Here is a 72,089-nt window from a genome sequence, read left to right on the forward strand (position 1 = left end):
TGACGTCGGGCTACGCTACAAGTAACACGATAACGAGCGATGGTACGAGACACAAAAGATTTATTCACATTTAAATGCTGGAGTGCTCTAACTATAGCCACTTGTGGTTATATATAAAATCACACTATCACGCATGAATTCCATCACGAATAACTTTTTTCTGGAAAATTCTCACCAAAATGCTTTTATACGCTTGAAAACAATATAATGAGCTGTCACTGGAATAATTTTAACAGCTGTCGGACGAGTGGCTTAGAAATTACAGCAGTCTGAAGTTGGTTGCAGTTTTTTAAATCTCACCCTGTACATATATTATCGTCCGATTTCAATTTTATCGTGCAACGTATGTGTAATATTCGTACATATGGGATGGATTTCGTGCATTCTAGAAAAAAGTACTTCCAAGTTTTTGAAGATCGGTTCAGATATAACTATAGCAGCCATACATATATGTCATCCGATTTGCTTGCATCTGTAATATGCACTCCACAAAAATGATATTGGGTATCAGATATCAGAAACAGCCAGAAAAGATAGAAAAAAAGATTTGGATAAATATTTTGATACGATTTCAGGGTTTTTTTCTCCAAATATGTAATAATTGGATGGAGTTTTGCACATTCAAACCAATTTTTCCATTTGGTGAAACTCGGTTCCCATAGATATTTTGCTATCTATATTGTTTAACATAATCCTTCTCGAAGTATTATCATGCCCTCTATAGAAATTTTATTTGATACGAATCATCATCCATCCATCAAATTTGATTGAAATCGATTCAGAGTTAAATACAGGGTTGCCCATATTCGACGGACCTTTAGGCCCTTTGGGCCCATTCCAATCGACGAGGCTTGTCCGCAGGCAACATTCTTTGCGTCAATTGAATTTTGTACGGGAACAAATGCAAATCAATGCGAATAATCCGTTGTAAAGTGGACCGAGTCATGCCCAACTGCTGAGAAAGGCGTTTTTGGGATGTTCTTGGGGACCTCTCAACACTGGCTCGTACGGCAGCGATATTCTCGGCCGATCGCCTTGGTCGACTTTTATATGGCCTCTTTGGATTAGAAAGAGCCTTACCAGTCGAAAATTTTTGTATAAACGCTTAATGTTGTTCTTAGAAGGCGCACTTCTCACATTTTTTCACAATTGACTTCTTCTGTTGAATGTAAATTTCAACTATTTCAGAGCGCTCGCGTGGCGTGTATTTGTTCATGGTAAAAATCTGCTTGGACTGACGCTTCAAACGCTGTTTGTCATTAAGCGATGTGACATCTCTGTCAAAAGTTATGGCGTTGCCAGATGGGTCCGTCGAATATGGGCAACCCTGTATGCCTTCCATATATAAGATCCGTCTGATTCCAATTTATAACTGCTCTAAAGTCATAATAGGCATTCAAAAAAGCTCCATAGTTCGTTGATCTACTACACATAAATTCCAAATATAAACGATTACTTGTCACGGGTAGCTCCACTAAAAAACTGAAGGTGAAGGGATGGGTAACGGTCCCTCCCGGCTTTTGTCTGTTATTGACTTTTACTGCATTTTATGTTGTAAACTTGCTCATGAAACACTTATTTTCGATACCACTGCAACTTCCTTCATCGACTTTGCCGCGACAATGATTACAGTTGAACCTGAAATGCCAGCAAGTATTCTCTCAAAATTCGGCACCACAAAAGTGTATTTTTTCACTTATCCTATCTTCTATATTTGCTATTTAGAACTTTTATTTTCGCATTTCAAGTGTGAAATCCCATTTCATCGCAATCAATAATATTTGATACCACTGTACATGAGGAAGACGGACAATTTCAACCAACAGAATCAATAAACACTTTTAAGGGGAAAGAAAATTAGCTTTTATTTGTTTGAATCTCGACCTATTTAGAGCCACTAAAATCAAAAGTCATCGACTACATTTACGCACTTTCAGCCGACAGACACACGCCATACAGTTGAGAATTTTTTGAAGTCTTGTTCAAGTGTTAGTGAAAAAAAACCTGTGGAAATATTAAAAACAAAAAACAAATAACCAATAAAATTACCATGAAATTAATATTCCCATGAATCTCTTGAATATCACGCTGAGCAGATCTACGGGATCACTGATATTCACTCGGTCAACATTAAAAAGTTTTACCCACCTTATACATACATATTTGTCGAACGTATTAAAGTGCTTGTGTTATTTGTAGATTTCATTCTTGCACGAAAAGATATGATCTGTTATTTGAAATAGAATAGTTTTATTTAGCTTTTCAAACTGGAATTCAGTCAATAAAAATCAATATGAACATGGGAAATGAGTTGTGATTGGAGTTAGGAGAAATGCCGCTTAAAAATAATGAGAATACATCCGAAAAATGCCAGACATTTCGACGACTTATTGTGAAATATTGAAATAACAAAAGAGATAGATGATAATTGTCTCCGATAATATACACAATAAAGGAATAAGAGATTAATTTTGATGGTGTATTTCTAATTTTGAGATAAAATCAATATCGGAAGTATTAAATTCTTTAAAGATCTATTTTAAATTAAATTTGACTTTAAAAAAGGAGTTAGGAGATTGAATAAATTAGCTGTGAACGACTAAAGGAATGATCGATATTTTCATAAATCTTAACTTTCTGAATACGAAGAGTCCCAAAATGTTCAAAATCGTACGGTAAAGTTAAAAAGTAATCGATAAGGGGTGGGATTTTGAAACTTTTTCATTATTTGTACCCTTGGAGCCGAAGAGTGAAATTCAAGTTTTAACAGTACGAAAAAATCTTAAGGGTAATGCACTACAAGGTAAGCGCCTCACGCTTTTTATGGTAAAGCGTACAAATAGTTCTTATTAAGTGATCGATAAATGCTAGAAGTTCGATATACATAAACCAGTAAAGAAAGCTCAAAAGTCAGGCGTGGCCGACTATATGATACCCTACACCACTATGCATATTTAGTAGAGCTCTCGTAAAAGAAAAATTTTTATTGGGAATTTCTGAGCTCTATGAGATATCTGGTACAAAATATGATTATGGTAGAGTACAATTGGAGATTTAAACACCAAATCGGATGAAACATATATATGTTAGCAAAATTGAAATTCTTGCTTCTATGCCAAATTCGGTTGAAGTGTAAAAATCCATTTGGACTAATATTAGCCATTTGGTGCACAATAAACCTGAAATCGAATAATGATATGGGAGCTATATCCAAATCTGAACCGATCTTTATAAAATTGAAAACAGCTATTTCTCGGCTGTATCTGATATCTGGTACAAAATATTATTTTTATATCGTGCATTTTACGAATTTGACAGACTTAAACACCACATCGGATGAAACATATATATGGAGCTAGAGCTATATCTAAACCGATTTTCAGCAAGTTTTAAATGTTAGCTTCTAGAATGAATCCGCTCGGAAGTGCAACTTTTCACTCACTTTGGGCTGAAATAAGCCATTTGGTGCACAAGAAACCTAAAATCAGAAGCTATATAAAATCTGATCCGATCTTAATAAAATTTGAACCATGTATTGCTAGGCTGAATCTAATATCTGGTATCAAAAATCATTTTATGGGGTGTATATTACGAATGTAAGGGACTTAAACGCCAAAATCGGATGAAACATATATATGGGAACTATAGCTATATCTGAACCGAATGAATTCGCTTGGAAGTGCAACATTTACTCACTTTGGCTGAAATTAGCCATTTGGTGCACAAGAAACATAATATCGGACGAAGATATATAGGGGAGCTATATCCAAATCTGAACCGATCTTGATAAAATTTGAATAATTTATTGCTGGGCTGAATCTAATGTCTGGTACTAAATATCATTTTTGTGGGGTGTATATTACGAATGTGAGGAATTTTCACACCAAATCGCATGAAACATATATATGGGCGCTATAGCTATATAGCTATTTGGTGAAAAAATTTGATGCACATGCTTGTAGGCTGAATTCGGTCCTATGTAGCAAAATTCACACCATTTGAACTGATATTAGCCACTTGGTGCACAAGAAACTTAAAATCGGATGAAGATATATATGGGAGCTATAACTAAATGTGGACCGATTTTCACCAATTTCAATAGAGTTCGTCCTTGAGCAAAACAAATGTTTTTAGAATATTTCATCTCAATCGAATAATCAATCCGACCCGCTTTTCGTTTACAAAAATACATGGACAGACGGACGGACATGCATAAATCGACTCAAAATGTGATTATATGCTGATCACTAAAAGGAACTATGGGCCTATCTCGTTTCCTTTTTCATGTTACAAACAAATGCACAAAGACATAATTCGCTTACCACTATGTGGTGTAGGGTATAAACATGGAAATGAGATAAGACAATTACAAATTATTGAAGTAACTTTAGAAGTACCACGATAAGGGGATAGAGCTTGCAACCTGGGAGTCGATATATGTCAAAGATGGAAATGCATCCAATAAAATTACACCAAAGATACAGAACGAATAATTTTTTTAATCGGTTTATATGAATGTAAACTTTTCCCTAGTAAGTGTGTGTAATATCTCTCCAGATTTGAACAAAGTTAATATTTTTGGGCTGATACAGTCGGTTCTATTCAGTTTGCTGGTTTGCTGTCAGCTCAACGTTTTTTTTTTTCGATTTTCTGTCAAACATTTTTAGTAGACTTTGCAGTTTCATACGGGTCAAATAAGTTTCCAGTTTTATTTTTCATTTTAGTCGATATTGGTAACTAACTGGTACTAATATGGGTAAATATGAGTAAAAAAGGATGATAGGACAGTAGTCACTTTCGCTTTTGTTGTTATCCAGTTGCCGATCATCAGCATAGGCGTGTTAACAGGGGTCTGCCAAATACCCACCGACATTAGAGAGAACCTTTAAATTAGACAAGTCTGAATAACATTTATACTGATGCACTCACTGATGCTTTCAATCGTATAGTATGAATGCCGTCATTAGAGTTCACTCCCATCCATTGCAGCTGAAGAACGTCGGCTGCCTAGACAAATCAGAGGAGTTTTGGTTCAATTATGTTCAGAATGGCGCATTCGTTTCAATTCGTATTGGGCGCGATTTGATGATCAGAATGTACAAAATGTCTGTCCAGCATGTGATACAGGCCAGTATGATTCCAGTTGCCCCGACAATCCAACCCAACTCACTCCCGAATATCTTTGGCTAAGACTTTCAGAGTGGCTGATCTTTTTAAATTGTACCAAAGAGGCAGAACCGTATTAGCATATTTTAAACACAAAATAGATGTTACTGCTACAACAATAACACAATTTTCTCATTTTCATCGGCCCTGGTTAAATAACGAAAACCCACTCTTAACACTACTAATGTCCGAAACGTTTTTAAATATTCAAATAATAGTTCATAAATAAAATAAAATAATTACAAGATGCTCCAACTATTTAAAGTGATTTTATTGTAAACGATTTTCACATATTGTCAACACCGCCTTCAATTTGGTATCAAATTTAAGATAACTCCATAACCATAACTCGTTTCGTTACTCTAAACGAATTTTCAAAATCAATTTGTTGTTTTCTATAGATTTGTACTACTCTAGGGCCGAGAAAAATTAAACCGTCTGAATTTATAAATATTTAATTATAAAAGCTGTCATATTTAAAATTTTATTTGCCCACTTGGATACTGAATTTAAACTTATGAAGCGATCAGCGGTCATGAGTTTTCTTTAATTTTACTTTGATTCAGTTGATGAGCGTGAAACCCGAAAGGAATGCCATACAATTTAATGTTGCTCAAACCGTTGTGAAATCTGGCTACATCCTACCTTTTTCAGCAGGAACATTTGGGGAAAAAATCTCACATCCATTGTCTTGTCAATGGACAAGGTTCTAAACGAGTGTCAGAATGTAGTTCATACATCCGTCGAAGTATTTGTTACCTGTGGCATTTAGAATAATCTGTGTCAATTCAATGTTTAGTTTTTAAATGTAGTTTTCATTTTCTTTGCTTTGAAATAATATACAGTGTGAGATGAAAAATTGCAACCAACTTCAGACTGCTCTCATTTCTAGGCCACTCGTCCGACAGCTGTTAAAACTATTCTAGTGACAGCTCATTATATTGTTTAAAAGCGTACAACAGGATTTTTGGTGAAAATTTTCCAGAAAATGAGGTTTTCGTGATGGAATTCAAGCGTGATAGTGTGATTTTTTATATTTGCCTGGATAGAGCATGACTATCGGTAGAGCACTCCAACAATTAAAGTGAATAAATATTATCGCCTGAGGGTGTATTAAAGCCTTGGGCACGCAAACATTTTGGCCGCAGTCCTTGGACATTCCAACAGGACTCGGACTCAGCACCATCGCATTCAGGACGTGCCACCCAAGAATGGTTACAAAACGAGGTTCCTTGCTACATATCCAGCGCACAATGGCCACCAAAATATCCGGATACCAATCTGTTGGACTATTGTGTCTGGAGTATTGTGGGAAGCAAGGTTGGCACTAAAAAATACCAAAGTGTCTATCACCTCAAGCAAGCTCTTCGCCGGGAATGGGCCAATTCGAAAATATCTAAACTTTTTCTAAAAGTTGATGCTATTTCCGAAATTTTTTTTTATTCAATAAAATTTTAAAAAAAAAGTAAAAAACATTAAGTTCGTCTGGGTCAAACTTTTAATATCCTCCACCTTAGGGTAAAGGAAACATTAGAGCCCAATTTGACCCACATATACTAATTTTTAGACATATTCATGGGAAAATGTGCCAAAAATCATCAAAATTCCGAATATCGGGAAATACGGCTATATGAGGCTATACAACAACGTGGAGAACCCATTAAGACCAACAAATACCAATTTCTAGATAAATCCGCGAAGAAATGTGGCAAAAACCATTAAAATGCCGAATATCGGGAGGCACCTTTATAAGGGGGCTGTACCAAATCGTGGGCCTATACATGCAATGTTTCGCCATAGAAGCTAGAACCCATTATGACCTACAAATGTCCATTTTCAGACAAATCCGTGAAAAAATGGAGCAAAAATTCACAAAATACCGAATATCGTGAGGATCCGTTATATGGGGACTATACCAAAACGTGGACCGATGTATACAAATTGCTCTGCTAAATTTTGGCACTCTACGTCAAATAATGTGTGCTGTATCGTGATTTCAACAGACTTTCCATCCTTGATTTTGAAAATATTTTGTTTTTATTTTTCAAAACTATAAATACATACACAAAATTGGCAGAAGTCGGGCACACTTAGAAAAAATATTTTAATCAGCTTGTAGCTCTACCTTACCTTTTTATTGTACCATGGGTATTTAGCAATCGTCCTGTGATTCCAATTGGAAAATAATATGTTTCAAAATATTCGTAGTATATTCCTAATTTGTATACCCTCCACCATAGTATGGAGGGTATATTAAGTTTGTCATTCCGTTTGTAACACCTCGAAATATACATTTTAGACCCCACAAAGTATATATTTTCTTGATCAGCATAAAATTCTATGTCGATTTAGCGACGTCCGTCCGTCTATCCGTCTTTGGAAATCACTCTAGCTTCCAAACAAATTGAAGTAGACTGATTCAATTGTACTCAAATGTATACCATGTCTGCATGACTTTTGGCCATGTAGGTCCACGTTTTGGTATAGCCCCCACGTAACGCTACCTCCCGATATCGGTATTTTGATGATTTTTTGCGACAATATTCATCGGAATTGCAAATATTCGACAATATTCATCGGAAATACAAATTTGGTATTTGCAGTTTGAAATGAATACTACAGCCAATGACAGAAAATTGTCTGTGCAGGTCCACGTCTTAGTATAACGGTACCTTGTGAACAAAATGTAGGTCGCATTTATTAATCGATTGAGATGAAATTTTCCAAACAACATTTGTTTGGCCCAAGGACGAACCCTATCGAAATCGGAGATAATCGGTAAAAATTTAGATATAGCTCCAATATATATATTCGTCCGATGTGCCTTTTATTGTGCACCAAACGTGTAATATCAGCCCGAATAATATGGAATTTTTCACATACAACCAAATTAGGCTTGAAAATAAGTATGCCAAATTTGATCGAAATCGGTTCAGATATAGCTATAGCTCCCATATATATTGTTCATCAGATTTGTTATTTTTGTCCTCCGCAGCCGTAATATGCACTTTTTAACAACAATATTTGGGGAAATATATAAAATGCAGCTCAAAAATACATTTCCTAAATTTATCGAGATCGGTTCAGATTTGGATATAGCTCCCATATATATCTTTATCTGATTTCAAATTAATTTTGCACCAAATGGGCAATACAAGTCCGAAATTAAAAGATACAAATGCTTCGGCATATTTAGTCCTTTGAATTTTAAATTACAATTATAATCATAGCGTGTATTTTTAATTGTTATGTGGAGCTCAACTAAATTAGCAAAGTGGTGTAGGGTATCATAAAATCGGCTCCGCCCGACTTTAAGTTTCGCATTTGAATATTGTAATGGCTTATGACAAATGTTACCTATGCAGGTCCATGTCGTCGAAAAGACCCCAATGTAACAGCTACATTCAGTATTTTTAAGATTTTAACAGAATTTTTAACGGAGTTTATGGTTTTTGAGAATTGCCAAATTCGTTCCAAATGGTGGAGGGTATTCCTATTATTTTTACTTGTTTAGTTCTCGTCCAAATATGCTTTTTAAACAATAATTTTAATTAGAGAGTAAGGATTTAAATGTTATTTTTCTCCAATACAAAATATTTCTCGTTGTACAGTTGTTTATTGTTAAATTGCATTCGCTGTAATTTTGCTTTTAAATTCATATAATTCTAAAATTCTTATTTATTATGCGTAGCCATAAGGCTGAGGCTAATAGAATCTGCAGTCGGAACAAGAACTTACAAATTAAACAAATTTCATCCCCTTTATGTATTGCAGTTTTATCTTTATCTATGAAAATAACCTCAATTGCTTTATGAAATATGAATAATAATTTTTGAAATTCATTTGTCTTTTTATGACAAATCCATATTATACAAGCAATAGAAAAAACTTTTAAAATAAAAATTTTCTTTTGGAAGAAAAACATCTGTAGATCACCCCCCTATTTCCCAGCAATTCGGTGCGTGGCCAAGCGTAACTGATTTCTAATGTAAAGGTAATCAAAAATCAATTCAAATGTTTCGGCTGATTATTTTGTAATCAAATTGATTGGACTATCCTACTGAAGTAGAAGATAATCAGTGTGGGTTGCGGCCTTTACAACTAAATAAACGAAATAATTAACAAGATGAAAATATTTATTTAGAGACCACAACAACAACAAAATACCGTCAATTTCCAATTTCAACAATAGCCTAAAAACCGAAAGAAATGAAGTTATTTTGGGGTAATGATAATGTGATTTTGTTGTTGGTAGTTTCGTTTTTGTTAAACCACAATCGGTGTTCCTTCCAAAGGCAATTGAAATCAGTTCGGAGGCAGTCAAAGTGTAAAAAGGGCTACCTTGGAGGACCTATGTTCATAAATCAAAACATACAAACAATTATTGTTGTTGTAGTGGCAGCTTTGTTGTTATTGTTCTTCCTATTCTTCAAGGAATATGATCGACCTCGATTGTTTGGTATTGCCGCTGGTTAGGAAATTATTTTCGTTACGGTTTAACCATCCGTTCTCAAAAAATGCTGTCTCAATTTGTGTTGCCCGTGTTGTTCGGTGGTTGCAGCTTTATCGACGCTGTTTTTTTTCTTTACGTTCACGCATTTAGTTTAAGCCTGGGTATAACACAAACAAGTCGAAAACCACACCACAGAGAACATGACAATCACCATCGACATTATTATGAGGATTTTCATTGGCATCAATATGGGCAGCATTGACTTGGCTTCGCTCGCCTCTGTAAATCACCTATGTTGGACATTCAATAAAAGAACATTTGTTCATCTTTATTATTGTTGCTAATAATTCGATTAAGCCATTTGCAGGCGTTCTGCCACCAAAAAGAACTCGTTTGAGGATAGGCTGACTAAAGCAGATGAGACAAGCAAAAAATAAAACATTAAGTTCGGCCGGGCCGAATCTTTAATACCCTTCACCTTAGGGTAAAGGAAACATTTTTATATAAACGTATCTGAATTAAAACGTGTTTCACTTTAAACTTCATATGCCAGATATGGAGTTAAACATATCAAAACCAGTAAGGAAAGTCCTAAAGTCGGGCGGGGCCGACTTTATGATACCCTACACCACTTTGCTAATTTAGTAGAGCTCCACATAACAATTAAAAGATTTTTTTGGGAAAATTTAATCATACACGCTATGAATATAATTATTATTTAAAGTTCAAAGGCGTAAATATGCCGAAGCATTTGTATCTTTTAAATTCGGACTTGTATTGCCCATTTGGTGCAAAATTAATTTGAAATCAGATAAAGATATATATGGGAGCTATATCCAAATCTGAACCGATCTCGATAAAATTTGGCAAAGATATTTCTGAGCTGTATTTGATATATTTCCCTGAATATCGTTGTTACGGAGTGCATATTACGGCTGTGGGTAACAAATATAACAAATCGGATGAACAATATATATGGGAGCTATAGCTATATCTGAACCTATCTTCACCAAATTGACATGCTAGCTTCTAGACTCAATTCGGTCGTATGTGCCAAATTCCATCCTATTTGGGCAAATATTAGACGTTTGGTGCACAATAAAAGGTAAATCGGACGAAGTTATATATGGGAGCTATATCCAAATCTGAACCGATCTCGATAAAATTTAGCAAAGGTATTTCTGAGCTGCATTTGATATATCCCCCAAATATTGTTGTTACAGAGTGCATATTATGGCTGCGGAGGACAAAAATAACAAATCGGATGAATAATATATATGGGAGCTATAGCTATATCTGAACCGATTTCGATCAAATTTGGCATACACATTTGCAGGCAAATTGGAAAACTTCATCTCAATCGGATAATTAATGCGACCTGCATTTTGTTCACAAGAATACATGGACAGACGAACGGACGGACGGGCAGACGGACTGACATGCATAAATCAACTCAGAAAGTGATTCTATGGAGATCCTCAAAAGTAACTATGGGTCTATCTCGCTTTCTTCTCCATGTTACAAACAAATGTACAAAGACGTAAAACCCTTACTGCTATGTGGTGTAGGGTATAAAAACATAAAGTGAGTGAGGCTGTTATATGGGGCCAGACGAACAGACAGACAGACGGACATCGTTATATCGACTCAGAATTTTATGCTGATTATGAATATATATACTTATGGGGTCTACGACGAATATTTAGGGATGTTACAAACGGAATGACAAAGTTAATATACCATCCTTTCCAAGGTGGAGGGTATAAAAAAAGCAAAAAGCAAATGGACAGACATCATCATCGTCCAAACAAAATTACCTGTGTGCCCGTAGTTCTAAGACAGCAACAGCACAGCCATTTTTGCTCAATTTTCACATCTGGATTAGCGTTTTGATCTGAAACAGCATCGCGTCTCCGAAATTAATAAAGGTCACTTAATGATTTGAAAGCGTATATCATTGTTTACCCATATCGTAGGATTTAATTTTTATTGTTTACAGTTGTGGCTTCTTAATGCTCATGTTTGTCGGTTCAGCGATGTGAATATTTGGCTATACTAAAAAAAATCAAAAAATAAAAAATAAACATTTAAAAAGTTCCCCACGCAGAATTACGAACACAAATTAAAAGGCTTTAATTTTGCCGGACCGAGGAAGAATTCTGCGGGCTAGCAAAGAACAGGGCCTTGTGGCACATGCTGTGTTATCAAATGCTGCAGCTCGCCCAGGAAGGGCACCAACCTGCTAATTCTCTTCAGATGTCCGAAAGCGACCCAAGATATTAGTCGTCTATTAATTTAAAGAATTCGAGGACATCTCATTTGCTCTAGTTTTTGGTGTTCCCGTTTTTATGTGGAGACCCACAAAGTATATATACTCTTGATCAAAATTCTGTGTCGATTTAAAGATGACCGCCCGTCTGACTGTCTGCTCTGTCTCCCTATATTCGGTGTTGTATGATTTTACCGACATTATTCACCAGATCTGTGCCTAATTTCGCATTTGAAATTTGTAATGGGTACTACATCCTATGACAGAAAATTGCATATGCATATAGCTTCGTATAGATCCCATATACCCGTACTCCATATATTCGGTATTTTGCTGTTTTCAGCGACATTATTCACCGGAATTTGAAGTTCCTAATAGGTACTACAGTATATGACAGAAAGTTCTCTATGCAGGTTCAGGTCTTCGTATAGCCCCTAAATATCGGTACCTCCCTATATTCCGTATTTCGATGATTTTAGCTACATTAGTGTCCGGAATTGTTTTAAATTTCGTATTTGCACTTCGTAATGGTCTGTGTAGTAGTCTGTGACAAAAAATTGCCTATGCAGGTCCACGTCTTCGTATTGACCCCAAAATAACGGAACAGAATTTTTAAATTGTTTAATAGTTATTTTATTTATTATTTTTTTACTTTTCAAATTAGTTCCAAATAGTGGAGGGTATTCAAAGTTAAATTACTTGTTATCTTGCTTTAAATTGACGGGTTTTTCCGAAATTTTGTCCAAAATCCTCCTCTTTCACAGGATTTTTGATTGACAATCCGCAGTGGGCACTGCAATCATGTTTTAAGATATTTTTCCGTCAGAAAAGGTCTCTATTTATTCTAGAGACATTGAGTTGTGTGTCTCGAGGTTTTGAAGACTCGGTGGGCTCTTCATATTCTTAATTTTTTTATATCGATAATCGCTTGCTCACGATCTTAAAGTTGCTGAAGTGCTAAACGCGAAACACACCTTATGACTCAATGCGGAAGTCGATACCGGGGGAAGAGGAATATCTGCCCTTCTTCAGTATTGGTCCAATGTAGAAGCTTTTTCAGCCGACGAACCCTTCAGATATAATAGTTTGAGAGTTTGTTAATGATTTTTTGCATACTCTCGGCGTAGGTCTTGCAGCAGGGAAAACTAAGTCAATGATCCGCTGCTTTAAATCCGATTATAGAGCGATTCTCATCGAGATACAATTCATCTTTTAATTTTGTCTGGATGAACGTCCTTATTTATAGCATTCGCACGCGCAGTGTCTTAGAAAGGGCTCTTCTCTCTTAGAGAGGGCTAGCGTCTTAAGTTGAAGTTTGGCTGTATCTGTCAGCAAGACTACGTCATGATCAGGGCTTTTGAAAGATATAGCTAAAAATGAGGTTTGGTATGGAAAGTAAGTTTTATATATAATAGTATTGGAAATGTGTACTAGGTGTGTGAACTGTATTAAATGGTACTAAATTTTGAACAGTATGATTTAGGGTGATCGGGTGAAGCTGGAATTTAGAAATGTTTATGGTTGGTGGTTTTTGATTGTTAGTTTATGACAGACAGGCGGTTTTGGAAATGGGTACTACAAGTGAACGAAAAGTACAAATTAGTACATATTTTGTATTGGGTGAAGAGATAGTGCTTGAAATCAGAAATTTGGTATTAAGGTAGGTGTTCATGTGTAGCCTGGACATGTGGAAGTGGTTTCGGAAATGTGTTCTATAATTGTGCGAAAAGTACTGAATGGTACTATATTTGACATTGAAGAAGATATAGAGCTGTAATCGCCAAATTTGATAGTCAAGCTCTGTTGGTCTCTGAGTATTGGATGAAGGTATGGAACTGAAATCCTAAAATTTGATATAGATGTCTGTGTTTAAGATAAGAAGGTGGTTCCGGAAATGTGTAATAGTACGAAAAGTACGGAATATATTTCGTTTTGGCTGAAAGAATAGAGCTGGAATCTGGAAGTTTGATATTGAGGTTACTGTTGGTGTCTCTTTGAGAGCAGGTGGTTGCATTGACGACAAAATGTACCGCAGGGTGATTGGAAATATAAAATATGGAGTGAAGGTGGTGGTTTGGAGAATACGTACTATGATTGTTGGAAAAGTACAGGGTTGCCCATATTCGACGGACCCATCTGGCAACGCCATAACTTTTGACAGAGATGTCACATCGCTTAATGATATACCGCGTTTGAAGCGTCAGTCCAAGCGGATTTTTACCATGAACCAATACTCGCCACGCGAGCGCCCTGAAATACTTGAAATTTACAAGAAGTCAATTGTGATAACTCATCGTGTTTTTAAAACATTAAAAAATGTGAGAAGTGCGCCTTCTAAGAACACCATTAAGCGTTTATACGAAAAATTTTCGACTGGTAAGGATCTTGGAATGGGCCCAAAGGGCCCAAAGGTCCGTCGAATATGGGCAACCCTGTACAAAATGGTAGTACCATTTGCCGTTGAGTGAATGTATGGAGCTAGAAGCCTCTTGCTTTCTAGGATTAAGACCACCATGGTAAATTTTTATTATAAAAAGACGTTGAAATAGAATTGGCCAGAAAAATTCGATGTGGGACCATTGTGCATGCGTTTAACTGATATTCTCTTTGGTAAACTTCAAAACGAAAGATTTTGAAAAAAAATATTTTTCGGTTATACTTTTCTATGTATAAAGCTTTTTTTGGAAAATTTGTCCAAGAAATAATGAATACTAAAATGAACTAGTGGAACGAATGTAAAATTTAAGGTGGATTTTTCGCTGGCGAAGTAGCGGTCTCTTGCTAGTTTGCTTATATACAGACTCTACGTTGTTGAATGTCATCTTCAAGTTTATATTTCACGGATAAAATTTACATACTTTGGAACTCTTCACCGGTGTCAACAATCTAAATCAAGTTAGACTAAAATGAAACCAGATGAAAGTGTGTGTGTGTGCGAATGAGAAAATATTATTTCTTTGATGGAATCATTTTTTTTTTGTTTTTTTTTTTTTACACCTTGATCTAAATGTTAACCAACATTGTTATGTTATTTTCCCCTATAAAAGTATTTTAATAAAACTCACAATTTATATTTGATATATTTCTTTTTATTTTTATTTTTTTTTTAAATTTTCATTTTAAGTTATTTCTTTAATATTTTATTTAATGTACACATCTTAGGACATAAATTAAATTTACAATTACATATAATTATTGATGATAATGCGCAGTACATAGTCGTAGGGATACATAGACTGCGCCAATAAATACAAAGATACATACATACAAATTAATAGGAAACATTGCTGCTGTTGGGAAAGTCTTTGAAAGAGTAAAATTAACATTAATTTCCTAAATTGCTAGTTAGGTTTTTGCTATTTACTAATTTTTACATAAGCAACCGAAAATTTTTTTCACTTTACAATCAAACAAAAGAAATTAGTTTAATAAAGCATAGTGTATTATTTGCCTAAATTGAAATTAAATAAAAATAGAATTGAGCGCCTTTTTAAATATACAGAGCTACAGAATATTTTACACTTTTCTTGAAGTTTCGAAAATTCACAGAAAAAACATAAAACCATTAAGTCTCTGAATCAAACAATTAGTGAAAATGAGGAAACATTAAAATGTTTTCGCTGGCTTTTTATTTAAATTCTAAAAAAAATATTTTAAAACAATTAATAAATAAATGCAATTACATCTCTCCATCTCTTTCTCCCTCTATCAGTGGCTTAATGAAGGTAATATTATGCATTGTTGAAAAAGTGTCAAACTGTTTCCTACCCATCGAACTTCAGCCATATTTTGTATACCATCTATAGCCTTGATCAACATACAACATGGCTTGCATGGTATTTTAGCCAACATTTACATACATATCTGTAACTACAGAGTAAAAGAGACAAAAAGTGCTCTTGTCAGTGTGTGCTACTCTTAACATTGTGGATGAACAAAATAAAATAAAAACACACACCTGACCCACCACCTATATTTTGTTAGTTGCACCTGTTGTTGTTTTCCATATTTAATTGTCTCATTTGTAGCTTTGTTGTAATGAAATTAGTTATTACCCACTTTATGGCCAATTTATTAAATATCCAACTAATTTGGCCATGTAACATGTATAGAAACCAAAGATGTGTAGACATACATACACGTTTGAACAGTGGAAGAAAAAAACATATTTTTATTATTTCAAAAATGAATTCCCCAAATTTTTTGCGAAAGGAAAACACTCGGGAATATTATTTCAAGCCGCACCTATGGCATACCTTTTCCAAACTTAAACCTTCTTCGAGAACTTTGTGTCCAAAATTGGGGTTTCCAAGAGGTTACCAGCTAAACGGATTTCTATACCTATCACAAAATTGAGGTAATGTTCTCTATACCATTCCCTTTAGAATATATTTGAAAAAATAATCGGTGATAGTCAGAAGATGAAGTGCCAAATATATGGTTTGGGCTTACTACACCTTCACATCCTACTTACATGGGAGGATTTATTTGTAAAGACAATACAAATACGTTTACTAATGACAATTGTGTTGTACTACGCAGGAATGTAGCTGGAGGTAAAAAAGAAATCGGGTATACTCTATTTATCGAAGCCGCTCTAATAAGAACGCATATGATTTTATAGAGTGGGGGTAAAATAAGCTCGAGATTGAGTAGATGCAACTTCTTTCGTGTAGTCTTTAAGCTTTTGTAATGCCATTGTTTTATTTCTGTGTATGGATATTTTTCCGAAAGCGAATGCAATACATTCTGTTCTCTATCTCTCTCTCTCTCTCTCTCTCTCTCTCTCTTTGTACACCATCTTCTCCACAGTCCACAGCAATATCAAAAATTGTTGTGTGCTACTACCCTCAAATCACCGAATATTTACATTTATTTTTCCATTTTAAGAAGGTAAAGTCATGCAATTATATGTTTACAATTTTTTTTTTTTAAATTATTCATTTGACAACATCTGGCTGTCAAAATTTATATTTATAAATCCATTGTATACACAGAAATCAGAGATAGAACCCTGTTTTTTATTTAGTGAAATTTGACAAGGTAAATTACGGAATATGAAGAGAAGGATAGTCTCATTTGAAATGACTTTACCTCCTTAATTTTACCATGCTTTGGAGTAAACATTTCAAACATTTTTAAACTCACTTTAATTTTTTCAACAAAAAAGTGCTCGCCTCACTCTTATTTTTTCAAAAGGGAGTACTTTTCAAAAAGGAGTACTTGCCACATAAAACAAATGGGCGGAAAGAACGATGGGTGGAGGATGGGAAACTTCTTCTCTTACTCTTCAAGTAATTTCACTGGCGAATACTTTTGACTCTCATGTAAAGATAGGCAAATAGGAACGAGTAAAGCATACTCTCAAGAGTACTCCCGGTCGGATTCTAAAAGACTATGAACAAAGATTCTCAATAAGTTTTGCGGCAGGTTACAGCAGGCAACGATACGATATTTACTGTGTCAATGTCAATTGAATATTTAATTAAAAACGCCGTTCTTAATTTTCAATTGATTTTTTTTAATTTTTTAAAAAATTTAGAATCTTAGTTTGGAATGTATACAATTTTTCAATCCAATAATATTGCCAGTAAAATTGAATATAATATTTTAAAAGCCATCTTTTGAAAATATTTGGTGGGGAGACCAACGATACTCTTCTGGCGTTACTCATGCAGCCCTAACAAGGACTTAATTATTTCATTGACAAGAATCGGTTTTAATCGTTCACTGATACATCATCTTGCACAACGTTTCTTTAATCAGGAAACGGTTGTTAATCGCAATGAATCGAGATTTGATCCTAGACGACTCTGGAATTGTTCAAAGTTTATGCGGACTGTGCAAATATACTCAACAACACTTCCACAATTACTTGTGGAGAAATCACAAAAACGCACATTTCAAAGCTATCAACCCACCGTTTCAGTTCTCGTCACATACTTCTGATCTCATTTTCTTATATTATCACTAAATTGCTCTTGATTTTGAAATAAGTCATCATAAATTTGCTTCTTAATAACGACATAATTTGTTTGGCATTTACATGTCATTAAAAATAACGATAGCAAACTATCAGATTTTTTCGACAATGTTTCGATGAGTTTTTTGATATTGAAAATATTGCCACATTTACAAGAGATGCTGTCTTGAATTACGGTAGGTAGGCATTAACGATATGCCCCGAAAGAAGACATTAACTTTAAAACAATGCAATTACCTTTTTAAACATTGAAAAGGAATTTCGATAGTGCACGAAACGATAAAACAAAACGAAAAAAATAAAACACTTAAATTAATATGTTTTTTTTAGCCTTAAACTGGGAAAGACGTCTAAAATACAAAAAAAAGGAACATGTTGGTAAATTTGTTGTTTTGCTTGCTCTTAATGCTTATTTTTTCCATTCTACCGTTGGCATAATAACTAACTGCGGCAATGTTAATGAGCCACCATTTGTCACCCGACAAAATTAGAGGTGTGTTTTCATTTTAAATGCCAACCATTTCGAAGTGTTTTGCATGATTTTTTCTTCTTTTAGTTTTTTGGTTCTTTTGCTAAAAATATATGTACCTGGCTCCTCCCACCTCCGCCTTATAGCACTCACGTATTGTTGAAGAGCAGTGATTCTATGCTAAACGGATTGCTGCGTCTTATGCTAATCGGTGAGGTCTGCTGGTGGTGATTGGGCGAGGGTGAGGATGACGATGATGAGGTGTTTTGTAATTTTATTTGGAAATTTGTGGCTCTGCCGGGAAATAGGAATGGCTTCACGTCACAACCTTCGCTGCCGTTGGGCAAATGCATTTGCATGTGCATCTGTTGGTGATTGCTGTTGTTGTCTTCGTCTCGCGAGGTGTCGATGCCGCCACCATTTGACATGGGACTGCCGAGACCGTTGGGACTGCCACTGGGCGAATAACTGTTGTTGGCCATATCACTGCCACGCGGACTACGAAAATCGAAATCGTCGCATTCATCATCACTTTCGGTTCCGCCGACAACATCGATCTGTATGCTATCATCTTCGAGATCCGAGTCGGAAAATGTTCCATTAGCTTTGTGCTGAGATATGTATTCGGCCTTGAGGGCTTCCAAATCGACGGTAATGCCTTTGGCTTGTAGTTTGCGGGCTTGTCGATCGATTGCCTTGGCAAGCTTCTTTCGACGTCGTGCTCTGCGGAAAAGAAAGAAAATAACAATTGGATTAAAAAAAGAAATATTAAAGAAGCGCTTCAATTTTTTGCGTAACTCAATTCAATTAAAATACAAATAAAAAAATATATGGCTTGTGAAGATTGAGTAACTCTAAAGAACCTCTTGCAAATAGAAATAGAACAATTTTTAGAAACTTAAAAAGATAAATGTCTTCTATTATTTGAGGTTTCCAAAGGGGATTTCTAAAAATATAAAACCTCTAAAGGATCTTCCTGAAATATAAGATATATAACAGGTAATCTGTAAATAAAAAACTGATAAAAAGGTGAAGGAAGGCGGGGTGAAGGGGTAAACTTGTACAGAAAATATACAAATATAGGAATACCACAACCGTATGGCAAAACTAAAAGAATGCTCGTTAAGAGCAGAATCTACTCAATTTTAAACGAATTTTGCTCCCACTCAAAAACTAGGAAAAGTGTCACTCTTTGTACAAATTCGAGCAAGTTTTTCCGAGGTCTGCATCAAACACATCCTCTATCTCGAAATAAGTATAAGGTGTCTGCCAAACAGACAATAAAATTCTGCTAATTACATCATCGAAGGGCTTTTATGATGTTTTACGTTGATGTATTGAATTGTTCCATCAATGTGATAAAATATTTTGATAATTTTATAAAAATTTATGATAGTTAAGGAAAGCTGCCTGAATGCAATGAATTGTTGCATTAAAGTAATGAAATATTACATCAATGTTATGAAAACGTATGTCAATTTTATTTTATTCTTTTTCGGTTGCAGTGAATGCATGGAACAGATTTTTCTAGGAAAGGGCCTATTTAGAACCTATTTCAAAACAATATCAGTGAATATTCCGCTATGGATTAAGCTGCTCTAGTGGCATTTACAAACAGAACATTTCTCAAGAACTTTTCTTTAGAAAAAGGTCTGTAAAAATCCTTGAACAAACAAACCTCCAATTTAAGTCCCTTAGATAGGAAACCTCAAAATAATACATTTTAAATTAATAATCTTACCTTTCTTTAGCTTTAAGTTCATTGGGCGGGATTGGTTCACCAGAACACGTCTGGGGCTGGGCATTGTGGGCAGGTCTACCGGGTCCTTTTTTGGTATGCTCACGTTTTCTAACTTTGGCACGCCGATTCTGGAACCATACCTATCTGAAACAAAGCGTATAATATTAGAAAAGCATAAAGATATGGTGGATAATTTACAACTAAATGGCTTAAGGTTACTATTTCGCAGGTACCTACCCTATACTCTAAAACTAAAAACTTAAAAAAAAGGAAGGAAGTACATCAAAACTAGTTTTATTTAAGAATACGTATAAGTATAAGTTTTTGATTTTATTAAAAATAAAAATAAAAAAGGAAACTGAATTGGAATGGTGAAAAAGACCCCGCCCGGTATCCCAAGAATACTATAAACTGTGGGCAAAATTAAGGAACCACAGTCTTTTGTCTTCTTCTCTTTACGGAACCGGGATATTGATTATGAAGATTCTCAATTACATATTGGACGAAAAAAAAACAAAACGACGTTGTTTGATTTGATACTATTCCAAGTTACAGTAAATTTAAAAAATTAAAAATTTGGCAAATAGGGTCGTAACAAAAAAAAATCTTTTCAAAACTGTGCCTGTGCCTGGTTTTTTGATATTAAGTGTTTCCAATCACTTCAACCATTCCACAAAAAAATCGATTTAGATGCAGGTGTTTTATTACAATAAGGGGGTTTAGTTTTATCAGTCTGTTCATTTGAATCACCCAAAAAATTTACTCCCAAAAATGTAAGCTATGCTACCTTTAATATTACAATGCTACCCGACCCAATATCCCTTCAATATAAAATCCAAAATTTAAGCATCCATTTAAAACTAAACTTACCGCAACACGGCTCTCCTTCAAATCCAAACGCATGGCCAAAGCCTCACGCATAAAAATATCGGGATAATGGCTGGCCGAAAAGGCTCGCTCCAATTCCTCCAGTTGCCATGAATTAAAATTGGTGCGAGAACGGCGACGTTTAGCAGCACTGCTCTCATCGTCGCCATCGGCAGAAAATCCTGAAAAGGCAGAAACGAAACGAAAATTAATAACCACATTCAGGAGTTGATAACAAAACATATTCATTTTAATTAAATACTAAAACAACAAACTATTATGGATGCAATGGATGCCATTGCCCACCCCCCGCTCCCATTTTGGGGGCCAAGGTTCACAACAAAAATATACAACCGAATTCCCACTTCAAAAGGCTAAAAATAAACAAAACTACAAAACTCAATTAATAACCTGAATTCGTAACAGCAGTGACTACAACAACAGCACATTCGTAAACAATTCCAAAGAACATTTCATTAATTTACATATCAAACGTAGCTGGCGTGGTGATTTCAAACCAACTACAGTGGTCCCTTGTTGACTGACTATCCCGAATGGCACTTGGAATGGGTTCCTTGTACACATTTATTTTGATTTTAATTGCCCCTCTAGCATGCTTGCACACACACCCCCCCACACACACACACATTCACTCGACAATAATAAATATTCATAATCACATATTTCAATTATCTACATTAGGGGTGTTGTGGCAGTGCTGGCCCATTTGAAGCCAATGGCAAGGGGTGAAGGTGTGTGTGCCTCAACATGTGTGACCATGGCAAACGGCCGCTCGGTTTGGTTGTTTATTTGGTAACAACAAACATAGCAACAACATTTTAATTACCCCAACGTTTTGTATACGCACCAAGAGACCAGGTTAACTCCCTACCGCCTCAAAGCCCAAAAAACCCCATTCCTCAAATAGATAACTAATTTGGATTTAGGCTAACAATTTTTGTAGCGATTGTTGGCATTCACTGTCAAAAGGTTCAAATTTTTGTTCGTGTTGAGAATACATTTTGGAATAATTTTTTTTTAAAATTTTGCAGTGGCGCCCAATGAAAAATGGAAATATTTAAAGGTTTCACGTGATATGGCAAAATCGGTTTTTACTTTCAAAACCCGAAATATGACCATTTGGATTTTGGTCCACAATGTTACCTCTTGTAAAACACAATTATTTGGAGAATAATCTCTGGCATAAAATCAAACAGGTTCTTTTTATTATTCTCCACCGGCGCCCAATGAAAAATTAAAATATTTACAAACAAGTTAAAAAGCGGTATGTTTGGAACGAATCAGTAAGTTTGGAAGTAGTAAGTTTAGAAGTTTTCAAAGAATTAAAATCCATTAAAAATTCTGCTAAAATCTTAAAAATGCCGAATATATCCGTTATATTGGGGTCTATACGACATGGACCTACATAGGCTTTGTTACTCATGAAATATTCAAATTCGAAACTTCAAATTCGAAACTTGAAATAAACGTTGAATTATGTACTGGGTACTGGTATGTGGGGCCTGTTTGTTTCAGTTTTAGCTCACAATTTTACAAACGGCTAAGAGGATATCTAACCAGTTTATTTTAGCACCGTGGCGCACAAATAATATGAAAATATTTAGAATATATATTTTGACATAACTGCCAGGAGGATTTCTTACAATTTTATTTTGGAATGTTACTGTGGTGCCCAATGAAAAAAGGTATCCATTTTTTAGTTTTACTTTATTAAGGCGAAGATCATATGTTTATGATTTATGCGTTTATTTCTCTTTCGAGACGAGCTTAATTATCTGAAATTTGCTGTGAGAAGGAAATATGCTTTTAGTATCACTGTTAGGAAATTGTTCATTTTATAATTTTACAGTGGCGCCCAATATAAAATGAAAATCACATGTGATGTGACAAATGCGATTCAAAGTCTAAATTTGCTTTACTTTTCAAATGCAATCATCAGTCTGACTCAAAAAGCATGCCTTAACGTCCAGCACTGGTTGAAATATTTGGTACATCCCCTCCCAAGAGACCGATAATTTTTACGAATTGCTTGGCAAAGGAGAGGGAAAACAATAGAAATCCATAAACCTTTGCCCACATGTGTGCCAACCTTAGTAAGCAACCCAAAAATGTTGTTGCATTTGCAACATGCTATGTTGCAATGCTTCTCCGCCTCTTAACTGCATAGCAATTGCATTTTGCAGTTACCCACAAATCAAATTGCCTAACGACCGAACTAGACATGCATCATCATAAAAACACTAATTCTCAATATTATGAATGAGCTTTTGCCTTCGAACTAGTGGTGTGGAAGGTAATGTAGATTGGCAGACGCAGCATGTATAATGTTTCTCCCAAGTCTTACCAAAAGGTAATTGAAATTTATTGTTATTGTGTTATATATTACAAAAATGCATCAAGGTACAAATAAAGAGTGTGTGAGAGAGAGAGAGGAGAGAGAAAGAGCAAGAAAGAGTTAAGGAGGAGTTAGAAAATGTAGTATACATCTCCAAAACATCAAAAATCTTCGTTCAATCTTTGCTTACAATTTAGAATTTTGAATGGTGGCAAGTTGAATAAATTGAGCTGACATATGCTAAGACGTAAAGACTTCGTAATTTCCAATCAATTACCGATTCAATGTAAAAAAGGCGTTGGACACTTTAAAATAACAAAAGTCGTGCAAACCTCAAAATAATTTAATTTATATTATTTCTTCATTTATATGCTTTCTTCATTGCTATTTTCTTATAGAATAACTGGAGTAAACATTTCATTTGAATTTAATTCACAAATTTAAACAATTAACACTCTAGATTTTTTTCTTCTTTTATTTTTGGAAAATGTGTAAACAAACCCATATTGTTCAATATATGACAGTGTACAACAATCACTCACACACACACGCACCCCACATAAATATGCATTGAGTCAAACATGCAACACATTCAAACTTTCTCAAACTGCAACCTCGCAAAAACTCCAAAATGAATTCCAGTGAAATTGTTTGATTCTCGCTTTTGCTTTTGATATTGAATCAGACATTGCATGCAGGAGTGTCAAATGACTTAATGGCAAGGAAAATGACTTTTCCACATGCCAACATTGTGGTGCCTTGCCCCAGTGTTTAGAGGGTCGGTGTTATGTTCGTGGGTCAATTAGTTCGTTGCTAAACAATATGAACCATGTTTTTGGTCGTTTGCTTTTTTAGAAAGGAGTGAAGCTTTTAATCATTTCCAATTATGCCACTATTTTATCTTGATTTTTTTAATTATAATCACCAACAAGAACACCGGCAGAACATCGACTATATAAACACAAAAATGTTTATAACATAATTACCAGCTTTGTAAAATGTGCTGCCAAGAATAAAGGGAGAAAGGATAAGCCAAACAGCAAAGAGGGTCAGCTGTATTAATTATCAATATTCTTTATTCCGGCAACTAGTGCCTATACCAAACTGCCACTTTCATCCATTCATGCAAAAACTCGTTGTGGAAATTTGGCGTCTAATACACCATGAATAACCGCTGCTAATGAAATCCCGCAGTCAAGTCATTGCACTCGGAAGTGGATTGTGAATGAATTAATGCTTGGGGGAATTTCCTTAATTTTGGCCAAATTTCATTTTAGAATATAACGCATGGTTCTGGACATAATCGAATTAATTATTATTTGTGAAATTTTCTAAAAAAATTGATGAATGAAATTTCGCAAGATATCTCTATGGAACAGCATGTATTTTTAAAATTAGCTAACCAGAAATATTATAGCAAGACGGATCAGCTAGTAACTAAGGAAAAATAAATAGAAAATTTTATGATGTTTAAAATTAAAAAAATTTGCTGATAATTTCGAGATCTGGGGTGAGATAAAAAAAAACTGCAACAAAGTCAAACGCCATGATTTTTACATTTTTTTTTTTTTAATTTTATTGAATGAAAGTGAAAAATGTCGGAAATAGCATCAAATTTTAGAATAAGTTTAGGTTTGTTGGAATTGGTCATCGTTGGAATTATGGCCTTCAAACGGCCAATGAAACCGTCACAGGCTACCCTAATGTTGCTCTGCGGTATTTTGGCCCATTCCCGGCGAAACTCTTGCTTGAGGTGATCGACACTTTTTAGTGCCAACCTTGCTTTTCAAAATACTCCAGACACAATAGTCCAACGGATTGGAATCCGAAGATTTTGGTGGCCATTGAGTGCTGAAAATGAAGCGAGGAACCTCATTTTGTAACCATTCTTGGGTGGCGCGTGCTGAGTGCGATGGTGCCGAGTCCATTATTCGACTACTGCGACGCAGGTTTCGATCAAGTCGCTTCTTTACTTTTCGAACCATTTCTGCTGATTTTGCTGTTTTTTTTTCCGCCCACTTCCTTGACGTCGCTACCAGTATCACGGTAACGAGCGGTGGTACGAGACACAAAAGATTTATTCACATTTGAATGCTGGAGTTCTCTAACGGTAGCCACTTGTGGTTTTCCAGCCAAATATAAAGAAATAACACTATCACGTTTGAATTCCATTACGAATAACTTTTTTCTGGAAAGTTCTCCCCAAAAAAGCTTTTGTACGCTTGTAAACAATATAATGAGCTGTCACTGGAATTATTTTAACAGCTGTCGAACGAGTGGCTTAGAAATGACAACAACCTGAAGTCGGTTGCAGTTTTTTTATCTCACCCTGTATTGCAGATTTTTCCTAATATTTTAAGAACATTTTGACTCGAATTTGTAGTTTTATCTGCAATTTGTTTTTTGTAATTTTTAGGAAATAGAGAAATCTTAGGGAATATCGACCCAGTTTTTTCGAGCAGCAGTCCTGGTTTTTTTTTCAAAACTTTGACAAAATCTACCTCATGATTGATGTCCATTCGCCAACACGAATTAAAAATTCATGACACTCTCTCTCTCCTGTTTCGTTTCTGATGATTTGCAATTATGGCCATGGACATTCATTCAAACCAAATCACACCCAAACGAATGATGAATGAATTCGTTCAATTTATGACATTTCTCATTTCCGTTCGAAGCACAGAAGAAGAAAAACGAAGGCAACATGAATTTCGATAACAAGGGAAACAAATAGATGACTTCAAAAGCTAAGCCAAACAGGTATATGATTTTTCCTTTTGGCTTTCTTTTCCAGCGATCTTTTCGATTTCGAGCATTAAAAAAAATTAATGGTTTTATGTAGGAAACTGAGGATTTGGATATCACTCATGTCATCATCATCAATATGAGAAGCATGGACTGGTATGAAAAGCATAGTGGTGTGGTGTGCTGAGGTGTCAACGGATTGTTTGCTCAACCCCGCCCCTTCATTGTCATCATGCTCAGGTTAAGCTCTATGACAAACTTTTCTTTTCACTTGACAGTGGGCGGTCTCAAGCCAAGTTACAAACGCATAGACTTTGAAGTTGCGTAGGTTTGATAGCTGATGATTTTTCCTCATTTTTCTCATCCCACCATCCATGGCAGTTTCATAAAAAAATCTATGGCTGCGTGTGTATAATTTTCATTTTCAATTTTTCCCAAATACATTGTTGTTGTCGTTGCTGTGCATTCGTTGCCTGGTACCTCGTGTGTGCAAAAATTTATTTTCAAGAATGATTAATGGCTGGCGGCATGATGTGAAAACAATTCAAAAGACCAGAGTGATTAAAACGCATAAATGAAAATGTTTGCAGACATTTTTACACTCCTAAAAATGTTTTTTGTTTATTACTCTATTTCACAAAAAAAACTCTCATCCAAAAATATTAACTTTTGTCTATGTTTTATAAACAAATCACAGCGTTAAGCCTGCTTTATTAACTTTTCTGGTTTCCCACGAACGCGTGTGTGTGCGAGTGAGTAGAAATTGGTGTTAATAACAGCTTATTGAAATATCATTAATTTTGTATTTTTCTTTTTCTTTTTTTTGTCATGAAAAACAATCAATAAAATAACAATTTATTGAAAGTTGTATAAAACATGTGTAGAGAACGTTTATTATTGGCAAATATGTTGTGTTGTCTTTTTTATTGATTTAATCGGATTTGTGTCGAACGCAAAGTATGCATACAAAAGTTTACAAATATCTCACGCTGACCACATTCGTTTTAATATTATTTCTACAACTTAATCAATATTTAACACAGTTCATTAATTACTATTTCAATATACATGAATGGACCAAAACAAAAATAATGCGACGATGTTGTATTGGAATTGAAAATAGGAAAAAACAAAAAAAAAATGGACGTCAAGATTTAAATTCCATCTGCATAAACTAAAGCGGTTCTGGTTCTCGTAAATTCAGTATCAAGATGCAAATGAGAATTGGTAACAGGAAAAATTTTATTGTTTTCCTTAGAAACTGTTCCATAGCCTGTCAAAAATTTGAAAACAAATGTTTATATAGAAAAATTAGAATATATAGAAAAAATTTTTTTCTGAAAAATAAATGAAATTGCTTCTCCTCTTTACAAAAGAAATGTGATATCTACAGACGTTCGCAACCCTGGAGCCGTGGTTTTCTTGAAAATTACTTATTTTCTGACATTTTTTATAGAAGAGTTACTTTTTTCCAGTTGGTTTCAAAATAAATTTCCGTGTGCGTCCCTACATTTGGCCGAAAAGGCTTCTAATAATAAAACCCAAATTACAAAAGATGAAGCAAGGTTTCAATTTTTTCATGCAGAATTTAAAGAACTGCCTGTGCTCATTTAAAATCGTAGACCACAATGTATATGGTGTTATGCTGCACCCTAATATGGGGACAGCAATGATATGATACATTTTCAATATCAACAGAGATGCATACAACCGCCTCCCCCTCCCTTCTTCTTTCATACGTCTTTGAGTACCAACAATTCTCAATTTTGTCAAATATCGAAGACTTTACTTAAATATTGGGATTAAGGTTTTCGCTGAATACTCCAAAGCCTTTCCGGCTGCATAGATTTTATAGCTTAGATCTGACAATCCCGCACAGTTTGACGTCATTGAATTGGCTATGATATTAAAATTTTAAAATAAAAAAAAACCTTTTCCAAACTTTCAAGGTAAAACCAGGCCCTTTATATGATTTCCCAATCAAATGTCGCCCCAAAATTATGTTTCACGGTCATCCGTTTATCTTTGCCAGAAGTGAATACCTAAAAAAAACAGCAGCCTGGTCAAGAAGTTAAGAACAATGAGATACTCATTACTTTTTTCTACTCATATGCTAATATGCGATCTATTTACCTATACAGGGAATCAAGCCTTTATTGACTGAAAATCAAATACTGAGGGATTCAAATACTGGGGAAAATTGATTGGCGAATATTGTCATATGGCAATCTGATCTAAAGATGTAAGACTCAATAAGCCCTCCATTATTACAGTGCATTGGAGCAATGGATATGAAGTAAATAAAGAGATCCAATACAGTTTCGAGGGTAAAACCGCTGCAAGGCAAACAGATGCAGAAAAAAGACCGCAGGACAACGAATTCGTTATCTACATAAAATCTATGCTGTCATTTCGATGGGGGTGCAAATTTCGCTATGTAAAAAAAGCAATATTTAGAAGTCTTTGGACAGCACTTTTGAATTACAAGTTATTCAGTCAAAGACAAGCCAAACGTGTAAAAATTAAAATTTTTTAATGCAAAAGTACAAAGAAGTTCAGTATTGTAAACATTTTGGAGGGGTACCGCCCATCCGTCTGTCCATGTTAAATTGTAATCACGCGACCTACAAATTGTGGTCCGATGTTCACCAAATTGGGATTAGGGTCAAATAGAAATTTTTGGTTGAAATACACTAAAAATATTAAATTTTCCTGATTTTTTTCTACGGGTCACAAGTAAAGACCACTATTCACGGAATTTTTCATGAGGTTACAATTTAGGGCAGAGCAGAAGCCTAGCATTTTGAATGAACATTCGGCCGGGCCGAACTTTTAAAACCCTCTACCATTTGGAAGGAACTTGAAATATTTCAACAAAATCCGAAAAATACAGTTAAAATGATGAGCTTTATATGGGGGCTATACGAAGTCGTGGACTTGCATTAGTAATTGTTTGTTATAGGCTGTAGTGCCCATTAAGATCTTCAAATACACAATTTGAAACAATTCCGTCGAATAATTTCGCCAAAAATCATCAGAATACCAAATAAAAGGAGGTACCGTTGTATGGGGGCTATACGAAGTCGTGGACATGCAAAGAGTTTTTTTTTTTTTTTTGCATAGGCTGTAGTACCCATTACTAACTTCAAATACCAAATTTGAAACAATTCTCGTGAATAATGTCGCTAAAATCATCAAAATAGCGAATATCGGGAGGTATCGTTATATGGGGGCTATAACAAAACGTGGACCGACATGGCTCATTTATGAACTTAACCTGCCTACTGGCAAAATACATATGTGTGCAAAATCTTAGCCTTATATCTCAATTCGTTCGAAAGATAGCGTGATTACAACAAACAGACAGACGGACATCGCTCATCCTTTATGGGGTCTATCATGAATATGTCAAGGAGTTACAAACGGAATGACAAAGCTAATATACCTTCCATAGTATGGTAGAGGGTATAAAAATCGGGCAAAAGGGGGGTTTTCCAAAATATTACAAAGTTGCAGGGTCACACAGTCAGCCTTGCACGACTAAAGCCTTTGCTTACTTGTTTACTTATATTTTTATTTTTCCATAAGGAAGAAAATTTTCGTCTAAGGAAGAAATTGTTTTTTTTATATATATAAGAGCTACTTTGCGCGTTGGACCAATCAACTCATGTTGTAGTTGTAATTCTCCTTAACACTGCACTCGAGCATGATTGTTGCACAGCATTATTTAAAACACGGCATTTCTTTCTGGTCGTGGAAATTTAGGAAAAATTGTCGAGATTCGCCAGCCTTTATGATGCTTATTTCAAAAAGTCCATCCCAGCTGATATGTACATTGAAAAATATATATTTAAATTTATTCCATTTAAACTTAAATTTGCATCAGCAACCAATTTCCACGTGGTCTTCTTATACTTTTTAATATTAACTAATTCTAACAATGTTTTGAAACCCCTTTGAATTTCCGACAGTTGTATTACATATTTGTATTAAGAAGATTATGTGCTATACTACTTGATTAATCAATCAATTTATTTTTCTTTTCATTTATTTATTTTGTTGTTTCCTAATTAATTTTAATATGTAATTGATTTGTACACAAAATGTTGTCAATGAATGTAATAAATTGTTAATCAATTACATCAGTGAGACGCGACATTGTTTGCATTATTAATTACAAAAACAAAACAAAAAAACTATATTGAAAAAACACACACACACACACACTTTTCAATAAGTATTTAATATTAATGGAACTTGACATTGAAATTGTTCTTTTCGCTATATTATGCACTTTATTATCAGTTGAGCGGCATGGCTGCTGTAACCTATGGTCTCAATATAAAGTCAGTAGGAATTGGATTTCTAATGAGATTCAATGTGAATAAATTGTTTAATAAATTCATACTGACACTCAGACTTAGTCCTATCTATAACTGAGCTTTGCAAATTATACCCCACCACTAGCACCAACCCATTATTTTAAAGATAGAAGTAGTATTTTCTAACCAGTAAAAGTCAATAACTTTGTATTTATAGAACAATTGTTTGTGGCTAAATTCGTTAAATTAGTACTTATTTAACTGAATTTTTAGTGGCCAACATATATCTAAATATTTAGTCATGGGTTGGTAACCAGATTTGTAACGTGCACTCTTCCAGAGCAATAATGAGTAGCTGTTACATAAAATAGTTTGATAGTGACATTTAAACTCAATGGACAAGCTTTTACTTTAAAAATATCCCTGAAGATGATTTCCGGAGGAAATCGAAATATTGGATAAATAAAAATAGGAAAAATTCAAAAATAAAAAACATTGTTTTTTAATGACCTTAAGCCAAGCAATTAACCAAATAAGTAAAAAAAAAATTCGAAATTTCAAGAGTTCTGAAGTTTAGGTGGGGCGTAACCCCACGTTAAGACAGAGATTAGGCTGAGCATCAAATTTGGTAGGGAGCGTTGGCTTTGCCGTTACTGGTTTTATTGAATTTAATCGAAATTTATGAAAAGACAGCAATTTTGAAAACGAAACAAGCAAATCGTTTGGGGACATCTTCGATAGAATTTTTGTACATTGAAATATTGAAAAATAAGCTCGGGGTAAAGCCATTGAAATTCCAAAAAGTGCAAGAACTTACACCGCAACAGAAGAAAATAGACTCAAAAGAGCTAAAGAGTTGCTTCGCTTGGCGGAAAGTGGTGAATTGCCGAATTTGATTTTTTCCGATGAGAAAACATTCGTTGTCCAGCAGTTTGTAAACAAACAAAATGATCTATTTACTTGACAAAGAGGTCAGCTGAAAATGTGCACCTTCGGTTGGCCACAAAAACGTAAGCGCCGGTCAGCCAAATTTTTATCCAAAATTGGAATTTTTGGAGAAAAAAAAGTAATTTTATTTTCATAAACACTTTGGAACTTTGTCAAACACTTTTCAATGACTACTCAAATATCCACATGTAGAAGTTCATCGGCAGAACAATGTGTCCAGTCAAATATTTGTTATGCTTTCTTTTTCAATACATTTCTTTGCTCTGTGCCAGAACCTGCTAGAATTCACTAGTTTTTCAATTTGTTTTCGATATCACAAAGGGAACATCAGTTTTCGTAGAAGAAAACTTTTACATTTTTGCAGTTCTGGAAGAGAAAACTTGTTCTGAAACTTTGCAAATGTAATGAAAATTTGAATTTTTGTGAACCAAAATATTTCTATTCAATACTCTTTAATGTGTCTCTGTCCATATACTTTTCTAAACCACTCAAAAGCTCATCGGCCGTACAATTTGTCGTTGCTTTTTTCAACAGAACTCGGCTTTAAAACCTCTCCCTACATTTTAAGTTCCCACAACTTCTCAACTTACCCGCATCATCATTTGATCCTTCGCTTGGTGGTCCCGTCGGTGGCATATTCTGACGATTTCCAATCATAAGACGATGCTGTATGGCTGCCGAGGCCACAGCAGCTGCAGCCGTTGTTTGAGCGGCCGAAACATTTCGCATTGCCGCACTTAGACCGGTTAAATTGGCAAAGGCATTACTTGCAGCCATTTGAGCGGCAGCGGCGGCATTTTGTGGTCCATTCGCCTCAAAACGGGGCCGACCCAAAAACGGAGCGCCCCCAAAAACGCCAGGCACACCGAATTGCAAAAAAGGATTCCATGGCGGTACACGTACACCGCCGGGAGCCAATTGAGCGGCAGCAGCATACAATTGTAGGGCAGCGGTGGGATGCAATGCTTCCGAAGGCATATTAGGCGGTACAATACCGTTGCTGCTATTGCCGTTGTTGGAAGGATTGGCCGGCGACACGGGTGACAATTGTCGGGCCAAGGGCGAGTGATGTAATTGCGGAATATTTGGATGATGTTGTGGTGAGGGAGGATGTTGCTGTGCTGCTGGTTGTTGAGTTTGTTGTTCCAAAACCATTATTGTTGCAGCAATATGGAATGGGTGGACAACGACGTTTCAAGATAACACATAAACTTATTTTGGGATTTTTTTAAGATTCACTTTCTTTTAAATTTTCAACACAAAATTGATATATTTTTTGGCAAAACTTCCGGTTTTTGGAACTTCCTGCAGTTTCAATTAATTTGCAATAAAATTATGAAATTCCATTAACGTGTGAAGTCCATCAAAATATTATGGCTGTTCTTAATCAATAGCTTCCATGCATTGAAAATGCGTTTTGTTTTTTTATTTTCAGCCACAACCAAAATTCCGAATTTTGTCATAAATATTTTCAGTGGCAATAAATTGAATTCAATAAAACTTTTTTTCACATCACACCGCGCGCTCTGCCGAAACACTCTTTATGCTTGAACTTGTTTTATTCGACTAACAGCCAAAGAAGCTGATGATGGTTTGGTATTCCTTCTGGTTTTATTGTTACGGCGGGGTGGGTTGGTTTCAAACCGGATTCCAATAAGAACCTTGATTCGAAGAGCAGATAAAACACTCGCAGTTACTTGTTTTTGTTTTTCTTTTCTCTTTCTTCTTTAGCTGTTTTTATTGGACTTAACCGCCGACGGTAAAAAGAAATTTACAGTTTCGAGCCGTTAAATGAATAACAAACATTCACAATGAAAATTCAATTTGAACTGAGAGCTGCAGCGGACACCATTCAGCCAAGTAAGCGAGTCACAAATTGTATGTGTCCAACCACCAACCACTAACCAGCCAACCAACCAACCGGCCGAACAAAAGCAACAACACCACCGCCAATGTTTCCTCCACAGCCAACAAAACAAAAACACCCATCTCCATCATCAGCCAGGAATCCAAATAGGCTATGGCATAGCGTGAGAGAAGCAGAAGTTGAACAAGAAGAAATAAAACCACCACCACCAGAGCTGAGTTATTGAAACGAATGGCAGTGTAGATTATTTAAGAGGCAGCGCAGTCGGAGCAATGATGTTATAGAGTATTTAGCAGTTGTTGTTGGCATTGTTGTAGTTGGATGTTGCCGAGAATGGGGTGTGGTGTAGACGATTGTTGCCATTGTTGCTGCATACCCAGAAACAAACCCTCCAATGATTGTCATACACACGCACACACACAAACTCACTCAAATGGCCAGCTATCTTACGGTAAGCAGAAATTCAAACTTCACATTGCCTTAAGGTTGTTGTGCTGCCGTCACAAGACTCGTATGTAGGAAAGGGAGAGTTAGTTATATAGAGCTTGAAGAGCGAAAGAGACAAAAATTCATAAAACCAAAAACATTTAATTTTATTCCTCAGGCGTCGTACATTCAATTTAACAAACACTCAACTCTATAAAAAGTTACGATTGCTCGCGACGACAATATTCGTGTGTGTGTGTCCGTGTGTCTTGTCAATGGGAGTTGGTTGTTGAAGTTTTCTTCAGCTCGGCCGGTGCAACTTTTGTCTGTCGTTGGCGTCAACCGGGCAGAGTCAAAGGTAAATGAATTCTCTGGCCATGCATAATTCATAAATTACTGAATAAAATCAATTGACGTTATTTTACTCTCTTTCTCTCTCATACGGGAGAGATAGCGTGAGGCTCTCATTGTTGGCAGCAAACGAACAATATGGCTGACGAAGATTTTAGGGAAACACGATGGAGGAGAAAAAGAGATAAATATATTTAGAAATTAAAAAAGATTTCTCTTTCTTTTTCACCCAAACGAAAAATAGTGGGAAATTGGTTTTTAGCTTGTGTTTGCCCTGTTGTGGCCTTTTAATTTATCAATTTTTACATAATTTGTTGCTGCAGAGAGGAAGAATAAACGTTCCCACAAATTGTTTTCTCCTTAAGTTTTTTAGTTGTGTGCTTTTTGCTTACCATCTCAGCTTTGTCTTGGCCATAACGTTGCGTTGACTGTAGGGCGGAGTTTTCATGATTATTTCAATTTAAGCTCATAAAATTATTATTTGTGTGCATTTGTGCTGCTATAAATTCTCTCCTCTGTTCTCTTGGGCCAAGTCTTAAATTTTCTACCAAAACGGTACAAAGAAGCAAAGCCATTGTGGGTGTTTTTGGGGCCAATTTTTTTGTTTTGTTTTGTACACAAATATATACTCCATTTATTTCAGACGACTACGTGTGTATGTACCCACAAATACCACAACAATTTATGTAAAACTTTCAATGTCTCTCTCTCTTTGTTTTTGGCATTTTGCCCAACAATCTTGGCCAAGAGTAGTGTGACTCTTGTTTTTTTTTGTTTCTTCATTATTTCATAGCTCTTTCTCTTTCTTTATAACTATCTCTTTCCCACTACCACAGGTTTATTGCCGCAAATTGGTTTGAATTGAATTTTGTTTAAATGTTCATTATGGCATTAATTGATTGATATTCTATTTATTTTGGGGGCTTTTTACTTGTGGCTAAAACGATAGCGGCATAGCAGGCAACAAGCAATCCAATGGCATGTGAGCGAGTGAATTGCCATGTCTTATGGACGATTTTATGGCAGCTGATAGCTGTTAATGGATTTATAGAAACAAAAAATAATGTAAGAGTACATTATAAAATTGGGAACTCATCTGGGAATTTGTTATGTGTAACAAATTGCCGAAATACACAACATATTTATTAAACTTAATTATTTTTAATTCTAATGGAATTTTTATGACCAATCTTTCGATGATTTATTATAAACAAATTAATTTATGTGAAGGATATTTGGTAGTAATTAATTTTAAGAGAAATTCAGATTGAATGAGTTTTCATAATTTTGTTGAGCTATAATGGTACTTCGAGATTTTTGATACTTTGAAAATTCCAGTCACAATTTCCAAAAGTAGGGAAAGGCCGTCTATATGACACCCTACACCAATATGCGTACTTAGTAGGGCTCCCGTAACAAAAAAAGTTTATATTGGGAATTTATGTGAAGTAGATCATAGCAACTATGAACCTTATTTGAATACCTGCCATGGCTTTAGAGTAGTCACAATTTGGGAACTATATCCAACTCTAAATCGATTTTCAACAAGTTTGACGTAGGCTCTTGTACCCGTAGTTCCAATTATGTTAAAAAATTCTTGTTGGAGCAATAGACCCAGTTTCAGCAAATAAAAAAATTCGCTTGAATATGAAAAAATCAATTCAATTTGGGCTGATATTACATATATGGTTAATAATAACCGTAAACATCTGAACCGATCTCGATAAAATTTGGCAGAGATATTTCTATACGATATATGGTACCAAATGTCATTGTTGTGGAGTGCATATTACGCATGTGTGGATTTTAACCCAAAACCGTATAAAACATATATATGCGAGCTTTAGCTTTATCTGAACCGATTTTCACCAAAATTGAAGTACTTGTTTCTAAGATTAATTTTGGTAAGATTCAGTTCATTTGGGCTGATATTAGCCATTTGGTGCACAATAAACCTGATATCGGATAAAGATATATATGGGAGCTATATCCAAATTTGAACCCATCTTGAAAAAATGTAGGCACTTATTTCGGAGCTGTATCTGACATCTGGAATCAGAGATCATTGTTGAGGGTGCATATTACACATGTGAGGGACTTAATCGGATGAAACTTATATATGAAACTTTATCTGAACCGATTTTCACTAAATTTGAAGTATTTTTTTTCTAAGCTGAATTCATTTGAAGTTGATACTTACTCTGGACTGAATTCGGTCGGACGTCATTCGGACTGATATTGGTCATTTGGTGCACAATTAACCCGAAATCTGTTAAATATATATATGAGAGATATATGTAAATTTGAACCGATTCTCAACAATGTCAATAGGGTTCGTCCTTGGGCCAAGCAAATATTGTTTGGAAAATTTCATCTCAGTTGGATAATAAATACGACCTGCATTTTTTTCACAAAAACACTTGGACAGACGGAAAGACGGACGGACGGACTGACATGCATCGACTCAGAAAGTGATTCTATGAAGATTTTCAGAAGTAACTATGGGTCTAGCGCGCTTCATTCTCCATGTTATAAACAAATGCAGAAAGACATAATATCCCTACCACTATGTGGTGTAGGGTATAAACATATATCGGCTTTCAGCTGCGATCGGTATATCAAACTGCCGGTATTGCCGGTTACAAATTATTGATATTGTTCTGGTTTTCTGGGTAATTGCTGAAATCTTTTGAGTTCAGTAAAGTTTCTTTATTATCTATCTGTACACATAGTCCGCATATATTGGACCCTGCAGATTTTAGGTATTTGATGCTTTGAGAAACAAATAAAAATTAATATTTTAGAAATTCACGTTCTAAGAGGATATGAATGCACTGTTTGTCGTGGCCCTCATATGTTGATATCGCTTGTGATATCCGACACTCCACTAATCCCAATTTCCAACTAAAATGGCTGCAATTTAGCATTTTGTTTTCTTATTGGATGAAATTTTGCCTTACGAAAATAAAAAATGATCTTTTTAATATTACCTACAACAACCATCTTATTGTGCACTAATTAGATTTGCTTCAATTTTTCAACGCAAAAACAAACATATTACAAAATTTATAATAGTCTTCTATATATATAAGAAGTAAGCAAAGGCTACAGTCGAGCGGGGCCGACCGTTGAATGCCCTACAACACTATAATAAATGATACAGTTTATATAGGCGAGATACTCGAAAGAATTCCACAAGATATTGTGCCAAATAATAAAGAAAACCATCAGGTTTCGTTCTCTAATTTTCGAATTATAGCAACTTAAACTAATTTGCTCATTTCCAATTTGGCTTTTGCAATGTCCGGTAACCCCCATTCAAATGTGCGCGAGGATCGGTTGATAATTACGACCTGCTGACAATTTTGCAGTTTTTTGGTCCATTTCAACCCCTAAATATATGGCGATCATCTCCAAAAAGAGTAGGCTTCTATTCTGACCCTCATCTTATACCCATGCAAAATTTCGTAAGGATCGGGCCATAAATGCGATCTGTATATGATATCCTGATATCCTAACTACTTAGTTTTGTTAGCTGTAGAAATATTACCAAATGTTTAATTCAAAATGAAAATATGCCAAAATATGACAAAATTGAAAAAATATGAGAAAATTTTAAAAAATCAATATTTTCATCTTCATAGAGATATTTTTATGCGATTTTTAGAGGTTTTTTCTTTCCTGCCAAGAGGCCATTCTGAATTAATGAGAACTGTCGAAATCAGTTCAGCCGTTCTCGACATATAAGAGATCTTTCAAGCATATCTTCTTTGATAGACATATATATCGCACATATTTCGCTATATATCCGATTTGTTGGATGTTAACATCAATGTAAAGATCAGAAGTAACCTTGTCATGGCTTTGTGATTTCGCCGGTATTTAAAATATTCGCGGTTTAATGAAACATTTTGAATTTTTTCAACACAAAATATATGGTATATTTTACCCGCTCAATATTATCCGATGACCACCCAAATTGGTAGGCTTCTTCCCCGCCCTAAACTCTAGCTACATGCGAAATTGGTCTATAATTGCGACTTGTATAGCTACTGCAAAATCCGACATTTTTTCAGTATTTGGTCCATTTCAACCCCTAAATATTATGCGATCATCTCCAAAAGAAATAGGGTTCTATTCTGACCTAAGACCCACCTCCATTCTAAATTTCGTGAAGATCGGGCCATAATTGCTACCTGTAGAGTGATTACAAATTAACATGGACAGACGGACAGACGGACAGACGGACGGACGGACATACATAGCTAGATCGACTCAGCTCGGCGAGCTAGGAAGATCCATATATACTTTCCTATATGGGAAACCAATATTTCGAGGTGTTATATAAATTCTGGCCCAATCAAACTTATAATACCCCCAACACATAGTGTTGTAGGGTATAAAAATCAATTGTTGTTCGTTTGTAATGGAATCAGTTGAGAACGGCTGGACCGGTTTGAAGATGCAATGTTATATGCGTACTATACAAAATAGAGGAGCGAATTGAAAATTTAGTAAGAAAAGGATTCATATCATCGTAAAATTCTTTTGAACCCTTAAACGAACCCGTAACCTCAAATCACAGGTAACGTCATAGAGGCGACTATGTGCTATCGTCACTAATTGCACTGCGCCGCAGCCAATCATGAGGTTGGGAAATTTTTTTGGTTGGTAGATAAAAATCCCAAAAGAGGGGGTTCCGGGGTCAAACTTTTTTAAGGTCCATTTTATATACCTTAACCATACACAAAGGACCTCAAATATTTTTCTGTATTCTCCGCAAAAGGTAAGATAGAGTTTTAAATTTGATGCAGTCCTATGGGTTACATAAGGAATTATTTGTACAAAATATGTTTCAGGTTGGTCTACATTGCGATATAGCCCCTTTTTATACCCTCCACCATACATAGTATGGAGGGTATATTAAGTTCGTCATTCCGTTTGTAACTCATCGAAATAATCATTTTAGACCCAACAAAGTATATATATTCTTGATCAGCGTAAAATTCTAAGACGATTTAGCCCTCTCCGTCCGTCTGTTGTAATCACGCTACAGTCTAAACGAATTAAGATAGGAAGCTAAAATCTTGCACAGATCCCTCTTTTGTCTGCAGGCAGGTCAAGTTCGAAGATGGGCTATATCGGTCCACGATATCGTATAGCCCCCATATAACGGTACCCGAATACCGAATTTTGATGATTTTAGCCACATTTTTCAACGGAATTGTCTGAAAATCAACATAAGGAATACCTTGTGGGTACTTTATACCTCGGAAGAGAATTATCTTTATAGTTCCAAGATAACGTAAAGCCCCCATATAACGGTACCCTCCGATATTCGGTATTTTGATGATTTTAGCCACATTTTCAACGGATTTGCCTGAAATTCCACACGAGGAGTTCATTGTGGGTATTTTATACCTCGGAAGAGAATTATCTATATAGGTCCAGGATATCGTATAGCCCCCATATAACGGTATCCCCCGATATTCGGTATATTGATGATTTCAGCCACATTTTTCAACGGAATTGTCTGAAATTCCACACGAGGAGTTCATCGTGAGTACTTTATACCCTGACAGAGAATTCTCTATATAGGTTAACGATATCGCATATCCCCCATATAACGGTATCCCCGATATTCGGTATTTTGATGATTTTAGCCATATTTTCCTATGGTATTGTCTGAAAATCCACACAAGAAGTTCTTTGTGAGCACTTTAACCCCTGAAAGGTAATTGTCTATATAAGTTCCCATATATCGGCACCTTCCGATATTTTAAAGATTTTAACTGAATTTTTAATGGATTTATTTTTTGAAAATTTTGTAATTCGTTCCAAATGTTTTTTACTTGTTAATTCCTTAAATGAATTTTAGAAAGAACAAAACATTCTTTCAAATAATTATAAGTATAGGACCAAGCTTTGGTATAACCATTATATGAAGACATCGGCTAATTTCTACTATTTACAGGGTCTTGGTCACAATTTCAATTAATTTTGGTTTCTAAGGGATAGAAGACTCTTCGGGGAAAATTTCAATATTTCGTATCGGTTTGAAATGTGTGTTTAGGGTAGAAAACCATCTTACATGGGACTATTGTAAACAGATGATGTATACAGTATACTGTTTAATATATGTGCTATATTATCTGGGTTTCCAACTCTCAAATTAAAACCTCTGGCTGAAAAATAGGATCAGATTTTTTGAAACACTACAAATCGCCCGGTACTCGAACGTATATTGACATTTTTGAAATGCATATTTATTTCACTTAGTCGAATCATCATTTATACTAAAAACTGTGCCACTTATGTGAGCCAGATCTGTGAATTATTATGCTTTTAAAACTATGCGTAAAAGACTAAAACTACAGACCGGCAACGCGGCCTGGGCCATCTACTTCAATATAGAAAGTCAAATTGAAAAAAGTCATGCGATATAAAATATGACAGGAAATATATATTAAAAAATTTTTTACGTTTCTGATGGCTTATTGTTAAGCATTTTTTTTTTTATACATTTCTGTCAACAAACCATGCCAGATTGATGAAAATTTTCACCATTTCGAGTTTCTATCGAAATTTATTGAGTTTTCCACAAAGATTTTTTTCATCTGAAAGGCATTATTGGACGTTGTAGAACAATTCCACACAATATTCCACATTTTGTATATAGATTTTTACTGGTTTTGGTATAGGAACAATGGACTAGGATTTGTTGAGTTTTTATATATTAAGTCTTTAAGGAGACGTCACGATCAAATGTTTCAATGTTTTCACAACATCTGGAATGTTTACTATCAAATTGCATATAGAAAAAAATTAGTAAAAAAAATTGGAGGATTATATAAAAATCTCTTGCTTTAATGCATTCCTCTTAGTATCTATTTATTCATGGCTCTTGTTTACATTTATGGCGACCTTTGAGAAGGTGAGATGATGCAACCAACTTCAGACTGCTTTCATTTCTAAGCCACTCGTCCGACACTGTTGAAATTTTTCCAGTGACCGCTCATTATATTGTTACAAGCGTACAAAAGCATTTTGCTGTGAATTGGAATGTAAGCGTTATAGTGTAATTTCTTTATATTTGGCTGGAAAACCACAAGTGGCTATCGTTAGAGCACTGCAGCATTTAAATGTGAAACAATTTTTTGTGTCTCGTGCCATGATTCTGTTACCGTGATACTGGTAGCGTAGCCCGATGTCAAGGAAGTGGACGGATGAAAACAGCAGCATCAGCAAAAAAATAGATGGAAAAGTAAAGAAGCGACTTGATCGAAACCGGCGTTGCAGTCGCCGAAAAATGGCCCGTGAGCTGAACATATTGCAATATTCCATTCGGCAAATTTTGAAAAATGATCTTGGGGTAAAGTCATTGAAATTCCAAAAAGTCCAAGAACTTCCACCGCAACAGAAAGAAAATGGACTGAAAAGAGCTAAAGAGTTGCTTCGCTTGGCCGAAAGTGGTGAACTGCTTAATTTAGTTTTCTCCGATGAGAAAACATTCGTTGTCCAGCGGTTTGTATGCAAACAAAATTATCGTGTTTACTCGCCAAAGAGGTCAGCCGAAAATGTGCACCTTCGGTTGGCCACCAGAACTCAACAGCCGGCCATGGTGATGATGTGGGCCGACATAACAGCCGATGATCGCTCTCCGCTCGTATAATTCGACAGTGGCATCAGAATAAATGCCGAATATTATCGCGAAAAAAATTTTTTGCTTTCATTGAATAAAATTAAAAAAAAATGTAAAAATTATGGCATTTGACTTTGTTCCATTTTTTTTTATTTCACCCTGTATATATGACACAAATTCCTCTGATCATAGTCACTGTTTATCCCACACCATACATCCTTGCATAAATAAATTTTAAGAATCATGAATTTCGTGTCGTGTCTGAGTGAAATAAAATAATTGCATTTCTCAAAAAGACAGGAATAAAAACAACGCTCAATTTTCACCACATTCTAAGTTGGCTTTTTTTTTGGCAACCAGTACCACCAACCATACATTTACAACATAATTTGGCCAATTTGTGTTGTTTCTGTAGCGACAGAAGCGTTTCTAGTTTCCCTGAGTTGGATGGTTCGTTGGCCCTGATGCCTTCTACGATACAAAATTAAAAATACACCAGCAACAACATTAAACTCCAACTTAACAACAACATCACAACAACGGCTGTGCTTGAAGTTGCCATCAAAAGTTGGTCCTTGAACGTGGGGCGAAATGGGGAAGGACGAATGTTAAGAGTCCATAGACCAGAGACAAAAACTTTGTCTGTATTTTTCATTTACTCGAGGTTGTTTTGCACAAAACGGCTTCCATGTTTATGTACAGCCGCAAGTATATCCTTATGTACAGAGTGTCTCACACAACTATATGACTATGTGTGTGTGTTTTTTATCCTACAACAAATTTCCACATAGCATCCTTTGTTTGGTTATGGTGGAGCTTTGTCTAAGTTGACTGCGTTACATGTTACCGTTCTGTGGTCTGATGTTTGCGGGTGGCGGTGGTGTCAAATGTTGAAAACGTTGGCAGGTTGCTTAATTGGTGTGTACCGTCGTAGTGATAATTTTATTAATGACATTAAGAATTTTGTATTTTGTTGTCGTTGTTGTTTGGTTGGCTTGGTTTCTCTTCCGTAAATGAATATACCACAAGGATATAATGTCTTATGTTTGCCCTGCTGATGTTGTCCTTGTAAGTTACATCAGAAAATAAGCATACCTTGATGTTGTTTTTGAAAGTTTGTGTGTAAAATATGTACATATATGCGTAAAATATATATAAGATACATAAGTTGCACTTTGTTTCTGTGGTTTTCAAATAAAAACGAAATATTAAATTGAGAGCAGTAATAAGATTTTTTGTCAAGTAACTATTTGTATGCTAATTACACTGTGCAAATCTGTGGGGATAAAAATCCCAAAAGAGTTTTGGGTTCCCAGATCGAACTTTTATATATATATATATATATATATATATATATATATATATATATATATATATATATATATATATATATATATATATATATATATATATATATATATATCATTAGCCAAAGGGTCTCACATATTTTGCTAGATACTTCGCAAAATTTAAGATAGAACTGCGAAATGTGATGCAGGCCTTTTGGGTTACATGTACAATAATTTGTACACAATAGTCCAACGGATTGGTATCTGGAGATGTTGATGGCCATTTTGCGCTGGAAATGAAGCGAGGAACCTCATTTTGTAACCATTCTTGGGTGGCGCGTGCTGAGTGCGATGGTGCTGAGTCCTGTTGGAATGTCCAAGTCTGCGGCCAAAATGTTTGCGTGCCCAAGCCTTTAATACACCCTCCAGAATATTTTCGCGATAATATTTGGCATTTATTCTGATGCCACGGTCGATTAATACAAGCAGAGAGCTACCATCGGCTGTTATGGAGGCCCACATCATCAACATGGCCGGCGCTTGAGTTGTGCTGGCCAACCGAAGGTGCACATTTTCAGCTGACCTCTTTGGCAAGTAAACACGATCATTTAGTTTGTTTACGAACTGCTGGACAAAGAATGTTTTCTCATCGGAGAAAGATGTAAACAATATAATGAGCTGTCAATGGAATAATTTTAATAGCTGTCGGACGAGTGGCTTGGAAATGACAGCAGTCTGAAGAAGATGGTTGCAGTTTTTTCATCATACCCTGTATTTAAACCGATTTTCACCAAATGTGAAGTATTTGCCTCTAGGCTGAATTCTGTCGGATGCACCGAAATAGTTGGACGAATATTAAACATGTGGTGCAAAATAAACTGAAATCGGACGAAAATCTGTGTGGGAGCTATTTCTAAATTTGGACCGATTCTCACCAAATTGCATCGTAATCGGACAATAAATGCGACCTGTACTTTGTTTACAAAAATACATGCACAGACGGACAACCATGAATCGACTCAAAATGTGATTCTACGATGATCATCAATAGGAACTATGGGTCTATTTCGTTTACTTCTGCATGTTACAAACAAATGCACAAAGACATAATATCCTGAATCACAGTCTGGCAATCGTATAAGAAATCACTCGGTTTGCCAACAGATATATACCCTCAGCATTTAAGCATTTACGTATGTATTGAACGTTGAGATGGCAACTTCTAGTTGGCTGCTCACCGCGATCCATTGTTCAAATCCCACCCAGGCTCAGAAGATCATGTATATTTCCCATTCGAATCGAGCAAACGATTGGAAATTTGAAGCGAAATCTTAAACAAATGATCTTCGCCCTAACAAGGCAAAACTCAAAAATTGTAAATTATTTTCTTTGAACATTTTGATCGTTTGAGGAAAAGAATGCTCCGATATTTCCCATCTTCGAACTCGATCTCAGTTTGATAAAAATATTATGATGTATAAAGTTTGAACAAAATCGGATACTCCCTTCTAGAGTTATCGATTTCGATATCGAAACCGATTTCGTCCAACGAGTCCTAGGGTCTAAGACCACTCCGAGGATGGCATTCATTACCTCCATCGGTGACTGCATTAGTGAATTCATACTAATGCAGATCACAATGGTGCCGCATTGCTACACTCAAACCTAGCTATCGTTTTATAAGAGGTCAACGAGGTTTCTCATACGCTCCCAAAGTGCTGCCGTCTATCGCCTTTAGGACCTTGTTTCTACTTTTCAATTTATCGCAGACAGCTGTGGCTTACGCGAACGTCTTGAACTTGCTGTCAAATGTGACTCCAAGATTTTGATGTAGTCAGTGATCGGAATTATGTGCCCTTCGACCTGCACATTCAGCTGTGTTCTCATTTCCGCATTCCATGTGTATTCTCATTTCCGCAATCCGTTGATTTTGTGGCGGATATTTTCATATTCCTCGCATGGAAGAGCCGAGTAGCTCCGTAAGATAGACACACCTGCCATCAACGACAGGAAGCAATGATCGTAAAGTCATCCCTGCCGTCTTTAGGGCACAGAATTTCGGAGAGGTTAAACAGTACCGAAAATATCGCCGCATCTTGGGGACCTTCCTACTTCACTTTAAGAGGCTTGGACTTCTTGTTCTAGAATTCTACGTACGACTGGAGTCGGCACATATAATGTTTCAACGACGGCCGAATGGCAGTATTCTCAAAGTCCTCCAACAACGTGGCATGATTGACCGTATCAAAGGCCCTTGATAAGTGTATATGAGCACAGTGTGGCCCGTTTGTAGCCCCTAAAATATATATTTTAGACCTCACAAAGTATATATATATATATATATATATATATATATATATATATATATATATATATATATATATATACACCCAGAGAAAAAATGACAACATCCGTGTATGAAATGACCACATCCGTGTATGATAGTGTATCAACCACGTTTGGTGTCAAAATGAGCACGCTGTTGTCATTTTGACACCGAGATTTTGGCAACGATTTCAACAACAGATGTGCATGAAATGAGCACATACGTGGTCATTTCGAGCACGCCCCGTTGTCAGATTGTCAACGCTTCGTTGTCAGATCGTCAACGCTTCGTTGTCAGATTGTCAACGCTCCGTTGTCGGATTGTCAACGCCCGTTGTCAGATTGAAATCAATGGTGGTCATTTTTTGATATCCGTTCCTTTTCCATTTTATACCCTTAGTAGAAGAAACGACATTTTTTGAAAAGTATTTTATTGAACGAAACCAATTACATAAATTCAATATAAATACATATTTGATTTAACAAAACAATTCGAATTACATATATTCAATGTATAGAAACAAATTAAATTAACTTAAATCTGAAATAAACTTTTCCATTATTCATAGGATATAAGTGAAATGGGTAAGTAATAAAATCTAAAATTGGTATTAAAAAAATTGTATCCTCATTCAGAGAACCAACTTCATACGATTGTAAATGGTAATCAAAGTTTTTAACTTTTACTTGGTTACATAAAATGTAAACATTTTCATTTTCAATTATTAAATGTTTAATTTTGAAAAGTTCAATTGCGGCATTATTTGTTGCTAAATAATAGTTTTTTTTATACCTAGTTCCCTTAAAAAAAATGTCATCAGACACTTTGCAATTTTGGTAATTTAAAACTGGCTTACTTTTTTGTAACAATATTCCTCTTTTGCCAAATCTTCGATGGTATGCGTATTAATGATAACATTTGGTTCTAAGTTATCTTCGTGTTTTAATAAAAAATTGGAAAATTTCAATCCAGACTTAATAGATAATGAACGACAGGGATTTACTCTTGATGTAGTATTTCCTAAATAGGCTTTTGCTTCCTTGTGTTTAGCTTCGAATCTCATGCTCCAGAGATATTTAAGGGGACCACATTTTCGGATAGCTGTGGGATAGTGGACAAGAAAGTGGTGTTTCGGTTTTAACGAACCGTATAATGTTATATAAAGTGAATGGTGATCTCTAATTAATTCTTCCAATTTTATTAAATCGTCTTCTATATAACTTGGTCTTAAAAGTAAATCGATTATTTGTAATAATATTATAAAAACTTTCCAGTGATCGTTGGAGAAAGGAATTAAATCGCCTACCATTAAAGGTAAAAAATTAGTAAAACACATAGTTTCACTAGCTGTCATTTTTAAGTTATAGTTTTTCAATCTACATAAATCTAGTGGTCCAGATTTATTTCCCACTTCAATTTCTCCAAATTGGAATAAAGATTTTCTGCTGTTAATACAATCTAACGTAACAATATTTTCTTGAATCAGCCCGAGAATTACATTAGACATATCGTAGACACATATGCCCTCGAAAATGTCATGCATAATATCAAAACAAAAATTTTCAGTGACGTTAAAATTTGGTAAAGATTCGAAGATACACTTGTTTTTAATACCTGTTTCTTGAAAATTATTTTCCAATACATTTGAGTTGTAATTCTCTTGGTTTCTTAAACTATCTAAATGCTGAATTGCGTCGAATTGCATTTGGGACTTTTTTCTTCTACATACCCGGCAAAATCTTTTAGAGTTAAATGATTGCACGTAGCCTAAAATACTATTAACTGCTAAATTATCTCCAATAATTACACCTAAATAAAATGCACCTTCTGAACACTTTGTTGAACACAAATTTCAACCCCTTCTTCTAGAATTTTTAACTCTTCTACAAGATTGTGAAATGAAACTTCATTTCCACGTTCTTTTAAATCCTTTGATGGTATAAACGCAGCAGTTAATATATAATCAAGTTTTGACAACAAGTGCTGTGGCATTGAAGGAAAGCTAATATAACAACCACATATGGAAAATGTATGGGTTCCAAGAGGATTATTAATTTGAAAATCATCCATGTAAAGGACATAGGGAATAACTAAATTGTACTGATATTTTAATAATTTAGTTTTATATAACTCACCGTTTGTAAAATTTTGTAAAACAGGTGAATTTAGGAATTTTTTGGAGTTTTCTAATGTCAAATCTAAGAGATTTGGAATTTTAAAAAGGGCACTTATCATGAATTTCAGTGGCATTATATAAATATTGGATAACTTTGGACCTAAACTGGGATTTCCGCTGATAACAATTTCCGAGACTTGATTGCTAATTACATAAACCTTTGGATCATCATAAAAGTTTAGTTCTTTTAAAATTTTTAAAAGTCTATATTCCGTTCTAGTTTCTTCGAAAGGATTTTTACAAAAGTTTAGTAAGTACCTTAAGTCTTCATAATTTGGATGATCAGTTATATATTTTTCAATTGTACATGAAATGGATGAAAGCAGAATTGAAACAGAATGTTGTATTTCTATAACATGATTTCTAGGCATATAGCTTTGACCATGTAATTGTAAAGACAGATATAAGGTTTTCTTTTTCAAAACATTTAAATCCTTTTCTATTGTATTGTTGTTAATAACAGTTTCACTGTTTGTATAATCATTTTCTTTTGATGATGACATTTCAACTGGCACATTAATGGCTTTAACCATTGGTGGAGCTTTTGTGTGATTCTTGTGAAGTTTTTCTAAATGAATTCTGAATGACGTAAATTTTGTAAATGTTTGCTTACAGTTGTCCTGAACGCATTGTACTTTTAAAAATTTAGTGGACATTAAATGGTCTGTTTTCAAATGAGCTATTAAAAGATTTGCCTTATCAAAATGCTTACGGCAACGAAAGCAAATATACATTTTGAATTGTACTTTAATTATTGTTGCAGAAATTAATAAGTGAAGTCAAATTAACTGATTTTATATCATATACAGTATTAATTTCATAAAAATATTTTTGGATAAAAATCCATGGAATTTGGCAGGCATTTGGATATTTTAAAGAAAGTGCATGAAAAATTTTAAAACATGTATCTAAACATTCGAGGAACGATTGAAATTTTAACAAATTGTGGTTAAAAAAAACATAAAAACCTTTTATATTGAAATCGGACAAACCCTCCACAATTATAAATGGCTGTATAGTTAATCCAGCATTGTAATACTTTTCAGTGACTGTATCAATTTGCCTTTTATAATCGTTAATTGTCGGTAGTCGCAGTACGAAACTTTCCTGCGAATCAGCTATTGTTACTTTTTTTCGTAATTTACCGTTTCCACATTTAAACCTAGCAGGTGATGGTAAAACTGAATTCAACAGTATTGCGTATATATAATCTTGAGCATCTGCAACCGAAATATAAAATAAATATTACTTTTAATGTTTATGATAAATCAGGAATTAAAATTTACCTATGCTGCTTGCCGTCAAAACATTTGCGAAGAGTTGTTTGCAATGTTCGTTATGAATATTTTTCCCATAATAATTGTAAATTTTTTTCTTAAATTGGTCCCATTTAGAAAGTAGAAGATTGCCTTTCTGTGGATACATAATATCGAAATCAATGTTGACCTAAAACGAAACATTAGTATCCATATACAAATAAATAGCTCATGGCTACTTACCAATTCTGAAGCTCTTGCATCGGACAACTTCGTCCATTCAAGGAGAAATGTATGGCTACTTAAATTTTTTATATCTCTTTGCCGTATGTTAAAAGATCTTTTCCATTTTTCGCAGATCGATCCCCAATCATTACATTCTCTTAGTAAGGAAGCTTTCAATGAATTTTCAACTGATTCATCAATTTCGGGAACATCTTTGTTACAAAAATTAGGAGATGTGTGAGTTGCTGCTTTGCTTGTGCTAGGCTCGGAAATCAAAAGCTTTATTCTTTTGGACTTCTTGTTTCTATACTTGGCATAAAGTTTTCCGCTTGCGTTGTTCTTTCCTTTTCTTGAAATGTAATAATAATCCTAAAAATAAAGACATATTATAAGTTAAGAAACTACATAATCAGATACGTTGTTTATATTGTTAATCTTACCCTCATTTCGTTTTCAAGAGGAAAAACGGAACAAATTTCATCCAATATGCGCATATAGTCTTGAGTGTAAAGAGTAACATTGTTGGTTAAAATATCTTCAATAATTATATTAATTATATCATCTCTTTGCTCGTCACTTAATTTCTTATTAACGCTACTACATTCAAGCGCTAGTTTCCCCTTCGAGGTATGTGTTAACAATTCCGTTAGATCCTATATTAAATAAAAAAACTACATTAACTATGCTTACACAAATATTACTCTTACCTTACCTCTGACAAAATTCCTTTGGCTTTTGAGCAGTTCGAACCTGTAGTGTCGGGAGTACCAGGAGTACTTGCAGGTGTCTCGTTGCGTTTCCACCATTCACCTATTTTAGATGGAACTGACATAGTTTCGTCATCAATCCCGAGCTATTGTTATGACAATATTAATACTGAGTTCAACTCTGTAAAACAAATAATACGTACCTTTCGTTTTTTCCAAGCAAAGAGCTTTTCTCTGAATTCAACACGCAGTCCCAATGGTGGCACTGCTTCCTTTAAATCTTCTTTTTTCAAGTACTGCAAGCTGCGAAATGTTACATGTGATGCTAAAAGAACAAAAAAGAAAATTCTTTGTTAATTACACTGATTAACTGAAAAATTCATTTTTATTTACTTACCTTTTAATTGTTCAAAAAGCGACTCCATATTTATTCCTTTTAAGAACTCCCTTAACATATAATCGTCCTCATTGTTTTCCGCATCTTGACTGCTGCAATGGTTTGTATCGCGAACCACAACAATATTGCCATCGATTTCTAACAACTCACCAATGATATTTTGAGGATCTTGCGAATTATTATTCATTTTCAATAAATTTTTTGCACAATGCGTCCTTTCTCTTTCAATAACACGGAAAAAAATGGTAAATATGCAGCCGATTGCACACGAGTAAAAAAATGACAACGGTGGTGCATGATTCATACACGGTAGTTGCTAAAATGGCAACGATCGTGTACGATTCATGCACGTCGGTGTACAAAGTAACAACGGTGGTGCATCATTATGCAGGTGGTGGTGCATAATTCATACACGACCGGTGTCATATTGACAACGACCGTGTGTGAATCATGCACCACCGTTGTCATTTTTTACTCGTGTGTAATCGGCTGCAATTACCAATATTACAAATGGACAAATTAAGCACGGCTGTTGTTGGTACCGAAAGTTGACCACGTCTCGGTGTCAATTTGAGCACGTTCGTGCACAATTCACCAACAGCCGTTGTTGAAAAATATAACAACGGGTCGTTGCGAAAATGACAACATACGTGCTTGATTTCGCAACGGGATTTTTCCCTCAGTGTATATATATATATATATATATATGTTTGATCAGAATAAAATCTATGTCGATTTAGCGATCTCCGTCAATCTATCTATCCGTCCGGGGAAATCACTCTAGCTTCCGAACAAAAGTGGGTTACTAAAATTCTACTCAACTGTAGGAAAGTGTTTATGGATCTTCCTATCTCGCCGAGCTGTGTCGATCCGTCCGTCTGTCCATGTTAATTTGTAATCACTCTACAGGTCGCAATTATGGCCCGATCTTCACGAAATTTAGAATGGAGGTGGACCTAGGGTCAGAATAGAACCCTGTTTCTTTTGGAGATGTTCGGATAATATTTAGGGGTTAAAATGGACCAAAAACTGAAAAAATTCCTGATTTTGCAGTTGCTCTACAGTTCGCAATTATAGACCAATCAAAGCGGAAGTTAGCATGGGGCTAGAGCTTAGGGCTGGACAGAAGCTTTCCAATTTTGATGGTCATTCGGTAATATTTAGTAGGTGAAATATACCATTACATTTGTGTTAAATAAAAGTCAAATTTTCCATTAAACCGCGAATATTTTAAATCTCGGCGAAATCACAAATAGACGAACAGGTTAATTCTGACCGTTACGTAGATGCCGATAGTAAATATATCGGTTATATATAGCGAAATATATACAATGTGCATATACAAAGGAAGGGGATGTTAGTTAGAATGCTTATATCTCAAGAATGGCTGGACCGATTTTGACAAATTTTGTCAATTCAGATTGCCCTCTTGACACAAAAGGAATAAAATCTTAAAAAATCGCATAAAAAGGTATCAATAATGATGTTAATATAGATTTTGTAGTATTTTGTGACATTTTTTAATTTTTCATTTTTTTTATCGCATGCGATTTTTTCAATTTGACTTTTAATATTTTGAAGTATTTTTTCACCTTACAACACAGGTTGGGGATATTATATAAGTATTGCAAATATCGTCCGATCCTCACGAAAATTTTCATAAGGGTAGGGTTGGACTCAGAAGGGCTAGACCTATTGTTTTCAAAGATGTCCGCAAAATATTAGGGGTTGAAATGGACCAACAACTAAAAATGTTCCCGATTTTGCAGCCGTTATAAAGGTCACAAATAGAAACCAAAGGACACGAAATCTCGCATAAAGTTAGAGTTTAGGACAGCGGGTACAATAGACCACTACTTTTGTGTGAAAAAAATTCCAGCATTACTTACAGGCGATATCTGAAATACACAAAAGGCGAACTTCTGGCTTATTTATGCTGATTTCGTTGACGAATATAGCCAAAGACGTAGACAAACAAATCATATAGATGATATAATTCTTACTCTTGGAGATGATTGCAAAATATTTAGGGGTTCAAATTAAACAAAAACCAGAAATATTTTTCCGATCACACAATTGAAGCCAATCGACACGCCTGTGAAGAGAGTTAAGGACAGGGAAGAATTCTAGCATTTTGGATGACCATTGGATTATATTTTGCTGTAAAAACAACTAACAGCTCGACGGAGTGCATAAATATTGGGCAAATGTCCCTAGTCAAAATCCTAATTTCAAAAGCGAAATCTTCCAATATGAATTTAAACATAAGGGGGCTTCTAACATATTGTAGTGTTGTAGGGTATAACCATGGTACAATGATATCAAGGTAGGGCAGAACTACCATATGATTTCAATATTTTTATTTTCTTGGCCTAATACGCCATCTTTTTTTGTTTATGTATGTGTTTTCTTCTCAATAACAAAAAAATTGTTCAGAAAACATTCAAATGCGGGTGTTTTCAAAATGTTCAATTCAACGCATGCATCGACAAAATCTAGAGTTTTGTAGCGAAATAATCCTTTAGAGACATATAGTACATGATTTTGAAAAGAAGTGTTGGCCTTTCATTCAGTTATCGCGGTTTTTAATTATTTATTCAAAATAAATGCAACAAGTTGTTTGATTTTTTATTGTTTTGATACTAATTCTGACATTACAAGCCAAACAGGTAGACCTCTATATTTGCAATTTCTATACTTGCAATTCAAAGTTGACCTACCTTCTCTTCATTGTACCATGGGTATAACATAGTCGGCCCCGCACCACTATAGCCTTTGCTTACTTGTTAGTATTGAAAATTGACTTTTTAGGTCAACAGTTTGTTACAGCCCCATATAAGTTTATCGCAGATTTTAGATTCTTTGGGTCTTTTAGTGACAATTGAGAGTATGTGTTCCCAGTATGTGGGAAACATCCTTGCAGAGAACAAATTTAGAAGCTGGAGTGTGTAAGCCTTACACAGCAGTAACGACCGATTATAAATTCCTTCCATTTATTTCAAAGAGTTTAAACCAATACGATTTCGAATTTTAAAATTTCTTTGGTGCATCAATTTACACAACTTGTTCCTGCTTTCAATTGCATTGCTTGTGGCAAAGGAACGCTTCTATGACATTGTCTTTGTTGCAATTTCGTTGTTGTTCGCATTTTATTCATCATTAAAACAAATCACTTTTTGATGTTAATACACGCGACAGTTGGCTTTTCAATTAAACCATAACGAGCGTGTTAATTACCACAATTTGTTGCAATCTCGTATCGCAAAGTACAACAACAACAACTACGCAAACACACATGCATTGTTTGTGATGGTGTATAATTGTCGCATTAACACACTCACTTAGACATCTCACACCTCGGATGTGGCCAAACAACACATGCACCGTGTAACGTGCCACATAGCAAATCAGTTCATGCCACAACTGCTGCAACTCGAGGAGCGAGTGAAAGCGACGCGAAAGATCAGTGCAAACATCAAGAGTAGCATGTGTTTGTCCACTCCTCCCCAGAAGCTGTAGAATAGGCAGGGAATTTTTCACCTCACGCACTGTCAATGTCTGAAAAGGCTTGAGTTTCGTATTATTGCAACATTAATGTGACACGCCCACTTGTCCTTTCACCTTAAATTGCCAATGATTCTTTTTTTCCAGCAGAACACAGGCAAAAACCAGAACATGAAATAAATATGAAAATTAACCACAAATAACCAATTTGTCGTGGTTATTGTTTGTCACATTGTGTTCACGGGAGGGGGGTTGGTTAAAAAGAGCAATCACCCATTGTAAGTGCCGATTGTCATTTGTTTTGTTTGTTTGTTTTTCGCAAATCATCCCCCGAAACCGCATTTTTCCTATTCCGTAAGTCAATCGGGGCAATAAAATAAAATCACGTAAACACGACGATTTCCCCCTCCTTGATATCGGATGAAAGACGCGTTACAACATTGTGGGCATTGTGGGTTTCTTTTAATATCCTCCGAGGTACGTGAGCCAGCCTCACCGCAATACCACCACCAACCACAACCAAGGGACCATCATCATTGTCAATCTGGGCTATCAGTGCCTCTGTGGCAGTAAAATTTTTATGTTCGTCATCCCTTTTTTGTTGGGCCAAGACATTCTGTTATGATTTTTTATTGCCAATCAAAAATAAAAGAAGACAAAAGGTAAAGGTAATTAACTACCAACACGAATGATAAATCCCCCCAAAAAAAAAAACGTAAATTTCGACAACATTAAAATTTACACCTTTCGTGAGTGAAGAATAATAGTTGTCATTTATTCCAGTACGGTCCAATTGGAAATGCGTACTATAATGCACCAAAAACTGAGTTGTTGCACTAAAATAGATCCACAGATGGGTGGGCGATAAGGTGATGTTTTGTGGCAACTCGTACTACAAAAGGGGGAAAAAAGTACAAAATATTGAACATTTAGAGCCAGAACAATGATATTTTATATTTAGCTCTGTCTGGCAAAGCAAAAATTTTTTTTGGCCAAATCGCTTTCAACAATCGTAAAGTTTTGTAATAAACAAGTAAGCAAAGGCTACAGTCGAGCGGGGCCGACTGTTGAATACCCTACAACACTATAATAAACGATACAGTTTATATGACAAATAATAAAAGAAAACCATCAAGTTTCGTTCTCTAATTTTCGAATAATAGCAACATAAACTAATTTGCTGATTTCCAATTTATTGGTAAATGTTGCACGTAAACGGTCTTCCTAGATTTGGAACCAATATTTCCCAAAGACCTATAATCTCTCAGAAGTGGCAAAAGATTAACATTTATTATTGGTTTTTGACTGAAACGCATCTATATGAGATACAGACATTTGACTATATTCTTCCACGAAATCAGCGTTAACGAAATAGTCAGAAGTGCGTCTTTCCTGTATTTGTGAATTCTCCAAAAAGTCACTGGAATGGACATTTTCGTATTTTGTCTACAAAAGTTGACAAACTATTTCACACATTGAATATTTTTGGATGGCCATAAGAAACTGCTTGGCTTTTGTAATGTGCGGTAACCCCCATTCAAATGTGCGTGAGGATCGGGCGATAATTACGACCTGCTGACAATTTTGCAGTTTTTTGGTCCATTTCAACCCCTAAATATATTGCGATCATCTCCAAAAAGAGTAGGCTTCTATTCTGACCCACATCTTATACCCATGCAAAATTTCGTAAGGATCGGGCGATCTGTGTATGATATCCTGATATCCTAACTACTTAGTTTTGTTAGCTGTAGAAATATTACCAAATGTTTAATTCAAAATGAAAATATGCCAAAAAAATGACAAAATTGAAAAAATATGAGAAAATGTTACAAAATCAATATTTTCATCTTTAGAGAGATATTTTTATGCGATTTTTTAGACGTTTTATCTTTCTTGCCAGGAGGCCATTCTGAATTAATGAGAACTGTCGAAATCAGTTAAGCCGTTCTCGACATATAAGAGATCTTTCAAGCATATCTTCCTTGATAGACATATATATCGCACATATTTTGCTATATATCCGATTTGTTGGATGTTAACATCAATGTAAAGATCAGAAGTAACATTGTCATGGCTTTGTGATTTCGCCGGGATTTAAAATATTCGCGGTTTAATGAAAAATTTTGAATTTTTTCAACACAAAAGATATGGTCTATTTTACCCGCTAAATATTATCCGATGAACACCCAAATTGGTAGGCTTCTTCCCCGCCCTAAACTTTAACTACATGCGAAATTCCGTCGATTGGTCTATAATTGCGACCTGTATAGCTACTGCAAAATCCGACATTTTTTCAGTATTTGGTCCATTTCAACCCCTAAACATTTGGCGATCATCTCCAAAAGAAAAATGCTTCTATTCTGACCCTAACCCCACCTTCGTGCAAATTTTCGTAAGGATCGAACCATAATTGCGACCCGTAGCCTGATTAGAAATTAACATGGACAGACGGACAGACGGACATACATAGCTAGATCGACTCTGCTCGGCGAGCTAGGAAGATCTATATATACTTTCCTATATGGGAAACCAATATTTCGAGTTGTTACATAAATTCTGGCCCAATCAAACTTATAATACTTATAATACCCTGTAGGGTATAAAAAGCAGAGGGGAAGAGCTACATTTCTTAAATTTTCCATGGGGTCAAATTCTGAATATTCATACTTCAAGGGAACGAACGTACTAAAGAGTACGTTATGTCACAACGTTGCCAATAGGCTCTCAGTAACAACTAGGAATTTGAAAGTTTGCTTGTTGTATATAAGTGAGGTTTCTTTAAAATTCCTACATCAAGCGTACGCAAAGTACTTAGAGGTACAGCACTGTTGTAGAAATTATACAGCATTATTATTGCGCTATCAATAAAAGACATAACATTGAAATTGTGAATACACATACCGAAATAACGAATATGTTCTCCAAATCGCACAAATTGTTTTCAAAGATGCAGAGAGATGGTACATTGTTATTGATCGATGGATGAGAGCATGCGTGAGTGCAGGATTTCATACCTATCCCAGCATACGTGAACCCAGCATTCGTTAGCCGCATAAGGGACAATTCAACTTTCAGCAATATGCCTTTCAGAATAGGGTAAGTGTACCAGTAGTCGGCACTTTTAGGATTTTCGCGTTTTTAATAGCTCACCATTCTGAGTGGAACTTTTCAATTATTACAAAGTTAATTTATTCAGATTCGAAATTCTCTATAGTTTTTGCAATAATAAATAAAGTTTTAATAAATTTTTATTAAATTTAATAAATTTGTAGTTTTATTAAAACAATGCTTTTTTGCCAGTAGTCGGCACCACTTGCTAATTGTCGGTATGGCATGTTCCAATAGTCGGCATACCAATTTTTTTGTAAGAATAGTGAATAATAATAATAAATCAATTCATTAAAATATAATATTTTTGTTTAGTTAAACTGATTCGACGTCTTCATTGTACTTTTCTTAAGAATATGGATTGTTGAGGACCTTCACGGACAAAAATTAATTTTTATTAGAATAAATCATCTTTTCTTAGCGAAATTGTACACAAAGATAGCAGACAATATATTTGAAGTAAACAAAATACATTTAGTTATAATAGTTTCATTTATTTGGGCTTAAAAATAAAAAGTGCCGACTACTGGGACATGCCGAACTTAGGCACACTTACCCTATAAGACAAATAATTCTCATTCAATTGGTAATACCGCTGTTCAAAGTGCTTGGTTTTTGAATTACGATGAGACAGGCTTGCTGGGGGCTCGCCGAAGCGTAGTTAGTGATTGTCTGAATCATTTTCCGTCCTTCGAATATTTTTATTGAACTGATTCTCTTATTAAGTTGAGTTTTCTGTAATTCATTTACACATCGGCTTTGCTTCGCATTCTGCAGGAGTTTCGCCTGTCCTGAAGGAGCTTCGTCTCGTTGTTATACAGGAGCCTCGACTCGTTGCTTCATATCATAGCGTAAACACTAGAGGTAGTCATACACCGTAGTGCTAGAATACTTTCCTAAACGTTGTAGATGTCTTAAACAGCTAAACCCGAACATACTCACAGTGAGCTGCCGGTACCGAGAAGTTCCGATTCGTCTGCAAAGGCCTAGACACTCTGCTGCCGAACATATCCACAGTAAGCTGCTCCCGAATATATCTACCGTGAGCTACCGAACCCGAACAACCTAAGACGATCTGGGTATCTTTCCCGAGTAAACCACCGCCCCCGAACGATTATACCGCGAGTTGTAGCCGTTTCTGCTGCTCCCGAACATATTTTCGTGAGCTACCAAACAACCTAGTAGGATATGGGTATGTTCTTCCAAGTGACGGCTGTCGCCGAACGATTGTACCACGGGTCCCCAACCTGTCTCCGAAAAACTGGACCTCAACATCCCTACCACGTACAAAACAAAATGAATCGTTAGCCCCAACCAATCATGTTCCCCTAGAGATATCGTAACCGTAGATCATCAACTGAAGAACTGTACTTTGAATTTCAGAGCATCTCCGGAGTTCATTCGCTATCCAATATTCCATAACCATTTTAACGTATTTGAACACGAGTGGATTGTAATTTAGTGTTCAAATCAATAAATATCTGATTTATACATCCTCTTATTTCATAAGGTTTTAGGAGACACTAAATTCAGCTGAACTTACCTCAGCCGAAGAAAAAACCACTTTGCAAGGACCCGAAGAGTACTAAAATGTACAAAATATTTAATGTTCGATGAGTACTCGAACTTTGCATGGGTTGCTTCAAGGTCAGATCAGATTGCCAAAATGTATATTTCGCAATAGAGTTGTGTTGGAATCAAAATATAGCCTACATTATTTGATATAGAGCTTAAAAATTTGGCACAATAGTTAGTATTGTATCCAATATGACAAATATTCGATTTGTATCGGTACACATTTTCTTATAGGCCCCATATGACGATACTTAGCGATATTTGGTATTTTGCCGATTTAAGCCACCTTATCAAACTGATATGTCTAAAATTCGGTATATGCAAATTGGTAATTGGTTCTACAATCGGTGGCAGAACATTATTTATATAGGTCCGAAGTTTTCCTTTCGCCCCATATAACGGTACTATCTGTTTTTCGGTATTTTGATGATCTTAGCCTCATTTTCCAAAAAAAAAAAATGTTACAACTTCGGTATATAGAGATTGTTACAGATTCTGCCTCAGGTACGAGAACATTGACTAGATAAGTCCACGTCCTTCTATATAACCCCTTATATATCTTCTCGTTTTTCTGTATTTTGTCGATTTAAAAAAACTCTTCAAACAGATTTTTCTACAATTCGGATATTTGTAGCTCGCAATTACGAAACTTCTCGATACTCGATATTTTAATAATCTCAGCCACAATTTCCACGTAATGGCCAGAAATTTGACGTTTAAAGCTCGAAATGTATAGCATTTCCTGTAGTTGGAAATTTTATACGTAAGTTGTGGTTGTGATACATTGCTCCTACAACGGTATCATAAACCTTATGTTATTTTGAAAACTTTAACTGCATTTTCCAGCCGATCTCACTGGCATTTGCTTTTTATTTATAAATGTTCCTGTGGAGGGGATTGAAAGTTCGGTCCGGCCGCAATTGACGTTTGTTTCATGTTTTTCATTCGAAATCAAATTGACATAATAATATATCTTCAAACCTAGTTCTTCCTTAAAATATTTACCACCAACTTATTTCTTTCATTCTCTTTCGATCGTCATACCGAGTAAAACGCTTTCTCATAATAAAATCGAATAGTTTTTGAATCAAATCCCATTACGATATTCACATTGGTATTTGTTCAATCGAGCAAAACCAAATTGCCCTTCCTGAATTAATCCTTTCAATTTGAAATGATTTAACCCTGATTAGGTGGAATATGTTTCAGTTTTAGATCAGCCTTCCCCAGGCATGCCATTCATGTGGGCTCGTTCACTCGACCGTACATAATTGAATAGTAATATTTTTGCCATTTGCCACAAAGGATAAATATTTCAAAGCGACCCCTTACCCCACCCCCTCACAAAAATGACTATCTCTGAAGCGAAATAAAAAGGATTCAAAGCAAAAAGGACAAGAAAATACAATTCGTATAAAGACAAAAAAACTGACACCATCATGATTCCATTCGGCCACATCGCCAACAACAACATCATGTAATGGGATTATATAACAAACAAGCCCACAACTATGAAAATTATGGTTAACAAAACGGGGGAAAAGACCTACCGAAAACCGCTCCAAATGCGAAATAAAATAGCTGCCCAAAAACTCAATTACACAACAATCTGTTCACATTTTTTCACACTCCATCAACTCCAAATGAAATAAAGTCAAGGCGGCGGCTCTTCTCCATTCTTGGCAACAACCACCACAAGAATGTTCTCCGACCTCCCCCGCCCACCATTTTCCTGCACACCCACCCTTAAACAAAAACGTAACCGTGTTGTAGAAAACACTTGCCAGCGACAAGCATTCATTGGATTCATAGGCCTTAAAGAGCCACCACTTTAAGCGGAATTAAGAGAAATGAGTTCGTTGTTACCGCAACCAGGAATACCAACACAAATTACGAGCCAATTTATATAGCCATCCATTGTGGGTTGGAGTCCTTAACAACATTAGTCGGTACAACCATTCGTTTGACCATCCACCCCTTGGAACGGTGAACGGTTACCGTTGAGGCATAAACTCAATGCCGATATTTGTGCCCCAATGCGCCACAAGGACCACAACAGCAGCAGCAACAACAACACCAAAAAGAACAAATCGAAAATCAATCTGAAATAGCCACAACTATTCCAACGAAACGAAATAGAAAATGTAGTCGTAAATTCTATTCGTAGACCATGCCCAAACCACCCTTAGTATACAAATTCTTGTGGGGAGTATTTTGGCCCATTGGTAGTGCTTTTAAAGGAGCAACTTGGCAACAGAGAAAGCAACGGGTATTTTCACTACATAATTTATTGGAGAGTAGCGGTGTATTGAGGGCCTTCCAAAGCACCGTAGCATATATCATGGGAGAGCTAAATTCTCTTTCTGAGTACTGGCGGCACAGAATGAACATGTCCCTGGACCACAATCGTAGTCCAAGTCGATGGAGTTTTTCGCAGCCAAGAAAGAAATATAGTTGATTTCGCCCTACTCGATACTAATTTCATTAACAACAGTTTTTAGAAGTTAGAAGCCAAAACTGCACCCCATAGTTCCAACTGAAAGGGGAATTGATTTTATTACGGCCACCCTAGTTTTAAACGATAGTAATACAGGGTTGCCCATATTCCACGGACCTTTGGGCCCATTCCAATCGACGAGGCTTGTCCGCAGGCAACATTATTTGCGTCAATTGAATTTTGTACGGGAACAAATGCAAATCAATGCGAATAATCCGTTGTAAAGTGGACTGCTGAGAACGACGTTTTTGGGATGTTCTTGGGGACCTCCCAACACTGGCTCGTACGGCAGCGATGTTCTCGGCCGATCGCCTTGGTCGACTTTTATATGGCCTGTTCGGATTAGAAAGAGCCTTACCAGTCGAAAATTTTTCGTATAACCGCTTAATGGTGTTCTTAGAAGGCGCACTTCTCACATTTTTTAATGTTTTAAAAGCGTTGAGTTTTCACAATTGACTTCTTGTAAATTTCAACTATTTCAGAGCGCTCGCGTGGCGTTTATTGGTTCATGGTAAAAATCTGCTTGGACTGACGCTTCAAACGCGGTATGTCATTAAGCGAGGTGACATCTCTGTCAAAAGTTATGGCGTTGCCAGATGGGTCCGTCGAATATGGGCAACCCTGTAGAATGAACATCCACTAGGCGACGCGATATGAATATAAATTACAGTAATATATCGCGTTACAATGCTATTCTCTATACGAAGATCGGCGACGCGAGTATGACCGTCTGGACCGGGATAGACGTTTTCGATCCTACCTAATGTCCACGACGCGGGAGGAAGTTTTCATGTCTAACCACGACGGTATCATCTTTTTGGGCGTTTCGGTGCGGTTATTTTCATTTATGCCACATGTGTAAAGTTTTAAGATACTCCTCTTTCCATCTTAACGAATATTGATGAACTAACGCGGAACTTTTCAATACTTGTTTACTGCAGGCTATGACAAAACAATAAACGTAAACTCAATTGCTAAATTGAATATGGCAACCCCTTTCTGACGAAGTCGACCTTGTCATTTTTCCAATAAAATCTATTTTCATATCAAAAATATTTTCGTATTACCTGTTCCAGATTTTACAAAAATAATAAATGTTCTTTTATTTTCGGCGCTTCTTGGCACGTAAAAACAGTTTTACATTCCATAGCTCAGGAATACAAAATTTATTTATCTCTTTTTGGACTTAAACGTATAAAGATAAATATTTCAAACCCAAATGAAGTTTTATTTTAGGTCCGCCTTCAAGGATCTAATCCGCAGAACAGCCAGCTAAAAAATGCTGCCAAAATCTTTACAATATCTGTTACATTAATTTCTTGTAACGCATTTAATGCCAATTCGACTAAAAGTGAGAGATGAGAATCTTTTGCCTATATTCATACCTTTCCTTTGGGTTGGTTTCATTCAACCACTCCAAATTTAAGTTTTACATGACTTATCGGACTAATATTCTCATATTCTGTTTTAGATGATATTCTTACTTGATTTTTATACCCTCTATCAGGCATAAAAATAACAAAATATTTGGTATGAAAAACTCTCATATTTAAGGAAGAACTACAAAATATAAATTTGACAATTAAGGAACATAAAACCGAAGAATTTGCACGTCGTTAAACATCAATTAATATTCGTATCAGTTTAATTTTTTTTCTTTTTATGCCCTGAGTTCTATGGCTACACAGGACATCATTTAATTCGACAAAAACGTATAATATCAAAATAACGTTTTTTGGACGAAATCCCTTTCTGAGCACTAGAAATCGATTTAGCTGTGTCCATTCGTCTGCCCGTCTGGCTAATGCTCACGAGAGTTCTCTAAGAAAGTATCGAATTCAGTCCAAACCTGGCACATTGTATAATAATTTTACTTAGATCGATTTGGGAGATGTGCAAAATAGATCCACTGCTACTGGTACCTAACTTACAGAAGGTTCAATATATCGGTACAAAATTCATAACTCTTAAAAAATATGAGGTAGGAGTTCGGTGGTTTCTAAATTTCTATATCAACCTTAGATTAGTTATGAAGGTAGAATAAAATAGACCACTCCTTTTGGTACCCTCCCATAACGGTTCAAAATGTTGAATTCCCATAACGCTCAAAATCCGAAATGTGCATCCAATTCGTTTCAAACTTGACACATCCCAATACTTGTACCAACAAAAGACTTTTTTATTAAGGTGGGATATGGGCGGACCGCTCCTTCTAGTATCTCTCAACATTTTGAGTAATTAAAGCCAGTGCACCGATTTGCTCGTTTTTACTTGGGATTGAAATTTGCCGGTTAGTTGGGGTTTAATACGGAGTTTACTCTGTACTCCTATGTTTCATGTAAGAGTGTTCCCAAGACAATCCTGTTTGAAAAATGATTGCGATTACGGAATCGAGTTTGTTCGTGTATAACAAAAAACGTTCTTGATGTTGCAGTGAACTGTTTGTGTGTGTGATTCAGCGGGAAAGAGTTCCGAAAAACTCGGCAGAATTCGAGTAAAAAGTGAAACCCTTTTAAATTCGAGCTGGAGTTCCCTGGGAGTAGAAAAAAATCGAACATTCTCAATTTTGAATAAGAGAAGAAGGAGAAAAATTTGCTTGAAATCGAGTTGATTTAATTGCTGCCGACAACTCTTTCGATTTTTTCATACCATTGTTGTATTTGTATGTTTTTGTCAAGCATCTGCAGACAAAAAAAAAACAAATACATTCAAGAATATTGTCGCCATTCTGCTCCAACAAAGCATATGATGATGTTGTTGTTTTTGTACATCAAACTGTTTTTTTTTTAATTTACTCTTAGGGCGAACTCTAACTCTATTTCGATCGATTAGCCTCCCCCCTATTATTTGGCAAACAGAAACGATTTTGAAAACGGAAATGTGAAGAGTAAACTCCGTATAAAACTCCCACTCTTCGAGCACTCCCGATCGCGAGCAAGTTTAACTCCCAAGAGAAAACGAGCAATATGTATAAAAACAACAAAAGCAAAGGTTGACGACAGTGTTATTCAACTCATTTGGCTCTGTTTTGTTTGCAGCTGTGGGTTGGCAAAATTAAGAGTGCTCGGCAGAAGTAACATTTCGACAATACTCGATTCTAAAACGAATATTCGCAGGAGTGCTTCCGCTTAAATTTGAGCGACTTTCCCTTTTACTCGAATTATTCTTATTTAATCTAGTTTTTGGTAAGTCTGATTGTAATCTTGTAAAAAGCGAATCAACTCAGCGATTCGCTTCAAAACTTCGAATATCTCAACACAGTAAGCAAACATAGGTATAATGTGAATATGGAGAACTTCGGTCCACTCAGTCGGATACCTCATCCATAAAGAGTCAACATTTTAAATAATTATACTCATAAAATAAAAAAAAAATATTTCATAGATATGCTATACTTCTACCAACATTAGATCTAGTGTGAATATGGGACTCATGTGCCCACTCCTTCTGCTTTCATTGCAAATAGTAAGACTAAAGATTTTCTTGAGTAATAAGATTAAAGAAAAGATCTTCTTTAATAATCCAAAGGAAAGCCATTTTGAAATGTGTAACTGAAAATGGTGTAGGTTATCACATGGTCCGGCTTTGCTTCATAGCCCCGAAATGCGCAGGAGTACTCTCACTCAAATTCGAGCGAATTTCATTCTGTACTGGAACTCGAAATACCAAATAACGGTTCTTAGGTCTTGTAGTTGGACGTTTTCACTTTTGATAGGTTCGCGTTAAATACAGACCCAAATAACAGATCTTTTTGGCCATATTTTTCGTGGAATTGTCTGGAAAACGGTATTAGGATTTATTAATATTTTATCACTTCCTTTGGTAAATTCAATAATATTAATCTGATTATTCAATGAAATTGTCTTAAATCTTGTATTTGGAATCAGCAATGGTTTCGTAATGGCTTTAAATTACCGATATACTGGTATCCATATTTGGTATTTTTAGCAAAGCATTACAGCCAATATTTCACTTTCATACAAAAAGGCCCTTCAACTGTAGGATATTGCAACCACTATGTTCCCTTAAAATTGTTCCTTGTATTGGATAGCCATGTTTATTCCGTTTGTTGGATGGGACTCAATGAGGCCCAAAACCGAAGCATGCCACAAAAACCAATAAAATGTCACTTGGACGCCATGAACGAATACGTTCAGCACCAACGAATTGGAATGGTCAATAGTTAGTTAGCTCTACGTGTGACACTGTCCATACGTTGTGTTGGAGCATCACCCCTCCATCTCCTCCTCCCCCAAACTAAATGGCATGTCCTTCCGTTGGACACAACGAACGACATTGTAATTGTAACGTGAACAATTTATTCTTTGGAAATTTGTGTTTTATGTTTTGTACCTCCACTTGTTTGGCTCATTCCGGTCGATGTTCCATTCATTCAGTCATTCATTCATTCATGGATGGAAGATGTTGTTTTAATAGAACGGTAATGTTTTGTTCCAACTGTCATTTGTCATGTTTTCGATTACGCCACTGATTGCCACTTCACAGGCCTAATGGTGAAATTGCGCTTTCCTGGCGGACATTTTAATTGTGGCCAAGAAGAATATGAAAACAGCAGCGTCACCTTTGCATTGCTGATGTTGGCAAAGCCGAAATAGTTTCGAGTCGCTTTTGATGGATTTGTAATTGCAAATCGGATGTGACCAAATTATAGTTTCTGCTGACGATTATTGCAACATTTTATTGCATTAATAATAGGGTTCAGTTTTGTCAAAATAAAATGTTGCCTCTTTAGACTGACATCGTGTACGTTAAGATTTTTTTACTGTTTTCGAAAGCAATGATTACCACAAACAACAATTCAAAGAATCAAAGTGATATTCAGCAGAAATTCACATCCCTAAATAATTAAATAAAAGTTCATTTTGGGAGCAGTAAATGCTTGCAAAACATCATCCCAGCTCCCCTACATGGACACGAAAAGGAAGTATTTATCTGCCACCAAGCCACAGCAGTTGCTCTATTCTAGAATACTAGATTTGAGATCGTGTTTAATTTCACCACACATTATTCTTTGTTATTTTGATTAGTTAAGCACACAGAATTTAATTGTTGAATTTACATCTCTACGTATGTTTTTTGTGTCTTTATTGACACGTAGATTCGAAGCAGCGAATAGATTTCGGTATGATACAAGGAAGTCATTATACTCTACACCACAAGGTGGTCAGGGTATTATGTCTTCATTTCATTTGTTTGTAACAGGCAAAAGGAAACGAGATAGACCCATAGTTCCTTTTGATGATCTGCATAGAATCACATTCTGAGTCGACTTATGCATGTCCGTCCGTCCGTCTGTCCGTCCGTCCGTCCGTCCGTCCGTCTGTCCATGTATTTTTGTAAACAAAGTACAGTTCGCATTTATTGCCCTAACCAGATGAAATTTTGCACAAATCATTTGTTTGGCCCAAGGACGATAATCGGTCAAAATTTAGATATAGCTCTCATATAAATCTTCGTCCGATTTGCCTTTTATTGTGCACCAAACGTGTAATATCAGTCCGAATAGTATGGAATTGCACGTACGATCAGATTGGACCTGAAAATAAGTATGCCAAATTTGATCGAAATCGGTTCAGATATAGCTATAGCTCCCATATATATCGTTCATCCGATTTGTTATTTTTATCCTCCGCAGCTGTAATATGCACTCTGTAACCACAATATTTGGGGAAATATATCAAATACTGCTCAGAAATACATTTGCTAGATTTTATCGAGATCGGTTCAGATTTGGATATATCTCACATATATAACTTCGTCCGATTTACCATTGATTGTGCACCAAACGTCAAATATTGAATTGACACCAAACGTCAAATTGAATGAAATTAGGCACTTACGACCGAATTGAGTCTAGAAGATAGTATGTCAAATTTGGGGAAGATCGGTTGAGATATAGCTATAGCTCCCATATATACTGTTCATCCGATTTTTCATATTTGTTACCCACAGCCGTAATATGCACTCCATAATAACGATATTCAGGGAAATATATCAAATACAGCTCAGAAATTTCTTTGCCAAATTTTATCGAGATCGTTTCCGATTTGGATATAGCTCCCATATATATTTTTATCCGATTTCAAATTAATTGTGCACCAAATGGGCAATACAAGTCCGAATTTAAAACATACAAATGCTTCGGCATATTTAGTCCTTTGAACTTTAAATTATAATTATAATCATATCGTGTATGATTGAATTCTCCCATAAATTAGCAAAGTGGTGTACGGTATCATAAAGTCGGCCCGCCTGACTTTAAGACTTCCTTTACTGGTTTTTCCTTACAAATTGTTTAAGACTAACACATTTTTTTTATATCATTGGTAATACATAGGGTATCTAACGCGTTTTTTATTCGACTGGGATAAGCTCAACTGTACTCAGAATCTCCATAAGGACACACTAAACTTTCTGAAATAAGAAGAGTATAATCCTCGCTTTCCTGGGCGTGTAAATCAGATGTTTATTGATTTAAACACTAAAAATACGTTAAGATGATTATGGAATATTGGATAGGGAATGGACTCCGGATATGCTCAGGAATTCGACGTTTACGATATCTCGTAAGCAAGAGGGTGAACTACTCGTGGACAGTTGGAAACTGTAGCGATGTCGGGATGTACCCGTTTGGTACTTCGATGGTTGATGTGAGGTGTGATTAGCCGACGAAGGTGATCGGAAACTCGTGGGTGATCGTCGAATGTTGAAAAATAAGGAAGATCAGAAATTACGATGCTTGTTTTCGGCGTAACGCTGCGTTCGGGATGGTGAAACTTTGGTTTATGGTCGGGAACTTTGGTTCATGGTCGTCGCTTGTCGACAGGTTGAATGATAATCAGGGTTTACGAAGTTGGTGTTTGGGATGTTGATGTCCAGAGCATCTGAAACTGGTTTGGGAAATCGTGGTATTCGGTGACTGCAATTGACTGTAGAAGATTTCCAGGTCATCTTAGGTTGTTCGGGTTTGACAGCTCACGGTAGGTATGTTGGGGAGCAGCTGTACAGGCTTTCGAATTAGGATTCTTTCGGGTTTGGCAGCTCACTATGGTCATGTTCGGGAGCAGATGTCCAGGAAACGGATTCGTTCAGTTCAGTTCATGGGTGAGCGAGAGAGCTATTCTTTCGATTTGTTATACCCTCCACCATACATCGTATGGAGGGTATATTAAGTTCGTCATTCCGTTTGTAACTCATCGAAATAATAATTTAAGACCCAACAAAGTACATATATTCTTGATCTGCGAAGAATTCTAAGACGATTTAGCCCTGTGCGTGCGCCCGTCTGTTGTAATCCTGCTAGAGTCCAAACGAATTAAGATAGGAAGCTAAAATTTTGCACAGATCAGTCTTGCGTGTGCAGGCAGATTAAGTTCGAAGTTCGTTTTACGATATCGAATAGCCCCCATATAACGGTACGCCCCGATATTCTGTATTTGGATGATTTTAATCACATTTTTCAATGGAATTGTCTGAAATTTTACACAAGGAGTTCTCTGTGAGTACTTTATCCCCTGAAAGAGAATTGACTATGTAGGTCCACGATAACGTATTGCCCCCATACAATGGTGACCCAATATTGGGTATTTTGATGATTTTAGTCACATTTTTTAATGGAATTGGCTTAAAATACGCACAAGGAGTTCCTTCTGAGTACTTTACCCTCTGGAAGAGAATTTTCTATATCGATATCGTATAGCTATTATATAACGGTATCCCCGATATTGGGTATTTTGATGATTTTAAAAATATTTTTGAATGGAATTGTCTATGCAGGTCCACGTGTTAGTATAGCCCCCATACAACGGTACCTAGCTTTATTCGGTATTTTGATGACGACAATATTCACCGGAATTGTTTCGAATTTCGTATTTGAGGTTCGGAATCGGTACTACAGCCTATGACAGAGAATCACTTATCCAGCATCACGTTTTCGTATAGCCCACAAATAAAGGTTTTTATTTGAGCGGTATTTTCCGACCGATTTTTTTTAATTTTCAAGTTCCTCCCGAATGGTGGAGGGTATAAAAAGTTCGGCCTTGTTACTATCACTATTGTTGTTGTCACCATTGATGCACTCATTGTATCAGTGGTAACTACAACAACTGTAGTAGCACACTACAAGAATATGCGACTTCAATGAGTATGTTCTGCCTTTTGTTATTTTTGCCTACTAAGGAATAGGAGAGGATGTTGTCATTACTAGTAATGCTTAAATTGGCACTACCACATTTTTCGCTTTGCTGGTAGACTTTGGCATGGGACATGCTTGAGTCATTTCTCATCACACCAAAAATTCGGTGGTAACACATATTACTTTTAGAATAACTTGTAATGACAACGACATACCCTCTGCATTACCAGTAAGCTAAGAAATAAAGGAATATTTCTAACAACCACTGAATGCCTATTGTCCCAGTCTGTTTTTATAAATTGAAAATTCGGATACTCCCATCGCTTTCTATAAGGTAAATGAGTTTTGGACAATGTTGATTTTTAAAGTGGGCTATTTTTATACCCTCCCCCATATTATGGAGTGTGTATTAAGTTTGTCATTCCGTTTGTAACACCTATACATTTTAGACCCCACAAAATATATATTCTTGATCAGCCTAAAATTCTATGTCGATTTAGCGATGTCCGTCCTCTATCCATCTATCCGTCTGTGAAAATAACTCTAGCTTCGGAACGAAATGAGTAGGTTGATAAAATTTTACTCAAATGTATATTATGTCTGCAAGACTATGGGCCATGTAGGTCCACGTTTTGGCATAGCCCCCATATAATGGTACATCCCTATTTTCGGTATTTTGGTGATTTAAGCGACATTATTCACCGAAATTTTTTAAAGTTTCACATTTGTATATTTTTATGGCTTATGACAAAAAGGAGCCTATGCAAGTTTACGTGGTCGCATAGACCTTAATGTAACGGCTACATTCAGTATTTTTAAGATATTAACAGAATTTTAAATGGATTTTATTTATTTATTACTAGCTGGCCCGGTCAGTGTGGTATTAAGTTTTGTCCGCCTCATAATTGATTTTTCCAAATGTTCGGTCACTTGCTACTTTCTAATATTCGTAATTTTTTTATGTTTCTGTCACAATTTCCGACTAAATGAGTCCCAGTTTGACATTTCGTATAGACGTGCACCCAAAATCTACGTTTCCAACCAATATTCTCTTGGGTGTTACAAATTCAATAGATTACAATTTTTTCTTTTCTGACCACACTTGGAGGTACACTAATGTGGGGGCTACTCTTAAATAAATGTGTATAATTATCAATAAGATGGTCCGCAACCCCAAGGTAACCTAAATTCATTTTTTAGCCAAATCAATTGATAAATGAAGTCAAGGCCAAGATGGGGCCCATCTCTGAAAATTGAAATTTATGCCAAGAGGTTTTAGAAACAAAGATGCCAAATTAGGGACAGAAAAAAATAAGTTGCCAAGACCCTAAAAGTAGCTTAAACCATATGAAGGTGATACCATCATTTTTCTCAAATTATGTTAGTAATTTGCCAAAATTAGTGTGAAAAATATGGTTAAAAAGTAAAGTATACTTGAAATCGGGTTGTATCCTTATCCGGGAGTTATGATCCATATCATAACCTGCAAAGCCCATTTTATGGTATCTTGAAAGTTTTGGAAGAATTTCTGGAAGGATATAAATCGTTTTCTTATTAAATATCCAATTCGCTCTACCATTTTTGTACCCTTTATATTCGGTATTTCACTGATTGCAGTGTCAATGAATTTCGCATTTTGAGTTCTCATTGGACGGACTTTATTCATAAGAAAGAAGTAGGTCCTCGTTTTTATACCCTCCACCATACTATGGAGGGTATATTAATTTTGTCATTCCGTTTGTAACTCCTCGAAATACTCACGTCAGACCCAACAAAGTATATATATTCTTGATCAGCGTAAAATTCTAAGACGATTTAGCCATGTCCGTCTGTCTGTCTGTGTGTCTGTCTGTCTGTCCGTCTGTCTGTCTGTCTGTCTGTTGTAATCACGCTATCTTTCGAACAAATTGAGATAGAAGGCTAAAATTTTGCACACATGTATATTTTTCCAGTAGGCAGGTTAAGTTCGTAAATGGGTCATGTAGGTCCATGTTTTCATATAGCCCCCATATAACGGTACCTCTCGATATTCGGTATTTTGATGATTTTAGCGACATTATTCACCGAAATTGTTTCAAATTTGGCATTTGAAGTTCGTAATGGATACTACAGCCTAAGACAGAAAATTATCTGTGCAGGTCCACGTCTTCGTATAGCCCCCATATAACGGTACCCCCCGATATTCGGTATTTTGATGATTTTAGCGACATTATTTAACGGAACCGTTCCAAATTTGGTATTTGAAGTTCGTAATAGATACTGCAGCAGAAAACAGAAAATGGGCAATGTAGGTCCACGTCTTCGTATAGCCCCCATATTCCGTACCCCCGATATTCGGTATTTTGATGATTTTAGCGACATTATTTAACGGAACCGTTCCAAATTTGGTATTTGAAGTTCGTAATAGATACTGCAGCAGAAAACAGAAAATGGACCATGTAGGTTCACGTCTTCGTATAGGCCCCATATACCGTACCCCCCGATATTCGGTATTTTGATGATTTTAGCGACATTATTTACCGGGATTGTTTTAAATTTCGCATTTGAAGTTCGTAATGGATACTTCAGCCCATGCCAGAAAATTGTCTGTGCAGGTCCACGTCCTGCTATAGCCCCCATATAACGGTACCCCCTATATTCGGTATTTTGATGATTTTAGCTACATTATAAACAAATTTTTCTGCGAAACATGATCGCATTTAAATGTTGTAATAACTTATGACAAAAGTTGCCAATGCATGTATACGTCGTCGTATAGACATTCGGTATTTTTAAGATTTTAACAGAATTTTTAAAGGATTTTTTTTTATTTTATTTATTTATTTATTTATTTTTTTTTTTTTTTTGGAAATTGCCAAATTTGTACCAAATGGTGGAGGGTATTAAAAGTTCGGCCCGGCCGAACTTACAGCTTTTTTACTTGTTAAATTACCCCTTGTCGCTTTATACTTACCAAAATCATATTAGAATTCAAAAAAAGGCACTACAAATGTACATTCGAAAAGTATTTAAAAATATATGCAATATAAAACATTACTATTGTACATTTTAAAAGTCAAAATGAAAAGGTTCAAATTTCAAATTTTTACGCTTTTTATACCCTCCACCATTCTATGGAGGGTATATTAACTTTGTCATTCCGTTTGTAACTCCTCGAAATACTCATGTCAGACCCAACAAAGTATATATATTCTTGATCAGCGTAAAATTCTAAGACGATTTAGCCATGTCCGTCTGTCTGTCTGTACGTCTGTCTGTCTGTTGTAATC

The 72,089-nt window shown here is 35.6% G+C and overlaps 2 protein-coding genes across 3 annotated transcripts; both read right to left on the minus strand.

The window, feature by feature from the left end:
• Positions 1–16,819: 16,819 nt before the first annotated feature.
• On the minus strand, positions 16,820–33,331 carry LOC101900504 (homeobox protein unc-4). Its single transcript, XM_011295358.3, has 4 exons — positions 31,910–33,331; positions 20,952–21,130; positions 20,082–20,221; positions 16,820–19,063 (listed from the first exon to the last, which is right to left on the minus strand). The coding sequence occupies exons 1-4, from the start codon at positions 32,472–32,474 to the stop codon at positions 18,490–18,492; spliced, it is 1,458 nt and encodes a 485-aa protein (XP_011293660.2). The 5' UTR covers positions 32,475–33,331; the 3' UTR covers positions 16,820–18,489.
• A 14,490-nt stretch (positions 33,332–47,821) lies between these two features.
• LOC131800754 (uncharacterized) lies at positions 47,822–50,664 on the minus strand. 2 transcript variants are annotated; one of them, XM_059118439.1, is made up of 7 exons: positions 49,982–50,664; positions 49,788–49,909; positions 49,590–49,730; positions 49,318–49,530; positions 48,896–49,246; positions 48,683–48,842; positions 47,822–48,616 (listed from the first exon to the last, which is right to left on the minus strand). In XM_059118439.1, the coding sequence occupies exons 1-7, from the start codon at positions 50,283–50,285 to the stop codon at positions 48,144–48,146; spliced, it is 1,764 nt and encodes a 587-aa protein (XP_058974422.1). In that variant the 5' UTR covers positions 50,286–50,664; the 3' UTR covers positions 47,822–48,143. The 2 variants fall into 2 exon arrangements, with proteins under 2 accessions (XP_058974422.1, XP_058974423.1); XM_059118440.1 differs by having other exon boundaries at positions 47,822–48,842.
• Positions 50,665–72,089: the final 21,425 nt, after the last annotated feature.

This window comes from Musca domestica, unplaced genomic scaffold (genome assembly GCF_030504385.1).
Source record: "Musca domestica strain aabys unplaced genomic scaffold, Musca_domestica.polishedcontigs.V.1.1 13, whole genome shotgun sequence".
NCBI lineage: Eukaryota > Metazoa > Arthropoda > Insecta > Diptera > Muscidae > Musca > Musca domestica.

What these genes read in the sequence shown, in the direction of transcription:
- LOC131800754 (XM_059118439.1), bottom strand. Translation starts at nt 50,285, where the DNA reads ATGAATCATGCACCACCGTTGTCATTTTTTTACTCGTGTGCAATCGGC. An exon ending in TTGCTTGGAAAAAACGAAAG is followed by an intron (nt 49,731 to 49,787) that starts GTACGTATTATT and finishes TCATAACAATAG; the next exon opens with CTCGGGATTGATGACGAAAC. An exon ending in TTTGACGGCAAGCAGCATAG is followed by an intron (nt 48,617 to 48,682) that starts GTAAATTTTAAT and finishes TTTCGGTTGCAG; the next exon opens with ATGCTCAAGATTATATATAC.
- LOC101900504 (XM_011295358.3), bottom strand. Translation starts at nt 32,474, where the DNA reads ATGGTTTTGGAACAACAAACTCAACAACCAGCAGCACAGCAACATCCT. An exon ending in AGGATCAAATGATGATGCGG is followed by an intron (nt 21,131 to 31,909) that starts GTAAGTTGAGAA and finishes CTGCCTTTTCAG; the next exon opens with GATTTTCTGCCGATGGCGAC. An exon ending in TGAAGGAGAGCCGTGTTGCG is followed by an intron (nt 20,222 to 20,951) that starts GTAAGTTTAGTT and finishes TGTTTCAGATAG; the next exon opens with GTATGGTTCCAGAATCGGCG.